Genomic DNA, 72,089 nt, shown 5'->3' with positions numbered 1-72,089 from the left:
AAATCAAAAATCATGTAAATTTTTCTCAGGTCATTATGGTTTAATTATACCATTGTGCTTGAATAAATTTTCAACATATCCCAACAAATCAATTCTCAATGATGATACCTACAAAGAAAGAAAAAACATGTGACTATACAGAGATGACAAACGAAAGAATGAGGACGCTCAAATTAGTTGCATATCATTTTACAAATAGTTGAATATCATTTTACAAATAGTTACATATCATATCATACATCTCATTTTCAAGATACATCTCATAGCATATCACATATCACATCTCATAAATCAAATAAATGCACCATCACATTTTCATTCATCTCATTGTAAATCATACATTCACGTCATAATCGAAATCAAGAGCATTTATCTAAGCATGAAATCATCTTCATAGAATCTCATATCAAAACATAATTCATATCATTCATCATTGAATCCATCACATGCATATCTATCGTATCATCATGGAATCTTTCTTCACTTTTATATCTTCATCATTCTTCCAAACTATCTTCTATCATGTCTTATACAGGATGTATCTTTCCTGAAACTAGATGTTTTGATCAGCTCTTATACAAGATATATCATTCCTAAAACCAGATGTTTTGATCAACTCTTATACAGGATGTATCGTTCCTGAAACCAGACATTTTGATTAGCTCTTATACAGGATATATCATTCCTGAAACCAAATGCTTGATCATCCATGTCTTACATAGGTGGTATCATTCCTGAAACTAGATGCTCAATTCATCCATGTCTTATACAAGCGATATCATTCCTGAAACTAGACACTCGATCATCCATGTCTTATACAGAAGGTGTCATACCTGAAACTAGACTTGATCTTAATCTGATCAATCTTAATCTCAATCCAATCAATCTAATAAATCTTATCAAACTCATGCATGTCATCACTATCCACTCTTTTATCTTACAAATAGAATTCTCTTCTTTCGAGAGATCATTCATGCCTTTAGTGCATGAACGATCTCCCGAGGAGGCATTATTGTATCAAATCTTGACATCATTTTCATATCAAATCAATTCTTCATATCTGGGGCATCATCAATATCGTTCATCAAATCCAAGGCATCATATTGACATTTCGACACAAGGATCATATCTGGCAAGATTTTCTTTGAATCAACATGTGGTCACACGTTAACTCAAAGAGGGGCAAAATGTAGACACCTAAGAGTTGCACAATGAATTAAGTGAATTTTATTCATTTAATTATTCTTAATTCTTCCAATTAATTAAATTAAGATTTAATTAATATACCCTTCTTCTGTCTAAGCCATTTAATTAAATTCACATTTAATTAAATACCCCCCCCTCTAGCCATTTTAATTAAATTCACATTTAATTAAAAATATCAATTTATCCCATTTCCCATTTTAATTAAATCTACATTTAATCAAAATCTCATTTGCCTTTAAATAAATCTAAATTTATTTAAAAATCCCCCCACTTTCCTCCTAAACCCCCCTTCTAAATTAATCTAGAACCCATCTAATCCTAATCAATTAGCCTAAACCCTTCAATCATCCCCTTTCCCTAAATTTGAGGATGTCACTTCTCAAATTTGGAGGGAAGTCTTCCAAAAGCAATAAAACCTTTATGTCTTCAACAAGCTAACTTGTTGAGTTCCCCCAAATTTGGAAGGACTCTTACAAATTTGTCTCCAAAGTCTTCCAAACCATTAATGGTTAACTCACCCTTGTAGCATGGTTAGAGACTTTTTGCCTAACTTAACCCTCTTCTAACCCAGGGGTCTCATCAAGAATTCATTGCTTTGACCATGGTTATCCCTTTAACCTTTGCACAAGAGTTTACCCCTTGGGTAAAAGCTTTATCCATTGGATAACCCTAACCTAACCTTAACCCTTACCTTCTAAGGTAACCATGAGGTCTTCTCAAGCATTTAATGCTTCTTACATCTCCTCTCAAACAGTCCTATGTTGACAATTGTCACCATTCAATTGGTGGAAATTATAAACATGGATTGATAACTTTCAATCCTGACCCTTGATTAGATCTTTCAATATAGACCATCCATTGCCCTATTTCTTCTATAAATAGAGCCCCCATTCCTCCATTTCAAGGATCCAAGCTTTTAGTATCTCATTTATGCTCAATTTTATCAATACATCTAGCCTCTCTTTGTAATAGGAATTAATCTAATAAGCATTTTAGAGCATTTCTATTATCATTAGCTTAAATCATATAACTAGTATATCATGTTAGGATAGTATTGCTACTAACCTTGTCATCTTATAATCTAGTTTAACTCATTTGTAGAATCATGCATAAATAGGATGCATTCATGTTAAAATCAATCTAAAGCATCCCTCGTTCTTGCATTCGTCATCCCTAAGTCACTTTGCTCAGTGATCTGAGAGCAAAGGCATTGGCTTGAGGGACCTTGTGAGATAGAGAACCATGGAACCTACCTTGGGAAGTTGAGTCATTCCTCATGACTCCATAACTTGCACCAAGAAGTCATGTGGGTGTGTGTGGACAAGCCCTTTGAACATCATTTTCACATTTTGAGTTTCATCGCCCTGCTTTTCCCGCATACAATTATAATTCTCATGTCAATGGAGGCGATGAGCATGTTCTCTTGCTCATTCCTCTCCTCTTATATAGTTAAATTATCTAAAATATTAATGACAAGTATGGTCAAGTATAGAAATTAGGAGCATGTGTGAAGCATTATTGTTGTTGTTATGATGTAGTTTAGCCCACTTCCATCCAAATAGTCACAAGGATTTTCTATTTGAGTATAGTAAATCTAGTCAAGATTGGAGTGTCTAATTAAGGATTATCCAGCCTTCCAACCAAATGTCTTTTCTTTTACATTTTGATCATCAACTAGATTCTAGAGGAGGTTTCTAGTTTCAACAATATAGAAGGCTTCTTTGAATAATTATTTATAGATTCTTGATTCATTAGTATTGTTCTTTATGTTCTTACTTTTTGGGGATTTTTTTTGGAATATTCTTAGTCATTCACATGAATTTCTCTCTTTTGGAGATGAGGTTTTATTCCTTTTCTTTGGTTAAAATTTATCTTTTTCATTTTTACATGGGTACCTCATCGGGCCTTGCTGAGACCCATTATTTTCTTTTTATGAATTCTTCATTGAAGTTGTTAACTTATCTTCAAGTTACAATTAATAAAGGGTTAGATAAAAAAGATATTCTTTAAAATTAACTATTTAATTAATTAGGCCCCTTTTATACTCTCTTACTTTACCTTACTTAAGTCATTTATTTTTATTTCTTGGGTCACAGAATGTGAGCACATGTCATGTTGTAATTTAATAATAAGATAGGATCACTTTTTTTTTTAATTATTAAGATTCATTATTGTTATTCAATGAACTATAATACACATTCATAATGGTTCATTCTAAATTGGGTCGATAGTCTGTTTGACCTACATAGCATTTTATTTCTTTCTCTCTCTCTTTCTGTGATAGATGTTTGATTGTAGGTAATCATTGCAAGTTGTAGGGTTGAGAATTCAAGCTCAACATGTTGCATCCCATAATGTATTAATTGTTTATTGAAGAGTTTTTTGGTCAATGATTGTCAATGTATTTGAGAAAAAAATATTTACAATATCTCTTATGATCTTATCAACCATATTAAAATCATTAGATGACTCTATCACTAGATGATTAATATCCATTAATTTGCATTTTATCCTTACAAATGACACATTAATGTCTTATGTGGGATATAAGCTTAAGATCCTTTGAGTTGCATTCAAACTCATAAAATGTTTATATTTTATAATGAAGGGCTCTTTATTTTAGAATTTTCAAGATTTGAAAAACTATCATACTATGAGTTACTTAATTATATCCCTTCATTGTTCTCTTCTTTTCTCTAGTGGCATATTGTTATTGTACTTGTGGGGCTATAGGTATAGAAGAAATTTTAGTCAAAAAAAATCTTCAATAAAAATATATCACAATTATATATAATTCACTATTCTCGTTCTTGTTCAATGGATGTCTCTTTATCTAGGTAATCAGAACAACATTTTTTATGAATAGAAACTCATAATTCAACTATAAAGATATCATGTATGTTATCTTTTGGGCATTTACTTGGAGGATGTAAAGTAGAGCATTGACAAGAATATAGTTGACCCATCATAACATTATTATACCCAATCTTGGGGTAGAAACATAATTCATTCTTGCATGCTAGAGAGGAGCAATGAGCGGGAAGCAAGGAGGAGGGAAGACTTCAAATGAAGACGCCTCTAGAGGAGGCGATGAAGATCCAGACAAAGATCTTTGCTCCTACCTTGTTTGGAAGGTTCGACCCTGTTTGGATCACTTGGCTCTTTTTATGTTTCCATGCTCTATGGGAGGATGTTTGGGTGCTTTGCGTAGGGGTTTCCTTTTCCAATCTCAAGCATGGTTTTGGGTGGTTGGAGGAGTTGGCGGGCTTCATGGCGGTTCCCCCTGCTTCTTTTTGTGGAGTGTGTTGGCTGTCATGACTGGGAAAGCCCTCTTTTCTAGGGTTTTGATTTTCAACGGCTAGTTTATGGTCACGATTAAGGTTAAGTAGTGACTGTCTGATCTGGGTGCTTACGACTTCAGTGTTGGAGGGCGCAAGGATCCTGCCCACAACTTCTATGTTGGAGGGCATTGATGAGTTTCCCATCTTCTTGATCAAGGGTTTTGTTGACCGCTTTGTTGTGGAAGGGTTTTGGGGTGGCTTTGGTTCCACCCTTCTTTGTTGCTACATCATTTCTTGCCTTGTGGCTAGTTTTCTTGACGGGAGACACACCTGGTGTCGGTTGTCTTTTGTAGTGGTTGGTGTTTTCCATGGGGATTCTTTTTCTTTTGGAGAAGGTGTAGGTGTTGGAAAAGTTCGGGGCGTTTGGAGTTTGCGGGTTCTCTACTTCTTGTGGGGATTGTTGGCTCTCGCGATGGAGCCCTAGAGTGAGGGGGTTCTCTACTACATGTGGAGATTGTCGTCTCACATGGTCAAGCCCTGGAGTGCGGGGGTTGTTTGGGATCCCAGTGGAGTTTATGTGGATTGGTTTTTCTATGGGTTTTTGGTTGTTCCTCTCCCCTTGGGTTGTCTTTTGTTCTTAGGGAAGGAGCTGGTGCTGCAGGAGGCCTCTGTGTGGGAAGTTCTTGTGTTTATTTGGTGTGGCTTTTCAGGGTTTCCTCTTGTAGTTTGTGTGTGTGTTTCTAGTTCTTTTATTTTCAAGAGGTTCTCTGGTGACTTTTAGGCTGTCATCTTTCCATTTCTCTCATTGTCCTTTTAAGGTGGACCATTCTTCTATAAAGGGGAAGAGTTGTGGGCTGAGTTTTATGGGATGGGTCTTGTTGGGGGCTTTGGATGCCTTATTGTTTGAGGTTGGGTGTTCTTTCATGTCATTCTCCCTACTACTGGGTTTCTTTCCCTCATCTCCTATAGAGGTGGACATATTGGTGGAGCTAGTTTGCATGGATTTTGTTTGGATCAGGCCTCTATTTCTTCTTAGGATTGTGGGAGACTTTTCAAAACCCTTTTGTCCAGATAAGCTTTATGAGTTGGTTTTTTGGTTGCTGGACTCTATTTTGTGGTTTGAACCTTGGCTCTTTCTATTGATGGTCTTCATCCTTTCAGCTTCTATTGAGGTTGATCCCTGTCTTATAGAGATGGAGAGGTGATGTGCTAGAAGGTGGACTTTGATCAGATGTTGAATGGTGACGAGCTTCTTTCTGCTGGTTTTTGGAGCCATTATAAACAACCATCTTGAAGGGGTGTTGGAGCCATGTATAACCCACTGGTAGGTTGGAAGCTAGTAGTTTTCAAGGGCCTAGTTTGGCCAATTGTTTGTTTTTTTGTTAAGGACAGGTTTTGTGCTTGGCGGACTGAGGACTATGTTACAGGTTAAGGGAGCCTAGGAAAACCCTGGTCTATTGGTTTTGGGTGCCATTCTAAAACCTAGGTTCAAGTTTAGGGGAGCCTTTAAAAACCTTATATGTCCAGATTGTGAATGTATGAATATCTGTTGTAATCTGGTGTTTTTTAAATGTTATGGATTCCTGGAAACACCCATGGAATCCGTTGAAGGTTAAGGGAGCCTTTGTAAAACCCTTGTGCATGTGAAAGATGCTGGTCTATTCTATCTTGGATGAGGTTGGGCTGCTAGTTTTTTATGATTATTCCTTTTGGAAGAGTTGTATTGTGGGTTCTAGATCCTGGTAAAATCTAAGGGTTTCAGGTCCCGCCAAAACTTGTTGTAAGGGGTTTTGGGTCCCCTCAAAACCTAATTTTTCCTTAATCAAAAACATTATTATACCCAATAAAATGTATCTAATAGGATCGTTAAGTATTGTCTAAAGAGATATAATTATTGAATCTATTTGGTGTTTCTATAAATAATTGTATGCTTTATTTAAAACTATTCATTATTTTAGTATGATTAAGTCTTTGATACCTATGATGATAAATTGATGTCTAAGGTATATATTATTCTAATCAAATATCCTAGGAGTGTTAATTGTTTACACCTCTTAAGATTAGTAATCTCACTAGAACATGCATTGGTAATGTTTTTTTATATGATGTATCTCAAATTTAGGTTAAAAGGTCAAAGAATAATAATGCATCAAAGTAGGAACTTATGCTAGTATTTGCATTGGATTCATAGTAGAACCATTATTTCTAAAGTGAGAAAATTGTAGGAATATAATAAATAAAGTTCTGAGGAAATCTCCTTTCAATAATAAGGCTATTTTAACCTATCAAATAAAATCATGGGTAAAGTTGAGGAAGATAAATTTATCCTCATGATTATGTAATAATGATATTAGAATTGAATGCTTTGAAATTAAAAAAATGAAAACTGCATTAAGAGATGATCAATTAGAAATAGGTATTATTTCCTATGTTATGGGAAATACAGTATTAAAATAAATAAAAATTCTCATGATGAGGTCTTTTAATTGTGATTAATTATTGTAGTGATCATGACTTATCTCCATTTCTATTAAACAATTGAATAATAGATTACCTAAATCATCCTAGGTTGTTATTATTGATAAATAGAATGAAAATATAATAATAAAATATCGTGCAAATGTATGCAAATGTAAAATATACTTATTTATCTTAGAATTAGCATATGATCATCATATGATTGTGTAAAATTAACTACAAGAATAAATTTTTTTAGTCATGTGAATATAATATATTTTGGAAAAACTCCTTTAGAAAAAATGCACACGAGAAAGAGGAAAAGTAAACCAAAGTGTTAAATCTAGCACAATAACAGTCTTCATATTCTTATAACTTTAGGTATATAGGCTATTGAAGCAATCACCAGTTAGGAGGGACCTCAAAGAGATCGGTCTAGACCTATCAAAAAGAGTAAACACAACGGAAACACAAAGACATGATGGAGGCAATGCATAAGAGATTGTATTCTAACAACAAAATTTATTACAACCAACCGGTAATAACCAGGTCACAGAAATCGGCTCACAGGCCTGCTAAACATGCTCAAAATACAGAATAGGTCACAACCGGGACCTCAAATGTTAAGATCTATCTTCTATGTTGAGTATAACTTCCTAATTACATTCTAATGCTCTATTACAATTATTTATATGATCCAAGGGGATCCGGTCAGCCACAAAAAGGATTAAAACGCAAAGATCAAGACCTAACATGCAAAACCAACAAGGTCGGCCTTTGCCAAGAGATTCCTCCGAAAAATCCAAAGATGAAGTGGAGATCATGGGAAAAGTTCGGCCATGCGCCAAGGAACATCAAAATCAATGCTTAGGGCTTTGTAAGCTATGGAAGGAATCAGGTAGTTCACAAATGCAAATAGGTCTTGGAAACCGTTAACATGAAACTATCACGAAAACCAATAGTGATAACTTGCCGAAAAAAGATCCAAATGCTCCATTTCTAGGAAATACGAAAGATGATCAGGTCTTCAAGCCAAAATCTAACTTCACAGGATCCGGTGAGCCAAATCCAAGACACAAAGAAAGAAATGTTGAAACTACAAACAAAAAGAAAAAAACAATAAGGAAAACATTTTGGTTGATGCAAGATTGTTATAAATCAGGGATGCTCCTGCATCAGACATCCGGGGTTGTTGAAAAAAAGTGAGTCTCTCACTTTGTCGGGGTCAGAGGAAAACCAAGGTGGTCTGCCTCTTCCTGAGAAATCCAAGATGAATCTTCAACTGGTCTATCTTTCCACTTCACAAGATATTCCTTATACTTACTGCTCTGGGTACTACGCCCAATCCTACTATCCAAAATGTCTTCAATCTAATCTGGTTCCTTATGGGGAAACTATTTCTCTAAGTCTGCAATATTGTCCTCACTAAATTCCAGTTCATGATACTCATGAAGATCTGCAATGTTAAACACGGGTGAAATACTTAGATTATCCGGTAACTCCACTTCATATGCACTCCCAGAACTAAACTTTCTCAAAATCCTACAAGGTCCAAACTTTTCCATCTGCAATTTGTTATAAGTTCCAATTGGGAATCTTCATTTTCTCAGATACACCATCACTTCATCATCAATTTCAAATTCCTTATGTATCCTCTTCTCATCTACCTTCTCCTTATACTTGTTTTCAATGTCCTCTAAATGTTTCTTAACTTGAATATGTAAGTCCTTCATGTGATCCTGCAAAATCTTCTATTGGTGAACTTCTTTGGTCTTCACTGCTAATATCTCTTAATTATGATATACCTCTAGGATGCACTCTGGTAACAATCTCAAAAGGTGTTCTTTCGGTACTCCTATTTACTGAATTATTGTAGGAAAACTCAGCTTGTGCAAGAATCAAATCCCAACTTCCGGTTTTGTCCCCAACTAAACATCTCAACAAATTTCCCAAGCTCCCATTAACTACTTATGTATGTCCATCAGTCTATGGATGAAAAGTAGAACTAAACTTCAAATCTATCGTCATCTTCTTCCAAAGTATTCTCCAAAAATAGCTAACAAACTTAGTGTCTCTGTCTGAAACTATGCTCTTAGGTAATCCATGCAATCTCACTACTTCCCTGAAAAATAAGTGTGCTACATGTAATGCATCTAATGTCTTCTTACAAGGTATGAAATGAGCCATCTTCAAGAATCTATCCACTACCACAATATAGAATCATTTTCTCTCAGTGTTTCAAGCAATCCAAGTATGAAATCCATGTTTATATCCTCTCAAGGCATTACCGGTACTGTCAAAGATTTATACAATCTTACATTTTGAATACTACCCTTTGCAACTTGATAAAATCTACAACTTTGCACATATTTCCTAGCATCCTTATGAATCTGGGGCCAAAAATAATGCTCACTCACCAATTCTACTATTTTGTCAATACCAAAATGTCTAGCTAATTCTCCATTGTGTTTCTCCTTTATCAGTTTCTCCCTCATAGAACTCTTAGGTATGCACAACTGAACTCCTCTGATAACATCCCATCCTAAAAAAAGTAATCCAACCACTTGCTTCTATCTAGACCGTAACTGGTTCTCTACATGCTCTCCAAGGTTTTGCAAAATTTGGGTCATCATCATAACAAGTCTTCAATTCCTCAAATCCTAATACTGTCACTCTCATCTCTGTCAGCAAATTGCTTCTCCTATTCAGTGCATCAACAACTTTGTTAGATTTCCCACTTCTATGCTTCAACATAAAGGTGTAACTCTGCAAAAAATTTATCCATCTCATATGTCTCTAATTCAACTTACTCTAACTATTCAAATACTACAAGGCTTGATGATCTGTATACAACACAAACTACTTAGGCAATAGATAATGTATCCACTTCTTCAAGGCTTGAACTATGGCATAAAACTCTTGATCATACATTGAATATCTCCTCTAGGAATCATTCAATTTCTCATTAAAATAAGCTACTACTCTCCCTTCTCGACTCAAGACTGCTCCTATTGTTGTTCCACTTGCAACACAATCCACTTGAAATACTTTATTGAAATCTAGTAAAGCTAACACAAGATGCTCAATCACTTTCTTCTTCCATAGCTCAAAAATTTTATTTGCTCCGGTAGTCCACTTGAATTCCTTTTGATCTCCCCTCATGGTCTCAGTCATAGGGTTACAAACTGAACTGAAATTTCTGATGAACTTCTGGTAGACACTATCCAATCCATGAAATGATCTTACCTCTCCAATTCTTTCCGATGTAGGTCACTCTTGACAATTTCTTTTACTTTCTCAGGGTCCATCTTCAAACCATCCTTGGATATCACAAATCCCAAATAGACTAACTCATCTTTCCTGAAGGGACACTTCTTAAGATTTATCAACAACTTTTCTTCTCTCAACCTTTGCAAAACTTGTCTCAAATGCAACAAATGCTCCTCTTTTGTCTTACAAAAAATCATAATGTCATCCAAATATACAATAACAAACTTACCCCATAATTTCTTCAATACCTCATTCATCAGTCTCATGAAAGTATTCAGTGCATTAGTTAACCCAAAAGGCATCACCAACCATTCATATAGTCCTTCATTTGTCTTGAATGTTGTCTTCCACTCATCTCCTTCTTTGATCCCGATTTGATGATATCCACTCTTGAAATCTATCTTTGTAAAGTATTTGGCTTTGCTCAAACAGTCCATTATTTTATCCATCCTAGGCAAAGAAAACTTGTATTTCATTGTGATCTTGTTTATTGCTTTGAAATCGGTACACATTATCCACTCTCCATTCTTTTTAGGTTCTAATACTGCTAGTACTGTACAAGGTCTCAGAGTTTCTCTGATCAAACCTTTCTTCAATAGCTCCTGCACTTGTCTATTCAGCTCTTCATTCTCTGCTGGTGTCATCCGGTGTGTAGCTTTGTTAGGCAAACTAGCTCCGGGAATCAAGTCCATGCAATGACTGATACTTCTCATAGATGGCAATCCAGGTATGTGCAGGATCATGGTGTGCCAAAACAAGCCCTTAAGTGGCAATGAAATTTCGGAAAATCAGAGTTATGCAACTTGACATGAAAATTTGAATAATTTGTGAACATTATTCTTAAAATATGTAAGAAAAGAATATATAAAAAAATTGAATGTAGTTTCTAAGCTACTAGTTCCTTTTTGGAAAAAAGAAATCCTATTTGATGAAAATTTCAAATTTCAATGCAGTGGTACTAAAATTTTAGGAAAAAAATAATAAATAGACGTATGTTTGACCACCCTAATCACAATCAAATCATAATATTTTTTTATAATATTTATAATATAAGTATTACACTGATGTCCGGATGTGTCACATATTTATTTATTTTTTTAATAAAGTCTGATGTCCGGATGTGTCACATATTTTTATTTTTTTTTTAATAAAGTAAATAATTATTTATAAATTTTTTACTACATCTTTTTAGAAATTCAGAAGCTCCTACGTGCGACCACCTTAACTTGGTCAAAACCTTACGAAATTTAATATTTTTTAATTTTTCCCTATAGTAGACAAAGCATAGGATGTGATGCATGTTTCGGATTTAAAAAATGTTATACCGTTTGAAAGTTATGACTGTTTTTTAATCAGTCTATCAATCAGAACTATTGTCAGAATTCAATTAAAAAATAAATAATAATTATTTATTAAAGTCAAAATAAGACAAGCCTTATATTGTTGGAAATCTAGGAACGTCCTTAAAAAACCCTTTTCATTTTATCATTTTTGGCTACAAAAAAAGTCATTAGCCACCAGTGTAAACTCTGGAAAATCAAGAAATACTGAAAAACACTTTTTTTCAGTTGACTTTCCAGGCTTGTCAGTTCCAAGACAAATACCAAAGCATTCCGTTGAAATTTGAAAATTTTACAACACAAATCAGATATCCAATTTTAATAAGTAAATTCTCTAACTAAATTTGCACATAATTAATCTAATGTTTATTAATATATTAATAAATAATATTTTAATATATTAATTTATAAATAAATTAGTATATGATATTAGGGAGAGAGAGAGAGAGAGAGAGAGAGAGAGAGGGAGAGAGACAGAGAGAGAGAGAGACAAAGAGAGAAGGCGAGGGAGATGGAGATAGATGGAGAGATTAGGGGAGAGGGATAGAGAGATATTAGGGGAGAGAGAGAGAGAGAGAGAGAGAGAAGGCGAGGGAGAGAGAGATTAGGGGAGAGAGAGAGAGATTAGGGGAGAGGGGGAGAGAGAGAGATTAAGACACCAAATAATGTCATTATGGGTCATATGGTGTCCTAAGGGGTTGTAGGACACCATATGACCCCTATGGACACCATAGGACCCCTTATGACACCATATGGTGTTGTTAGGGGTCATATGGTATTCTAAGGGGTCGTAGGACATAATATGGCCCCTTAGGATACCATAGGACCCATAACGATCCAATATGGTGTCATAATGAGTCATATGGTGTCCTAAGCAGTCATAAGGGTTCATGGGACTCCATATGACCCCTAAGGAAAACATACGACCCCTTATGACACCATATGGTGTTGTTAGGGATCATATGATGTCCATAGGGGTCATTTTGTCTCCTAATGAGTCATATGATGTCTTAAAGGGGTCATGTGACACAATATCATCCATTAGGAGACAATATGACCCATAACGACCCAATATGGTGTCTTAAGGCGTCATATGGTGTCCTAAGGGGTCGTAGGACACCATATGACCCCTATGGACACCATAGAACCCCTTATGACATGATATGGTGTCGTTAGGGGTCATATGGTGTCCATAGGGATCTTAGGACATAATATGACCCCTTAGGACACCAGACGACCCATAATGACCCAATATGGTGTCATAACAGGTTGTATGATGTCCTAATGGGTCATATGATCCTAGGACACCATATCACCCCTTAAGACACCAAATTGTGTTGTTATGGGTCATATGATGTCCTAAGGGGTCATAGCACACAATATGACCCCTTAGGACACCATATGACCCAAAGCAACCCAATATGGTGTCATAAGGGGTCATATTATGTCCTAAGGGGTCATATAATGTCTTAAAGGGGTCATATGACACAATATGACCCATTAGGACATAATATGACCCATAACGACCCAATATGGTTTCTTAAGGTATCATATGGTGTCCTAAGGGGTTGTAGGATGCTAAATGACCGCTATGGACACCATAGGACCCCTTATGACACCATATGCTATCATTAGGGATCATATGGTGTCCTGAGGGGTAGTAGGACATAATATGACCCCTTAGGACACCATAAGATGCAAAGTAACCCAATGTGGTGTCATAACAGGTCGTATGGTGTCTTAAGGGGTCATAAGGATTCATGGGACACCATATGACCCCTAAGGACAACATATGACCCCTTATGACACCATATGGTGTCATTAGGGGTCATATGGTGTCCATAGGGGTCATATGGTGTCCTAGGACACCATATGACCCCTTAAGACACCAAATTGTGTCATTATGGGTCATATGGTGTCCTAAGGGGTTGTAGGACATAATTTGACCCGTTTACGACACCATATGACCCAAAGCGACACAATATCATGTCATAAGGGGTCATATTGTGTCCTAAGGAGTCATATGATGTCTTAAAGGGGTCATATGACACAATATGACCCATTAGGACACAATATGACCCATAACAACCAAATATGGTGTCTTAAGGGGTCATATGGTGTCCTAAGGGGTTTTAGGACACCATAGGACCCCTTATGACACCATATGGTGTCGTTAGAGGTCATATGGTGTCCTAAGGGGTCGTAGGAAATAATATGACCCCTTAGGACACCATAGGACCCAAAGTGACCCAATATGGTGTCATAACAAGTCGTATGGTGTTCTAAGGGGTCATAAGGGTTTATGGGACACCATATGACCCCTAGGGACAACATTCAACCCCTTATAACACCATATGGTGTCATTAGGGGTCATATGGTGTCCATAGGGGTCATATAGTGTCCTAGGACACCATATGACCCCTTAAGACACCAAATTGGGTCGTTATGGGTCATATGGTGTCCTAAGGGGTCGTAGGACACAATATGACCCCTTAGGACACCATATGACCCAAAGCGACCCAATATGGTGTCATAAGGGATCGTATTGTGTCCTAAGGGGTCATATGATGTCTTAAAGGGGTCATATGACACAATATGACCCATAACAACCAAATATGGTGTCTTAAGGGGTCATATGGTGTCCTGAGGGGTTGTAGGACACCATATAACCCCTTAGGACACTATATGACCCAAAGTAACCCAATATAGTGTCATAAGGGGTCATATTGTGTCCTAAGGGGTCATATGATGTCTTAAAGGGGTCATATGACACAATATAACCCATTAGGACACAATATGACCCATAATGACCAAATATGGTGTCTTAAAGGGTCATATGGTGTCCTAAGGGGTTGTAGGGCACCATATGACCGTTGTGGACACCATAGGACTCCTTATGACACCATATCATGTTGTTAGGGGTCATATGGTGTTCTAAGGGGTCGTAGGACATAATATGACCCCTTAGGACACCATAGGACCCAAAGTAACCCAATATGGTGTCATAACAGGTCGTATGGTCTCCTAAGGGGTCATAAGGGTTCATGGGCACCATATGACCCATAAGGATAATATACAACCCCTTATGACATCATATAATCTCGTTAGGGGTTATATGGTGTCCATAGGGGTCATATGGTGTCCTAGGACACCATATGACCCCTTAAGACACCATATTGTATCATTATGGGTAATTTGGTGTCCTGAGGGATCGTAGGACACAATATGACCCCTTAGGACACCATATGACCCAAAGAAACCCAATATGGAGTCATAAGGGGTCATATTATGTCCTAAGGGGTCATATGATGTGTTAAAGGGGTCATAAGACACAATATGGCCCATTAGGACACAATGTGACCCATAACGACCAAATATGGTGTCTTAAGGAGATTAGGAGAGAGAGAGAGAGAGAGAGAGAGAGAGAGAGAGAGAGAGAGAGAGAGAGAGAGAGAGACAAAGAGTGAGTGACTAGGGGAGAGAGAGAGAGATAGGAGGAGAGGGAGAGAGAGAGAGAGATTAGGGGAGAGGGAGAGAGAGAGATTAGGGGAGAGAGAGAGAGACGAGGAGGAGAGGGAGAGAGAGAGATTAGGGGTCATATGGTGTCCTAAGGGGTCATATTGTGTCCTATGACCCCTTAGGATGCCATATGTCCCATAATGACACAATTTGGTGTCTTAAGGGATCATATCGTGTTCTAAGAATGACCCCTTAGGACACCATATGACCCATAACGACACAATTTGGTGTCTTAAGGGATCATATGGTGTCCTAAGACCCATTAGGACACCATATGACCCCTTAAGACACCAAATTGTGTCTTTATGGGTCATATGGCATCCTAAGGGGTCGTAGGACACAATATGACCCCTTAGGACATCATATGACCCCTAATCTCTCTCTCCCCTAATCTCTCTCTCTCTCCCTCTCCTCCTCTCTCTCTCTCCCCTAATCTCTCTCTCTCCCCCTCTCTCTCTTTCTCCCTTAATCTCTCTCTCTCTCTCTCTATCTCTCTATCTCTCTCTCTCTCTCCCTCTCCCTCTCCCCTAATCTCTCTCTCTCTCTCTCTCTCTCTCTCTCTCTAAAATATGACTAATAAAATTGGATATCTGATTTCTACCATTTCCATTAATGTGGCAATAGTAAAAAAAGGCGGCAATGGGAAAAAAATTTGGGACCACAAATTTATACATTAAAATCGGATATTTGATTTTTGTAAATAAAAAAGAGCCTTTTGGGCCATTTTGTGGATTCCAATGGCCCACAGTCTGCATATTCTATTTTCTGTCGATGATCACGAGTTTTCAGATAGGTTGAGACAAATTTGTACTTTTGGGAGATTCTTAAGGTCAAATCTTACATTGTCAATCATTTAGGAGCATCTATGTGGAGGTAAATGGGGAGTAGTAGTCGTCAGAAGTCTAAATGGATAGGGTAATAAAGCCTAACTGGACATGTCAAGGTTGATAGTTCATCATCACGACGAGCAAAATGAGAAATTGGCCATGCGACAACATTCGATTGAATGAGACTAACGATTCTTTTGCTAGTCGAAAAATTGCTGCCCTAATAAAACCATAGGGAAACTGGAAAAACTGAGATAGGCTTTTGTAGGAACCCCTCTCATGGCCCTGTAGGTTCAAACAAATCATTTGTAGGTGCCATAGATTCCAAGTTAGGGCCCATCAAAGTTTGACAATTTTTAGCACTTAGTGCGCTCTAGGGATGACGTTGTTAGGGTATGACCCCGAGCATTCGACCTAGTGGGGGCGCAAAATAGGACCATGCATAGGGTAATAATTCCTAACTGGACATGTCAGAGCTGATGGTTCATCACTGCGATGAGAAGAATGAGAAATTGGCCACGCGACAACATTCGATTGAATGAGACTGGTGATTTTTTTACCAACTGAAAAATTCCTGCCCTAATAAAAGCATAGGGAAACTTGAAAAACCGAGATAGGATTTTGTAGGGACCCCTCTCATGGCCCCGTAGGTTCAAACAAATCATTAGCAGGTGCCACAGATTCTGAGTTAGGTCCCATCAAAGTTTGACAATTTTTAGCACTTAGGGCACTCAAGGGACGACGTCGGTAGGGTATGACCCCGAGCATTCGACTGAGTGGGGGGGAAAAATAGGACCATGCATAGGGTAATAATGCCTAGCTAGACATGTTGGAGCTGACGGTTCATCATCGTGATGAGTAGAACAAGAAATTGGCCACGCGACAACATTCGATTGAATGAGACTGACGATTGTTTCACCAACCGAAAAATTACTGCCCTAATACAACTATAGGGAAAATTGAAAAACCAAGATAGGATTTTGTAGGGACCCCTCTCGTGGCCTCGTAGGTTTAAACAGATCATTCGTAGGTGCCACGAATTCTGAGTTATAGCCCGTCAAAGTTTGACAATTTTTAGCACTTAGGGCGCTCAAGGGACGACGTTGGTAGGGTATGACTCTGAGCGTTCGACTGAGTGGGGGGGAAAAATACGACCATGCATAGGGTAATAATGCCTAACTGGACATGTTGGAGCTGACGGTTCATCATCGTGATGAGTAGAACAAGAAATTGGCCACGTGATAACATTCGATTGAATGAGACTGACGATTGTTTCACCAACCAAAAAATTACTGCCCTAATAAAACTATAGGGAAAATTGAAAAACTGAGATAGGATTTTGTAGGGACCCCTCTCGTGGCCTCGTAGGTTTAAACAGATCATTCGTAGGTGCCACGAATTCTGAGTTATGGCCCATCAAAGTTTGACAATTTTTAGCACATAGGGCGCTCAAGGGACGACGTCGGTAGGGTATGACCCCGAGCGTTCGTTCTAGTGGGGGGGAAAATAGGAGCATGCATAGGGTAATAATGCCTAACTAGACATGTCAGAGCTGATGGCTCATCATGGCGATGAGAAGAACGAGAAATTGGCCATGTGACAACATTCGATTGAATGAAACTGACGATTTGTTTGCCAACCGAAAAATTGCTGCCCTAATAAAAGTGTACGGAAAATTGAAAAATCAAGATAGGATTTTGCAGGGACCCCTCTTGTGGCCCCATAGGTTCAAATGGATCATTCACAGGTGCAATGGATTCCGAGTTAGGGCCCGTCAAAGTTTGACAATTTTTAGCACTTAGGGCGCTTAAGGGATGACGTCGGTAGGGTATGACCCCGAGTGTTCGACTGAGTGGGGGGAAAAATAGGAGCATGCATAGGGTAATAATGTCTAACTAGACATTTCAGAGGTGACAGTTCGTCATCACGATGAGCTGAACGAGAAATTGGCCACGTGACAACATTCGATTGAATGAGACTAACGAATTTTTTCGCCAACCAAAAAATTGCTGCCCGAATAAAACCCCGAGCATTCGACCGAGGTGGGGGGAAAAATAGGACCATGCATAGGGTAATAATGAATTGTATCAAGTATTGTTCATTAAATGAATTGTATTGTATTGTTCATTAAATGAATTGTATTGTATTGTTTATTAAATGAATTGTATTGTTCATGAAATGAATTGTATTGTATTGTTCATTATAAAAACAACACTTACAATGAAATGAAATGAATTGTATTGTTCATTAAATAACCATTATTAACCATTGTTAATTATTGGAATGAAGATTAAAGATTTCCGTGATAACACCGCGCATAGATGAGCAACAATTTATATGATTGAATATCAACTTCTGTATATATAAAAATGTCAAATGATTACAAATGTATGTCCATATACAAAATATACATGCCAACTAGACATGTAAGCATCCCAAAACTATCTATAACATCCTAAGATGCTGATGGATCATCAAAATCGATCCTCTTCACCGCACTGCTCAGCTCTAAAGGATCCTACACAAGAAAAACAAACCACGATTAATATTAGTTATATTATATAATTCACATTCGAAAAGTTAATATAAAAATGAACTATAATTGAACTATTCATGTTTACCTCATCTCCATGTTTTCTCTTCGGCTTTGCAGGACTCTTGATGTATGTCTTCGGTAGAGGAGGTATGTTTTCAATATTTTCATACACAACCTACATATGTTCATAAACATGATATTGATACAAGTTAGCATATAATTGCCACTGCTAATAACAAATTATATCGACTAAACACAAAATAAAATAAACACACATTTACTCGAGGCATGTCTTCTTCTTCTTCATCTTCGGGTATACTGGGTGTAGTCATCAAGGATGTGAAGCCAAGAATTCTCTGTACATATACACAACAAGTATATGAAACTATCAATCTATGTCTAGACATGTATAATCACTATAAGTTATTTAAATTATTCATTCAATCATATTTGCATTCAATTACCTTTCCCTTGTCTCCAACTGCACTACCAGATCCTAAATCACACTACCCCGCACTCGTGCTGCTTGTGCCCTACAAGAGTAAAATAAGATATACATGCAAGTTACTACATAATATAATTAATACCAATATAAATGATGAGCATGTATGTACAATAAAATACAAATGACTAGGTGCCATAATATATGTACCATCAAGCTATCAAGGCCAAATGAAATGGCTGACAAGGTGCCCTCTTGAATCTGTCTCAACTCCTCCTCGGTCATCAACTATTAAATAGGCCATGTAAATAAAAATTAGTACTTAATATTATCTAGATTATAAATATTCATTTAAAATATAACATGAACTGTGAAAAATACAAATCTTACCACTACATCATCAATGTATGATGATAGTGCCTCCTCGCCTATAGCATGTGAGGACTCCATAGGGTATCCTCCAGTCTGTGTCATAACATCTGGTGCATCATGCATCTCATGCACCTCATAATATGCACTGTCCACAGGAGGATCAATGGGCTGTCCAATTGGACCCAAGCATACGTGCGGGCACACGTGACACAACTATGGGGCACGCATATGTGTGGAGTCGAGGATGATGTGTCAATGCCACTAGATGCACCGCTACCATCAAAAGTAGGCTGAGCTACTGACCCATCCCAAGAAACCAAAAGGCTACTCTAAGAGTGAATAGCCGATATGGTCTGTGAAGCTGTCTCACAAATGATATCTGGATACTGCACTAGAGGTGGGGGATCAACAGGAGGAGAGGGGACATATGGGCCTTGGACTACTCTGACTACCCCAGGTCTATTTTGGGGCATACCTAAACCCACACCCTGGAAATGTTGGATGTCAAAGTAGTTCACATGTTTGTGTAAAACAAACTCAGCATACAATTTTTTTATGAAATAGAAGGGGACATCAAGATTGTTGTTGGGTGGTTTGTCAAAAACCATCCACCAACGATCCCAAATTTTTTTCACAATACCATCATTTGTGCACCATTTAATAGAAATTTTTTTTGGGGGGTCTACAGGTGAACCAGTGTAGGGATTCACAAACAATGAGGCGATATCGACTTTCGATATCTAGAGATCCTTGATATCCTTATACAACAAGCCATCCGCATATTTTTCCCTCATAGAATCTCGCCACAAAAGGGTGACATTGTGCTCCTCAGTCATGGTTTCCATACTCTTTATGATCGACGTGAGAGGATCAAACATTGGGTTTAGACAAGGGATCCTATGATATACATCTGCAATCCCCCTCAATTCATTCAAATTTTGTGCAATCAAATCCTGAATTGAGGTGGGGTTTGGCAAAGGAGGGTTTGGTTGTTGCAGTTGTGGTTCATCAATGTTTTCATTGTTATCCCCCATTTTTAACCTAATTGAATGTGAACAATTGAATTTAGTTAACAAATTTAAATAATTTTGTATTTGATTTTAAAAAACCTAGTTTTCATGAAAAAAACCATATTTTCAATGAAAAATCAAATAAACATTAACAAAAAATACAAAAATTGAATGAAAATGATTGAAAACAATAAAAATCTTACCTTTCAATCTATTTATTAGCAATTTTTGGCCAAAACATCGGATATCGGATACAATCAAATATTGGATTTTTATAAAATCACGCAACCTGTGGGTTAAAAATGACTCACGGGCTGTCATAGTCGAAATATATTTGTCTCAGAAAATCGGATATCCGATTTTTATACTTAAATTATTTTAAAATAACATTATATTATATAATATAATAATATATTATATAATATATAATTATATGATATAATACATATTGTATTATATTATAAAATATAATTATATATAAATATAATATAATAATATATTATATAATAAGTATTATATAATATATAATATTATATTATATTATATATTATATAATATGTATAATATAATAATATATATTATATAATACGTATTATATAATATATTACTATATTATAATATAATATTATATAATATATTATATATTATATATTATATATTATATATTATGTAATATATAATATTACATTATATATTATATAATATATCTTTTAATTTAAAATTACAAATAAAAATCGGATATCCGATTTGCCTAGGTAATTACCATGCCAAGGTGTACTAACACCTAGGCCAAGCAAAAAGTCAACACGGATTTTCATGTCTTTAGGCGAGTGGAGAAGGCTATTTTTTTTCACATCGCCACTTTTTGGTCCCCCATGATCCTGCACTAACCCATCCATCAGGTACATTATTTGAAATGATGTCTTCATATTCTGTCAGCAAATCTTTTATCTCTTCTAGTTGTTCCTCTTCATGCTCTGGATTCTCAATCTTCTTAGGAATTAAGGCAAAGCACACATTCTCATGTCTCAATCCATCCAGGAATTTCCTTCCATCTACCAAATAGGTTCTAGCATTCGTACAGACTTCACTCTTCAAAGGTTCCTCCAAGGGAAACAAGGTTTTCTTCATCCCATTGGCCACAATAGTGTATGTATTCTTCCTCCCATCATGTATTGCCTATCTATCAAACTGCTAAGGTCTACTCAAGAAAATATGACAAATATCCATAGGCATAATATCATACAAGACTTCATCATGATAATTCCCAATTTTTAATTTCACCAAACATTGCTCAATTACTAACAATTTATTTTCATCCTGAATCCATGCTATATGCTAAGGATTAGGGTGTTTCAATCTTTCCAAATTCAACTTATTCACCATCTATTCTGAAACAAGGTTATCAGAACTACAACTATCAATAACAACTTTACAATACTTACCAAATACCTTAGATCTAGTCTTGAATAAATTCTTCCTCTACAAGGGCTCTTCATCTCTCCCAGTATGACACAAAGCTCTCCTCATCATCAACAGTTCTCCATCTTCAAGTTTATTATCTAATCTGGTGAGGTTTTCTTCCACTACTACTGCTCTTCTGGTATTCTCTATCTTCTTACACTTGAAAGCATGATGTCTTTCTCCTCCACATTTAGAGAAAGTTCCTTTAAATATTCTCTTGTCTTGTCTTCCAAAATTTTCATTCCGGTAGCCATCCAGTTCTCTCCTCCAGTAGAAATTTCTATCATCTTTTTGGTATGAATTACCTTCTTTTCTTACTTCCTTTTCCTTGTTCTGATCTATACAGGTTCCTCTACCTCTGGTATATCCTCGTCCTCCTTGAAATCTTCCTCTGGAAAACCTTCCACCTCTACCTCTCTACCTCTACTCATGTCTTTTGTTTAGCTTTTCTTCTGCCTTCATGACATACCGGTAAGCCTCTTCAACACTCTATAATTTGATAAGACTGAGTTCATCTTGTATAGACACCTGCAATCCATTCAAATATCTTGTAACTTGTTCAACTTCATCATCAACATGTCTGGATCTAATATTCAACTTGTAAAATGCTTCGGTGTACTCCTTCACACTAGATTCCTTATGTCTCAAATTCTGCAACTTTTAGAACAAATTCACTTGATAATCAACTAGCATAAATTTTGATTTTAACTTAGCAATCATCCGATCGCATGTCTTGATCTTCTCTTTACCTCTTCTTTGTCTATCAACCTGCAAATGCTCCCACCAAAGAGATGCATGACCTTTCAACCGAGTACATGCATATTTCACCTTCCTTTCTTCTGTAGTGTTTTCAAAATCAAAATATTTCTCCATCTTTGAGATCCAATCCATTAATTCATCGAAATCTAACTTTCCATCATATTCTAGTGGGGTAAAATGAGGTTTAGTAATCGTCCTACTCAAAACCCTCAAAAATATTTCCCCATCCAGATCAACTACTAGTGGGTTTACTTGTTCTGTTGGGGCTTCTTCTCCTTCATCTTCACTTACATCTTCAATGTGTCGGCCTCTTCTCTGGGTTGTCTCCACAACTTCCGATTAGGCTGCTATTCCTTGTAATATTTCCATCACAACAGGGACTACATTCCCGCATGCTCCACTATTCCTAGTTCCCCTTCATGCCATTGTTATGCCAGACCTCTGCAGCTACATGTCGGATCCATAGTCCTCCACCCTACAACAAATATTCTCACGACAATGCAATCTCTGGAACAATAACTTGCTCTGATACCACTTGAAGCAGTCACCGATTAGGAGGGACCTAAAAGAGATCAGTCTAGACCGGTCAGCAAGAGTAAAAACAATGAAAACACAAAGACATGATGGAGGAAATACATAACAGATTGTATTATAACATGAAAATTTATTACAACCAACTGGTAATAACTGGGTCAGAGAAACCGGCTCAGAGGCCCGATAAACATGCTCAAAATATAGATTAGGTCACAATCGGGACCTCAAATCTTAAGATCTATATTCTATGCTTATTATAACTTCTTGATTACATTCTAATTCTCTATTACAATGATTTATATGATCCAAGGGGATCCGGTCAGCCCAAAAAGGGATCAAAACCCAAAGAACAAGACCTAACGTGCAAAACCAACAAGGTCAGCCTCCACCAAGAGATTCCTTTGGAAAATACAAAGGATGAAGTGTAGATCATGGGAAAAGGTTGGCCACATGCCAAGGAACATAAAAATCAATGCTCAGGGCCCGCAAGCTACAAAAGGGATCTAGTAGATCACAAATGCAAATAGGTCCAGGCAACTAGTAACAGGAAACTGTCAATCGGTAATAGGAAACTGTCACATAAGACGATAGCGATAACTTGCTGGAAAATAATCCAAATGCTCCACAGTTTGGAAATAAGGAAGATGAGCAGGTCTTCAAGCCAAAATCCAACTTCACAGGATCCGGTGAGCCAAATCTGGGACACACAGAAAGAAATACTAAAACTACAAACAAAAAGCAAAAAAAATAGAAAGGAAAATATTTTGGTTGATGCAAGATTGCTATGAACCAGGGATTCTTTTGCATCACCTATCAAATAATATTATTAAACTTCTATATCTTGCCTCCAATTTATTGAAAAATGAGAATATAATACCATTTACCAACTACCCAAAACAATGTACTATCAAATCATGGTATAATAAAAAAACTACCACATCTAAAATAAACTGAATCTTTTGAATATATAAAATATAGATCCAACAATCTATGAGTAGAAAAATAATGTACATACCATTAACAAATAACATCTTTGACTTATGAATCATCCGTGATGGCTCATATCCCAAGCTAAGAATAAAATACTATCACATAAATTATATGGGACCCACAAACAATGTGCAAGATGCTCAACTACTGAATTCACATGCTTAGGTTAAAATATATTCTATGAATATTTTCATAACACTAATTCCAAATACATCTTCTTCTTCAATGTATAGAATAACTAATGCCATGGTTCCTAAGTAATATTAGTTATAAATTATTATCTAGGTATGCTATAGGCATTAGTTCAGTGTTTCCAAAAGTGTTTAATATACATTAAATATTCATAGAGTTGCAAATTAAATGTCACCCCAATCCAAACATTTTCTCACTTGTTGTAACCACCAATTTATCAACTCTACCTCCAAGAATAAATATAATAAATAATGTCAATTGATGTTATATTAGGGACTATTGATTATAAATTATTTTACATTTGTACTCTAGGAATCCATGGACACCTTTCAAGAGTGTTGTAAACACATTAAACATACATAATATTGCTAGGTAAATAATGAATTAATCCTAACATTCTTTCCCACAATATTTTACATTATAAAAAAAAATGAATAGGAAACAAAAATAAAATTATGTACAAGAATCAAGGTCCATGGCTTCCCTACACCAAGAGAAATGATTCATAGTTAATAACTTTGTAATTGAATTTGTATTATTATTTATACTATAAACATTCTCTATGGCGGATTTATACTTCTTAACCTTTTCTCACACAAAAGTGGTACTATTTATATTAATATTATTAGTATGATAATAATCCAAGTGGTTCCTAACAAAAAATAACAATACCCTAACTATCACATCCAGTTCTAACAATATTGCAATCAAAACCAATACATGTATGAAGTAGCGATAGCTAAACTACCACTTTAGAGAAATGTGTATTAGTAATATATTTTGATTTATTAGTCAAAAAATAATCCATGGGATTAATTTTACTCTTCCATATCATTGCATCTCCAAGAAAAGAAAATATAATATAGCCACTAGAGGACCTTAAACTATCCAAGTCACATGCCCAATTTACATAAACAAATCCTCATCTTTAGTGATTTTTTCACATTATCAACAGTACAATAAGAAAAATATAATTATAAGTTTCATGCAAATATATATAAATAACATCTTAATGAAATTCCAGTGCTCTTTATAAGGGTTAAACATAAATCTTCTCTAAAGCCTCACTACTTAGGCAACATCTAGTCTAGTGTATACCATTTCATATATTAAACAATAATAGCACTAGAATAATCTATATTAAATAATCATTTAAATTATGGAACATGTCTAATAATCTTTAAATCAATAAAAATAGAATACTCTGTTAGAACATAATGTTATTAGGGGTCACGTCCTTATAACATTTATATAAAATGTTCTAATATAAGGTTATAAAACCTTATATATTACATGATTTATAAGAATATCACATTTTAAATAATTATAATCTAATAAAAATTATATTATTAATTATTTATGAATGTGGGTTATTGAAAAGGTGTGACTAGCGAAGCCACCCTTCCTCTTATATTTAAGGAGGTTCTCTCTCATTTGAGAGGTGTGAGAATTTGGAGCTTTATGGTGAGTTTTATCACTATGCACAAGAGGTATTATTGGCCATGTGGAAGTATTCAAGGAGTATCCTCAGGTTCATGTCTATTTTATGATAAACTATATTTGTAAGTATTTTAATTAAATGATGCTTTATCGAGTTTTTTACTCAATAGGGTTTTCCCCATGTATATCTTGTGTAATGTGTACATTTATGCATGTATGTTTCTCATTTCATTTAATTTATGATCTTTTTTATAATGATTAGTACCCTAAGATCCTAATTTCTAACATGGTATCAAAGCAGGTTAGACTAGTACTAAACATTTTTATAGGTTATACTAGAAGACATATAAAACTTGATGGAAAACTAATTTATGCTAATTCAACACATGTGCAAGGCCAATTGTGCTATGTATTTAGAGTGTCTTCTCCATTGATTTAAGTTCAATTTATCAAGCCAAGTAAAAAAATTCTAATTATTTCTTTTTATAAGTGATATTTTCAATAATGTTTCATAGTTTTTTAAATATTCATATAGCATAGGGTTGTGAAGGTTAATGTTTTATTATTAAGTGAAGTTTAACATATATAATTTTTATAACATCGAATTTTAAAATCTTATTAACTCAAAATTATTCCATTATAAGAGAAGTACATAGTCACAAAATCCTTTTTACTACCAATTGTATAGAAAGTTGTGCTTTAGTTACTAGATCAAGTCCTTCAGAAAGTTGTATGTTGTTTGTAATAACCCACCATAATTAACTCAACAAAATTGACCATTCTTTTTTTGTGTGTTTAATTTAATCAATATGTTTGATTCAATTGCATACTCTGGGCATCCATCCATTTGGATTAGGCATTCATCCATCCAGGATGAGCATCTAACCATACGGGTTAGGCATTTGTCCATACGGGACATAATATTTCATCTATCCAATACGGGATAGGCATCTACCCATACGGGGTAGGCATCTATCCAATCCAAATAGGAGGTGCTCTGGCCAAAGACTTAGACTCATCGGGACCATTCGGGTCCTGAGCCACTCACTAAGTACTACACTCTTCTAACAGAAGTGCACCAAGGTCGCCGTCCTTATTAGTAATTAAATAACATAATACAAGCTTGAATTCCACCTCGGAATTTGGCTTAAAGCCTCGGGAAGTCAAGCGAATCCATACGGGATTCCTTTCGAGTATGCATTGAATTACTTTTTCCAATTTAATTATCTTATCTTTCAAAATAGGATTCTTACTCAATCTTTCTTTTACCAAGCCTAGACCCCACCCATGAATGCCTGAGTATGAGGGACAACTCTGTCCCAAGACTGCCTACATACCCACTTCGGCACGGGATCAAGGCGTAAAGTATGTAGTTCTGTTTTCTACTCTATGGTTTGATGTAAACTGATTAGTGGGTACGCAACCCTTTCTAGGATCAATGTCCCAAACAGTTTCTCTGTGGTTGCTACCCACGATGGTAGCACTTAAACAAAGGCTCAAGATGGCCTATTGTTTTTGGCCTAACAACTACATCCTAACACCTATCATCAGCATCACCCTTGACCAAATTGTCAATCACCAATATCTCTTCAAGATTATAATCAATTTCATAAAAGCATTTTATTTAACCAACCCTAAAGGGGGTTTACTATGGTTTATCTCAACGGATGTAAAATCATTTAAAAATTATCTTATTAGATTATCGGTCCAAGAGGGATTACCTGCCCCTAGGATTTTAACTTCCAAGTGTCCCTTATTACTCCCCAACGATTTATAGGGATGATGCCACAGATGTCGTTGATGTAGCTTTATTAGGCATTAAGTGCAGTAGTTCAACATGATGGCATTACCCATAAGCGTGACCCAGAGGCACCGTATATACCGAATGCTACTATGTATTGGTTTCCATCTTCCTTTATTTAGTTTTCTAACTACGAGCTATGAAAACATCATACTTGAAAACAACTACTAATTGAACGCACAAAATTTAATTAATTGAAATAACTACTTGAAATATAACTTGCATAAAAATGACTATCATGAAACTTGCATATTAATAATTACATGTGTACTTGCATGAAAATGTCAATTAATGTAATTAATCTATAAGTAATTTGCATGTTATAAGAATAGTGCAACTTGCACGAAAACGTCAATATATGTAATTAATCTATAAGAAATTTGCATGTTATAAAAGTAGTGCAACTTGCATGAAAACATCAATAAATGTAATTAATCTGTAAGTAATTTGCATGCTATGAAAATGTCAATAAATGTAATTAATCTATAAGTAATTTGCATGTTATAAGAATAGTGCAACTTGCATGATTAAGCAATCCAAAAATAGCGATTAAATTTAGGCATTTGATTCAAATCATATTAATGTGAATTATTTTCTTAATGCCAACTAAGTGCCCCAATGGGTCTTAATAGATCGAATGATTCTAATAATAACATAAATAATTTACAAGTATAAACTTACTATAGTTAAATAAATCGTGAATTTACTACTTAATAATCCCCAATATTTATAAAATTTTCTAAGTTAAATTTAATAACTTGAAGTATATACTAAGGAATAAAAAGAAAATAAAATTAACAATTTCTAATTTGCAATTTATTCATCAATATCTAAATAACTAACAATTTCTAAATAGTAATTTATATATTAATTTGCATTTTATACATTTATATAGAAAAAAAACCCAAATATAAAACAAAAAGGCGAATTGCTTGGGTTTAATAATAAATAGAGGGGGGGGGGGGTGGGGACCACGGGTCCCATCACCCCTGCGGTCCTGCATGCGCAGGCCCGCAGGGTTGAGGGGACATCGTGGGCCCCTCCACTCCCCTGCGGCCACTGTCATGACAGTGACCGCAGGGGTAGTGGGGGGTACCACTGCCCCCTCCGGTGGTTATAATAACCGCCGCCCCTGTACGCCTCCGTCAACATTTGAAGACCGTGCTATATGCAACATTAAATTATTTTAACATTTGAAATAAATTTAAAATAATTATAATGCAACATTAATATATTTCAACTTTGAAATAAATTTAATATAATTATAATGCAACATTAATATATATTAACATTTGAAATAAACTTTATATATATATATATATATATATATATATATATATATATATATGATTTCATATTCCCTTACTTAATGATATATAAAAACAAAAGAGAATTTATTTATAAGAACAAGGATAAAATAGATGATCAAATAATTGTTTTAGATTGATTTTACAGTAAACAGGAGGGTAACATTTATAGAGAGAGGGAGAGAGAGCTTATTCCAGCATTCACAGGGAGGAAGTTTATTTCTAGATTTCATAGGGGAATTGTTTATTTCCAGTATTCGTTTCCAGTATTCACAGGAGGATTTTATTCAACCAATATTCACAGAGAGATCTTTGTTCAACTCACAAGGAGATTTATCTAATTAATAATCACAGAAAGATTTAGAATAATCACAGAGAGATTTAAAATAATCACAGAGAGATTTAAGAATGAGATTCAGAATTCCATTCGAAAAACTAGAGAGATGGATTAAAGGGAAGAAATAAAGATTCAAATCACATAGGAAGAATTTTAATCTCAGAAAGAGAGAGATTTTAAACAAATAATAGAATATGATTTTCTTTTTGCTAAAATCTTTGGAAAAAGAAAAAAAAACAAAAAGTAAGATCTTGTGCATATTTTCTTAAGGGAAATAAAATAAATAAATAACTATGAAAGCATTATCATTATTATTTATCCCCAAATGAAAGATTTAAAACCTAATAAAAGAATTTCTTTATATAAAGGAAGATCTATAACTATTGATAATACGAATTCCTCATAAGTAAATGTGAAATAACAAGGAGAGAACTTGGTTTATCGAACTTGATGTTGAATCCACTGGTTATCCTTTTGATCCTTCCTTGCAACTTGAGGGAAATCCTTCAACAACAACTTAAAAATTCTTGCAACAAAAGAAGAGACTACCAAAGAAGATCTACTTCTAAAACTTGGGAAATTTTCTTCAAAACATAATCAACTCCCTTCTTTGAAACTTGCATATAATTTTATAAGAAATTTCCCCTCCATTCCACTATCTAGAAAATTTAATTAAAAAGGAGATTCTTTCCCAATTTTGGACTTCATGCAAATTGATTAAACTTAGTGAGGGAGTTACATGCAAGGTGGTGGAGAATCCTCTAGAAGCTTGTTATTCTTCCTACAACATGTGCCATAATTGGAAGTGGAAAATAGATAAATTAAAATAATGTATATTTTCCATGTATGTGTGTGTGTGTATTATTATTTTATTCTTTTATAATATTCATTCAACCATTTAAATAGCTTATCCAAAAATATAATAGAATTGTATTTTAAATCCAAAAGTGATAAGGGAGGGTTGTGACATCCTCCCCCCCTTAATTTGTGCATCGTCCCGATGCACTTATTGGACGCATCTGAAAGAGTCTATAGTTCATGATTAAAACAAAAAAGGAAACAACTGCTGCATTTGCTTAGTATCTTCCCACGTAGCATTCCTTTCATCATACTGGCTCCATTGTACTTTGCACTGATCAACCTCTCTGTTGCGCAACTGGCACTGGCGCCTCTCCAAGATTTTGAATGGCTCTATCATTATTCCTCCCATTTCCTGGACTTGTAAAGCATCCCAATTCAAAATGTGTTTCTCATCAGGTACATACTTTTTAAGAAGAGATACATGGAAGACATCGTGGATTTGGCTCAATTGGGGAGGCAAGGCCAACCGGTATGCAATTGGATTAATCCTTCCCAATATTTCAAAGGGTCCAACATAACAAGGTGCAAGCTTAGTCTTTTTCCCAAATCTTATGGAACTCTTGTGTGGCCTAACCCTTAGGAAGACTTTCTCTCCCACCTCAAACTCCCTTGGTGTCCTGTTTTTGTCTGCATAGCTTTTCTATCTATCCGAGGCTTCCTTCAATCCTTGCCTAATTTCCTTAGTTTTCCTCTCCATCTCTTTCAACATATCTGGTCCAACAATCACTCTATCTTCAAGACTATCCCAACTCAAAGGTGTTAGACATGGTCTACCATACAAAGCTTTGAAAGGTGTCATTCCCAAAGATGTTTAATATGTATTATTGTAAGAAAAATCTACAAGAGGTAGGTACTGTATATGGTGAAAATGGATAACAATAATAACGATATTGAAAGGCTAAATGAATCCAACTACAAAACCCTAGCCTAACAACAACAAAGATCCACCATAACATATGAAGATTACCTAAGACAATGCAAATCAAATGAAATCACAAAGATTATACCATCACATGTCTAATAGGGTTTGGATCTCCATTCTTCCTATCTCCATTGATCTTGCTTGATATATTTGCTCTCAGATTTTATGTGCACAAGAGCTCAACAAAGAACGGAATGTGGTTGCAAGTAGGATCATAGTGTAGTCAATTGCATAAAAGATGATTAGAATGCATAGAACGATTAGAATGATTGATTAGCGATGATTGATTAGGGTGATTGATTAGGGTGATTGATTAGGGTTTGATAATGAAGGAAGCATCTCCTTATATAGAAGACACTATATGAAATGGAGGGATAAGATTGAGAGGTGTAAAAGGAGGTCGGCTATGATTAGAGGGTAGGTACAAGAAATAATAAAATAATGAGAGGGGTAGGTAGTGTATGAATTAAGAGATGAATGACATGTGTCATGGGTAGAAAAGGCTAATGAATTAATTAAATAAATAAGGATTTATTTAATTAATAGAAGAAGTAGGATAATTAAATAAATAAGATATTTATTTAATTTAGGAAAAGGATAATTTAAATAAATAAATGTATTTATTTAAATGAGAAATAAGGCTAGAAGAGGATAAATGAATTAATTAAATAAATAAGGATTTATTTAATTAGACTGGACAATTTTGGGTGTCTACATTTTTCCCCTCTTTGAGACAATGCGGCTTGTCACATTGTTTCAAAGAAGATAAGATGAACTGATACAGAGTTGCCCCAGAATGGGAATGATATGCCCCCTCGAGAGATTGGATGAAAATGTCTGAAAAGATTGCAGACAATCTCTCGATAAGAAAGACAAGATAGAATGGATTGACCGGATAAAGTGACAAAGTCACGGGATAACGAAGACTGACTCGAGAAATGAATGCGAGGGCTAGGGTAGGCTATAAGATAGACCACGGGGAAAAATACATCCTCATTGTCATCTACACATTCACAAGAGCATATTGCAGAGTGAAAATAGAGCAGGAGCAGTTAGCAACGATGGCTTTCACTCACAGATTCGACCGTGTTCATCGATTTCAGAGGCCAGCAGAGGCAGGAGAGCCGGTAAGTACCACCAAACCTCCTCGTACTTTGACACATTTAATTTTGTCATTAATGCATGTCGAATAGGGTAATAAATGCGCTTAGACTAGGATCCAAAAAGTGTCAAAAAACATCCAGGCGCATCTGCGTTGGTGCCAGGCGCGTCTGTGTTCGCTAGGCGCGTCTGTGTTTGTGTCAGGCATGTCTATGTTTGGACCCGCGTCTGTGTCAATTGCGGCTACGTCTATGATGGACAGGCGTGTTTGTGCCAAGAAGGCACGTCTATGTCTCCCAGGTGCATCTATGTAGAGCATAGGCACGTTTGTGTCAAGAAGGTGCGTCTGTGTTTTTCAGGTGCGTCTATGTAGTCTTTGAGAGCATTTATGTCATGTAAGCGCGTTTGCGTTTGAAAAGTATGAATTTGCATCTTCTAGGTCAAATCGGCAGTTTTGTGATGAACATATGTTGTCGATTGGATACACTGCTGAGGGGATACACTCAAGCAGGTCCTCTAGGAAGACTAGGATAGATCAAGGCACTTTGTGATGAACAGTGAGTACCAAGATAGAGTACTTTGTGATGAACAAGGAGTACTGAAATATGAGCAGCACTTTGTGATGAACAGGGAGTGCAAATGTGAGTAACACTTTGTGATGAACAGGGAGTGTCACACATGTAGTACTTTGTGATGAACAGTGAGTACCACTAAGATAAATAGCAACACTTTGTGATGAACAGTGAATGTCACTAGGGTACATAGCCATATGCATTTAGATAGCGAGTAGCATTTTGTGATAAACAGTGAATGCCACTATAACTGACATGATTGAGTTGTTTGATTGCAGGAGTATTTGCCGATGCTAGAGTTACGGGAGAGATTCCCATCGACGCAGAGGTTGCGACCTGAGTTGTCACTCGAGGACAGAGCTGCCATCGAGGAGATGGGTTTGAGACATGTGCTGTATGTGCCTGAGTTTCGAGCAAACATGGGACTATTGACTGCATTGGCGGAGAGGTGGCACTCTAAGACTTGCAATTTTCATTTGCTGATGGGGGAGATGGCAGTCACCTTGGAGGATGTATACAGGATTCTGCGGATACCGATCGATGGGGAGCTGATTCCGTACGATTGAGATGGAGACAGGGATGCCCTTAGATGAGTGTTCTAGGATCCAAGACTGGAGATGAGGGCAGGACATGTGGCATGGGATACCATGACATGGATAGGATTAGCACTACCAACAGTGTTGGCAGGAGTGATCAGTGAGTTCCTCTGTATCAGTTTTGTACCATTTTGTATAATGATGTAGACACCTGCGGGTGATTGTAGCCATATGATTTTGACATCATTGTATCATGACACTTTATATATATATATATGAGATGATTCATCTTTGTGGTAGCTATATGCATGTGTACCTATGTGATGAGATGTTCTTATGTGATGCGTATGATATGGATGCAAATATGTATATGATGCAATGCAATATTTTATTTTATTTTTTGTTTATGTTTTATATGTGTATGCATGATGCAAATGTGAATGTAAGTAATGCAGATGAATATGATAATGTAAATAACTATTTACATGATGAGAATATAAAATGTTCTAACATATGTTGTGTGCAGGATGTGATGTAGTTGTGATATCTATATGTATGTATGAAATGCTTATATGTGGTAATGTAGGTGCAGCTACATGAAATGCAAATTTTTTTGGTGTGTCATTATACTCAGTCATGTGATAGCAGGCTACGCAGACTCGAGAAGGATGATGGAAGTCAATCAAGAAAGGGGGATGAAAGACAAAAGATATGAAAGTGAAAGAGCTTCTTGTGCGTTATCATCATTGAGCTTTATTATGGCAAGTAGGTTATGACAATCGAGGCATATGTTCGACCCAGAAAGTCATCGTACTTGTTTGCATGGAGATAAGACAGTCACAAACAAGGAATGCCCCAGTTCACACTAGACTCACAGTGTCCTCATATCCTTGGACAAGTCATAGCATTACTAAGAGACAATCCACAGACAGAAAATACAAATAGGTGACGATACCCCATCCTCGCCTTTCTAGTCAAAGACATCCTGGAGATAGAATCTCTAGTCAAAGACATCCTGGAAAAGCTAAAAGACATGTCACCAGAAAGATAAAATCAAAAGAAAACCAAGACTCGACACCAACATCCACTGTAGTCCTCAAGTTTAGTGTCTCTTGTCACTTGTATAAGTCTTATTTGATTGTGGTCACAATGTTTACTTTCACAGAAAGGATAGATAGCACTACACCATAATGTTGTCTGATTCTGTTGAAAGATTTGATTTGTTGAAGCCCATTGTTTTTGTTGTCTCATCTGAAATTGACTGAATCCATGAAACTGATACTTTATTGCGGAGAAGATGAAACTTTATTGCGGATTTGTGATGCAAATGTTGCTTTATTGTGGATTGTGTGCAAATAGACTGAAGGAAGCTGGAAGAAACTGTACTCCTCGAAACATGTGATGTTCTCAGTTCCACACCCATCACTAGACGTAGGATTTGCCTTAGCCACAGATAGGATCTGATTTATTATGGATGGAAAGGGAGGTGAAAAGGGAGGTTTATTATGAATGGCTAACCAATCTTGGGTAGATCAATAACAAGCCATGATGGAAATGGGTAAGTTTATTATGAACGAATAGGTTGTGAGTGTGTGCAAAGTGAAATGATGAAAGAGAATCCTGAAGGAGGGAGGAGTAATGTCTCTACGCATGGCGCTGGTGACCCAGTTTTCACCATGGTACTTGTCCAGGGCACCACCGAAGTGGTTTTCACCGTTGGACGGAATTATTTCTCTTTACTTTTTTCGAATTTTTCAATGTTTTTTGTGTCACAAGGTGCCTGTTTGCCAGGTTTTCACCAAGTAACGATTTTTATGTTTTTATGATTTTTTTTTATTTTTTAATTTTTGATTTTTTTTGTATTTTTTTAATTTTTGATTTTTTTGTATTTTTAAATTAGGATATTCTGAAGAGCTATGTGTAAAACCTGCAAAGGTGCATGTTGTTGATAGGATCCTCCAAAGGTTCACCTTCTGTAGTTGAGAGCTGATATGCCCCAGATCCATATGCTGCTATAATGATGTAAGGACCAAGCCAATTTGGTTTGAACTTGCCCTTCTTCTCTCTGTCTTGCTGATTTTTGGGATTTTCTCTGAGAACTAAGTCACCTACCTCAAATGTGTGAGGCATGACTTTGTGATTGTAGTTGCATTGTTCCTTGACTGAATGATGTGTATCTCGAGTGACTGTCTTCCTTGCTGAAGGAACTAAGGTAGAATTTCTAGTGTGTGGACTACACATGCCCATATGCGTGTCACCTGAAGAAGTTTGGGGCATCCCTAATAACAAAGTCCCTTGAGGAAGCTCCATTAAAGGTCCATGATGTATCACTAGAAGGGAATAGATGTGTGAAACAAGTGAATGAGTGATGAAGGCTTATGACTGTGAAAAGAAGTGAAAGTAGGATAGCATGATGGAGACTTAGGATCAACAAGTATGCTTTTTGACTTAAAATTTTAGAGCTTTTGCCCCCAGTTATTTTGATATTAGGGGAGATCAACTCTTGTTCTTTTTGCTTCATAGGATTTTTATCCTTGACTTTGATTTTTTCAGAGTCCAATAGCTTTTGATTTTGATTTGTACTAAAGGACTTTTCTTTAGTTTTGATTTTTAGATTTTTCTTTTCAAAGCTTGATTCTTGATCCCCAATGAGTAAGGGCTTTTGTAATTCTTGTTGATCCAAGTCTGGGAGTGGAGTGGAAATGGAATGAGTGGATGATATGGTAAAGCTATGTGAGTCCTCAAGATGGCTGGCGATACACTCAATAGATTCTTTGTTGGATCCACTCTTAGGACTATTGATATTAAGAGTTGCTTGCACCACTAGACGAGATTTACATTTAGACTTAGTAGCCACAACACTAGGTGGTTCACATCCAATTCCTTGTAAATTGTTTATAGATTGTTCTTGTTGACTAAATACCTTAGGAGATAGTGGGAGTTGATCAACATGAAAAATATACTCACCACATCCCATGTCTTTAATCTTGAATTTTTCTTTAAGCTGTGTTTGTTTTGATGTAGAAGCTTTCAATGATTCTAGATCCACATATGCTGAAGATGGAACAACTTCTCGATTAGCTAGAATTGTTATTTCTGATCTAGGTCGCAGATTGTTGCAATATATGAATGGATTTGGGTCAGCATTAACTGTTATTTCAACTCCATTGTGAGGAAACTTAATGCATTGGTGATATGTAGATGGGACTGCCCTCATTTCATGAATCCAAGGACGTCCTAGCAATATGTTGTATGCGAGATCCAGATCAAGTACTTGACAAACCACATCCTTTGTAACTGGCCCAACTCTGAGAGGTAAGGTGACTGTGCCCTTGGATGAACGCTCTTCATCGTCATATGCCTTAATGGTGATTTGATTTGTAGAATTCACAGCTTTATCAGAATATCCCAATTGTTTAATAGTGCTCAATGTACAAATGTTTAGACTTGCTCCTCCATCTATCAGAACTCTTTTTATTCGATGCTTGTGTATGAAGGCTTCAATGTGTAATGGTGCATTATGTGGCTGACTTACAGATGCGTCATCGGCTTCTGTGAAAGTAAGGGAGTGTGGAATGGAAAGGTATCCCACCATGGCTTGAAATTGGTCCACGTTCAGATCAGTAGGAACAGCCGTATCTCTCAAGATTTTGTCAAGAATAGCTTTATGTGCGGGAGATATGCGTAATAGCTCAAGGATTGAAATGAGCATGGGTGTCTTCCCTAACTGTTCTACAAGGTCATACTCAGGTTTGGTTGATGAAGAAGCGGTGTTTTTAGTTGGAGCACCTTGCAAAGTTATTTTACCTCGGCGGGTTGTAACATGACATTCAGAGGTAGGTTCAGAAGAAGATCCAACACCTTTTAGGACAATCTTGGGTCTCTGGGTAGAATTCTCAGACGCTTTGTCCTTGATGATAATAGTAGAGAGGTAATTGTCCATCGAGATGTGATTGATAGTTGAATCATAGTTATAGGATGCTCTGGTATAGTTGGTTTGATCCTCTGTGGCTTTAGCTTTTCCCTTGTCATGTTTTGGGAATGGTTCCTTAAACATCTCATGTTCTTGATTGGATGAATGTCCCTCAATCTCAATGTCACCTCTGTCAATGAGATCTTGTATGATGTTCTTCAGTCGATGACAATTTCCTGTCTTATGGCCCTTGCTCTTATGAAATTCACAATATTCATCATCATTCCACCAATTTGGTTTAACCTTTGGTTCATATGGAGGAAAATCTGGAATAGTGATCACCTTGTTTGCCACTAACTTCTTGAAAACTGACTCAAGTGGTTCTCCCAATGGGGTATACTTCCTTCGTGATCTAGAAGTTGTTTGAGTATTCACTTGATTGTTTGTAGAACTTGATCCAGAAAAAATGAATTTGGGTCGCACTATATTGGCATCAACAACACCATCATTGACTGTGTTCTTGTTTTTATTCCAAAATCTTGGCTTGTCTTTTCCTTTAAAGTCATCTTTGTTTTCCTTGAATATTTTAATGACTCCTTGTTTAATTAGGACCTTTTCTGTCGCTAAGCCTTTTTCAATGACATCCTTGAAGGTGGACAAACAAGCTTTCCTTAGATCATAGCCAATGTCTTTGTTAACATTTTGTGTGAACATCTCTACCATTTGTTTTTGTGGAATTTCACAAGAGCATCTACTGGCTAGATTTCTCCATCTTTGTAAAAATGATGCATAAGATTCTCCCTCTTTTTGCTTAGTATTGCACAAAGTAGTGACTGATATGTCTGTCTCTATGTTGTAGGAGAAATGTTGAATAAATGCCTCTGCTAAGTCACCCCATGACTTAATTCCAGGTGGAAGTTGGGAGAACCATTCCATAGCTTGATCGCCTAAGCTTTGTGGGAATAATCGCATCAAATATGTCTCTTCTGCTGCTACCTCAATGCAAGCTATGAAAAATTGTCTTATGTGTGCCTTAGGATCCCCTTTTCCTCTATACTTATCAAATTTAGGCGTCACAAAGTGTGTAGGAAAAGGAGGCATTAGAATGCTCTTGTCAAATGGATAAGGACATATGTCTCTCATTGTGTATGTTGGCTTCGGTGTATTTATGTCCTCCATTTTCTTTTGTAAGTCCTTGATTTGTTACTCCAAATTGCTCTTAGATGGAGATCGACTTCTTGGACCATACCCCATGCTTGAGGCACCAATTGGAGGAGGAGCATGTTGCATATATGGATGATATTGATCATACACATGTTCATATGGAGGAGGTCTATAGTGATGTTGCATATATGGAGCACTTGGTATAGATTCATGTTGAGGAACGAAATATCTATTTTGTCCATGTATACCATACTCTACAGGCATGTCATGTTCTAATGTGTTACCCCCAAATTTGACACGAGGTTTCCTTGTGTCCAAATTTTGAGCATGCCTTTGAATATCCAGTTGCTTTGGTGGTTGATCCTTAGCATTGGTATGTGATTGAGCATATCTGTCTGCATAAAACTTCCATAATGGTCTGCGAAGGTGGGTATCATATGTTTGACCATGTGTATGTGGGACCTCTAGTTTTTGAAGCAAAGCTGATGGTGATTCAGGTACCATATGTGGTCCTCTATTTCCTCCACTATCAGGTCTCCTTTGATCCATATTGGAGTGAGGTTGTTGCAAAGGTCTATGTTCCATTATTTGAGACATGTCAAAATCATGTGGTATCTTGGCTCCACTTTGTGCCATCATTTGTAAGAAGTATTGTCTATCCCTCCTCATTATTTCCTCAACCAATCGATTGAAATGGGGATTCATAATGGATTCTTCCACATCTGTTGAATGTACTGAAAAGTTGTCCACATTGTCATTGTGTGTAGCATTGTTGTTTATAGTGTCCATGTTCTCAACATTTGGAATGTTTCTATAGACATCCATGTCAGGTAATGTAGTATGATCAGAATTGAAAAAGATATCGTTGTCATACTCATAAGAACTCATGTTTGTAGACTCTTGAGCCTCTTTAGTTTCTCTCCTAGATTTTTGAAGATGGGTTTCAACCATGAACTAGGTATTGACGAAGATGTGAGAGACTAGATGAAAAATGGAAAAAGTATGGAAGACCAAGAGTTGAATGGAATATAAAGGAATCTGAGGTGTACTTGCAATGTCCAAAGTATAAGACCAAGTATGTATGTAGTAGAGTAGGTGTGACTTCCAAAGAGAGGATAGTTTCTCTTTATGAGGTAAGTTGACCTTGACTCTAAGTAAGACCAAATGAGACCCAAAGGTGATAGACCTTAATGAGGGACCACTTAGCAAAATGTTGTTGTATGTAGTGTGTTGACAAAGTATGATGAGGACAAGCAAGTGACCTTTTGACTCAAGTTTAGACAAATGTGAATGTAATGTAAGGTGTAAAGCAATGATGGATTTTGTGAGACCCAAAGACAAGTTGAATGCTAGATGAAAACCTGGAGAAACAACCTAGGAAGCTCAAGAATTCCGAAACTGATTGCTCTTGTTTGCTAGACTGTAAAATTTTTCCAATTTGTGAAGTTGTGACCAAATCTGAATGTTTGACTATTTTTCATGACAAGAGGACACAATGTTGATGAGGACTCAATGTTTGCAAGTGTTTAGACTCTCCAAGAAAAGTGTGTTGTTTGATGTAAAAATGTTTTGCATACACTTGAAAACACAAAAGACACAATGTTTTTCTGTTTGGTTTTGAATGTTTTGAATGTTTAAAATAAGTCAAGCACAATTCTTATGGCTGGCCAAGACAATAGTTATTGATCCCACATGAGGTTTTACCCCCGAGGCTACGCTATTCAGAGCGGATACTTAGATGCTTGACTTCACTGGCTCCACCCTCGGCACTCACTTCTCGGGTCAGCCAAGCATCAGTCCCCACGAAAACTCCCCGTGGTGAACTTTGTATCTCTACTAAGAACCGTATGTGTGTGGGCCGCTACTAGAGGTCCGACCTCCTGCCCCAACAACTAGAAGGATTTGGGCTTCTAAAACAAAAAGGTGCTAGTAAGGGCATCTGCTTGTGTGCCCATACATGTGGCACTTTCAGCTCTATAAATATAGAAGGCTCCCAGCTGGTAGGGGTTACACCCTACAAATGATCAAAATAATTTGATCAAACGGGTTTATGGGGAGACATAGTGTCGGTATGAACTAATCAACACACGTTATCCATAGTTTTCACCATGAATACAGTTGTTTATAGTGGTTCAGAAGAGGTGGGTTTTCCTCGCTACCACTCGGGTCATTCTCTTCTCACTAGTAGTCCTAATGACCACACGGGAAGACAGGCCCTCTAAAGATTAAACAAAAAGAGCCTATTGCTCAAGACATAAAAGACAATGATTCAATTTTAGTGCACCAATTGAAGTGTTTGCTAGTCTATGAAAACAAGGCACACAATAAAAATCCAAAAAATGCTTGCCAAGGACCTGCAACAAAGATTTATTAGTAGTTTGGATTGTTTCAAATGATCACCCCTTCCTGCAAGCACACAAGTTAGGTAAATTTTAGATCCAAAAGACTTTGTGAAATAGGGGCATTCAATAATACGTTTTGTTGACCAATTCAAACATCTAATTCATCATAAAAAAAGATCACCTGTAAAATTTCAAGAGATTTCCAGAAATGTAAGAAAATCCAAAAAATTTGCTAATTTGCTCCAAAAATTAATTTTTTATGAAAAATCATAAAAAATTCATATAAAATGAAAAATCGATCCCAAAATCTAAAATTTTTACTTGAGAGTCTTGATGGTCTTCCAAACTTTCAAAAAAAAATTTTTGTAACAAATCTAAGCAGTTTGTGAGATATGAGTAAAATAATGCAAAACCCTAATTTTCAAAGATTTGATTTTTGAGGAATTATTTTGCATCAAATTTAAAATCACAAAGAACAGATCCTATGTATAATTCTAAGAGATTTCCAAAAATGTAAGAAAATCCTAAAAATTCGCTAATTTGCTCTCAAAATTATTTTTTTATGAAAAATCATAAACAATTCATATAAAATGCAAAATCGATCCAAAAAATCTAAAAATTTTACTGAATATTTTTGATACTTTTCCTGACCAGCACAAACAATTTGATGTCAAAATTCTAAGCTGTTTGTGAGATCTGATCAAAATAAGGAAAAACCCTAATTTTTAAAGATCCGATTTTTAGGGAAATATTTTGCATCAAAATTAAATTCCCAAAGAATAGATCCTATTTATAATTATGAGATATTTCCAAAAATATAAGAAAATCCAAAAAATTCTCTCATTTGCTCTCAAAATTATTTTTTTATGAAAAATCATAAAAAATTAATAGAAAATGAAAATGTATTTCAAAAATTCTAAATTTTGGATTGAGAGCTGCTGATACTTTTTTCAACTTGTAAAAAAAATTTGGTGCAAAATTTCCAAGCCGTTTATGAGATATGATCGAATCTCTCCAAGATCTTGATTTTGTGTCCAAAACCCTAGCTGCACAAGGTTATTCTCCAAATTGTTTTACAAAATAGCAATATAGGGTTAGAAAAATCTGCAAAAAAACATAGATCTAAGAAAAATCCATGTCTCATGGGGTGTGCCAAAATGTATATGGTGAAAATGGATAACAATAATAACGATATTGAAAGGCTAAATGAATCCAACCACAAAACCCTAGCCTAACAACAACAAAGATCCACCATAACATATGAAGATTACCTAAGACAATGCAAATCAAATGAAATCACAAAGATTATACCATCACATGTCCAATAGGGTTTGGATCTCTATTCTTCCTATCTCCATTGATCTTGCTTGATATATTTGCTCTCAGATTTTATGTGCACAAGAGCTCAACAAAGAACGGAATGTGGTTGCAAGTAGGATCGTAGTGTAATCAATTGCATAAAAGATGATTAGAATGCATAGAATGATTAGAATGATTGATTAGCGATGATTGATTAGGGTGATTGATTAGGGTTTGATAATGAAGGAAGCATCTCCTTATATAGAAGACACTATATGAAATGGAGGGATAAGATTGAGAGGTGTAAAAGGAGGTCGGCTATGATTAGAGGGTAGGTAAAAGAAATAATAAAATAATGAGAGGGGTAGGTAGTGTATGAATTAAGAGATGAATGACATGTGTCATGGGTAGAAAAGGCTAATGAATTAATTAAATAAATAAAGATTTATTTAATTAATAGAAGAAGTAGGATAATTAAATAAATAAGATATTTATTTAATTTAGGAAAAGGATAATTTAAATAAATAAATGTATTTATTTAAATGAGAAATAAGGCTAGAAGAGGATAAATGAATTAATTAAATAAATAAGGATTTATTTAATTAATAGAAGAATTAGGCTTAGATAATTAAATAAATAAAATATTTATTTAATTAGACTGGACAATTTTGGGTGTCTACAGGTACTCTTCCCATTTCTTCTGTTGGTCCATGCAATATATGTGAAGTAGGTCTTACATAATCTGATTTGTCCTTTCTGTCTGACCGTCGGTTTCAGGATAGTATGTAGTGCTAAAATTTAGTTGAGTTCCTAGAGTTGATTGAAGAGTGGTCCAAAACCTTGAAGTGAATCTAGCATCTCTATCTGATATGATTTTCTCTGGTATTCCATGCAGCCTAAATATTTCCTTAACAAAATGCCTAGCCAAGGTAGGTGCATCATCCGTCAGATTCCTTGGTATAAAGTGTGCCACCTTAGTGAGTTTGTCAATTACCACCATTATTGCATCATGCCTAGAAGGTGACATGGGTAACCCTTGCACAAAATTCATGCTAATAACTTGCCACTTGTGTTGAGGTACATCGTGCAATTGTAACAATCCAGCTAGATGTCTATGTTCTACCTTGACTCTTTGACACTCCAAACGTTTAGCCACATACTCGACTATGTCATTCTTCATCCCTTGCCAAAAGTATAACTTCTTTAGATCTGCATAAAGTTTGTTAACTCCTGGGTGCCTTGAATAAGGGGCATTGTGAGCCTCTGACAAGACTACTTCCCTTAAGTTCCTTGAATTAGGAATATAGATTCTATTATTGTATCTGAGCAATGCATCTTCATCTAATGTATACGCTTCAATCTTAGGATCGGTTGGATTGTATTCTAAAGTCAATTTGGCTTGCTCATACCATGGGTCATGTCCTTGTTCATCCATTACTTGCCTTTTGAAGGAAGTTTTGAATGTTGCTATAGTCATCAAGTGTCTCCTCCTACTTAATTCATCTGCCACCCTATTTTTCTTCCCCTTAATATATTCAATTTCAAAATCATATTCACTTAGAAACTCTAACCACCTTCTTTGTCTGGCATTTAAGTGGGGTTGGGTAAAGATGTACTTTAGTCCTTGGTTATCTGACTTTAACTCAAAGGGCTTCCCTAGTAAGAAGTGTCTCCATTTCTGTACGGCATGCACAATCACTGCTAACTCTAAGTTGTGGGGTACATAATTAACTTCATGAGTCTTTAGCTTTCTGGATTCGTAAGCTACTACCCCTTCACCTTGGACAAGTACTCCTCCTCAACCTTCAATAGAAGCATCAGTTACGACTGTGAAGTGTCCATTTAGATCTGGTACCTTTAGAATGGGTGCTGAAGTTAGTTTCCCTTTCAAAATTTGGAATGTCTTATCACTTTGTTCTGTCCACACAAACCTTTTACCCTTCCTTTGTAATGAGGTGATGGGGTTTGCTATCTTAGAGAATCCTTCCACAAACCTCCTATAGTAACCTGCTATCCCCATAAAGCTTCTTACCTCTAAAACATTTTTAGGGATCAACCATTCTACTATTGCCTTTATCTTATCTGGATCAACTGCTATTCCCTCCTTTGATATTATATGCCCAAGGTGGTGAATCTTTTCCTCAAAGAAGGCACATTTTGACAATTTCCCATATAACTTATGTTCTCTCAACCTTTGCAAAACAATTTGTAGGTGTACTAAATGTTCCTCCTCATTCTTAGAGTAAATCAATATGTCATCCAGAAATACCAAAACAAATTTATCCAAGTAGTCATGGAGTACAATATTCATTAGGTTCATAAATGCAGCTGGGGCGTTGGTTACACCAAAAGGAACTACTGTGAATTCATAATGCCCATATCTAGTCCTGAAAGTTGTCTTCGGAATGTCTTCCTCCTTAATTCTGAGTTGATGGTACCCTGACTGGAGGTCTATCTTTGAGAAAACTATTGCTCCTTTCATTTGGTCAAAAAGATCCTCTATGCGAGGTAAGGGATACCTATTCTTTATTGTGACCTTGTTCAACATCTTATAGTCGATGCATAGTCTTAAGGTTCCATCCTTCTTCTTAACAAATAAGACTGGCGTTCCCCATGGTGATACACTTAGCCTTATTAATCCCTTAGCTAAGAGTTCCTCTAATTGCATTTTGAGCTCCTGTAATTCAGTTGTGTTCATTCAGTAAGGTGCCCTTGATACTGGTTCAGCTCCTGGTCGTACTTCGATAGAAAAGTCAAACTTCCTTTTAGGAGGTAAGTTGGGTAACTCTTCTGGAAATACATCCTTGAATTCCTTTAAGAAGGGGGTATTTTCAAAGGTTGGGGTATTTTCCTCTTTTCCTTCATCAATTTCAACCATATAGATTAGGCCTCCTCTTCTTCTTTCCTTCTTTAATTGCATGGCTGAGATGGTTTCTATATTAATGGGTTTAAACTTTCCTTGGATTTTGACCTTTTTCCCCCATCATCCAAACATTCAACAATTTTTTTATAGCAATCTACATTAGCTTGATGGTCTATTAACCAACTCATTTCAATAATTACATCATATAATCCTAGGGGTGCCACATAGAGATCTACCCATGTTTCAAACTCAGGAAATTGTACCCTTGCCCTCAGCAAACACTTAGTTACTTCCCTAGTTGCCTTATCCCCATATTGAACCATCCATGATGACTCCATTTGATTAACTTTTAAAGTGTATTTGTTTACTAATTCAGGTGAGATGAAACATTTAGATGATCTAGTGTCAATTAGAATTGAAATTGGTTGTTCAAATAGTGTACCTGTAGTATCCACGGGAACATTCTGGTATCTTCCTCTTCGGTTCCTAACTGCTGCATGAATCCTTTGTTGGGGCCCTTGTTGGGGTTGATTGGCCCTAATCTGTCCTTGCATCCTGGGGCACTCTCTAGCATAATGGTTTCCCCCACACATGAAGCATCCACCTGAAGGACACCTCCTACCTTGATTCCTAGGGGGATCATTCCTTGTTTCATTGGCCCTAGGTGGATAAGTTACCCTGTTCTGCTGGTCATTCCTGTTATAGTTGCCTCTATTATTATTGCCCCTATTATTATTATTATTATTTCCATTCCTCTGATATTGATTAGGAGGTGGCCTTCTTTCGGAAGAATTATTCCTTTGACCTTTGTTGAAATTAGTGTTCCCATTGAAAACTTGCTTCATTTTAAATGAGTGGTTCCCATTATAGTTTTGCCTTGCTAGTGTTTGAATCTTCCTCTCTTGCCTTAGGGACTTTTCAAGTACTTTGTTCATGTTTTTGGGTCCATGCATGTCAACCTCTACCCCTATGTTGGTATTTAGCCCCAAAATGAACTTCCTTGCTTGGCCTTCTTCATCTTTCTAGTACATAGGTACATATTTAAGCAACTTGGCGCACTTATCCCAATATTGTTAAACGGATAGGGGCCCTTGACGTAGACTATGGAATTCTGTCACCTTCTCATCAAAGAACAATTGAGGGAGCCACCTCTCTTGGAAGTGGTGAATAAATTGATCCCATGTGACCGTATTCCTGCTATACCTATTTTGTTCCTTGGTGTTGGTCCACCAACTAGCTACCTCCCCTGTGAGTTGATAGGAACCCCATAAAGCCTTGGTTGTTTTGCTAAAATCTCTTAGTTCAAAATACTTTTCCATTTCATTTAACCAATTCTTAGCTCCTTCACCAATTTGCCTCCCATCAAACTTAGGAGGGGTGATTTTCTTTAAGTCCTTGGAGAGTTCCAATATGTTATTTTCTTTTCTATTACCCATCATATTCCCTTGATTGCTACCAGGCTTTCCATTTTCGGTACCACTTCTATTTTCAAAGTCATTCTGTCTTTCCCTAAGGTCCTGCATTGATTGTTCCAAGAAGTTGATTTTATCTCTTTGTTCGGTTAGAAGGTCGATTATAGCTTTGACCCCATCTTCGTTATTTCTTGGGTTGTGTCAATCCTCTTCATGGTCTTCCTCATGGTTTCCTTCATGGTTTTCCTCATGGTTTTCTTCCCTTTGACTCCTAGTACGTCTTCCTCTTCCTCTTCCTCTAGCCATTCTAGGGTTTTACCTGAAAGTTAAATTATGTAGTTAGTTCTTGATTTTTAACATTAATAATAAAATACACTTTCATGTATGGAGTTGAGTTTTCATACTAACTTGTCCAATAATCTTTGATGGATATACCATAATGGTTTCATCTTTGGCATCTATACCATAATGATCTTGAATGTCTATATTGGGAAATACTTTATATTGAATTACAATGAGATTGTTTTCTATGAGGATATTTCATATTCAAATTATTCCTAAATATGACTTCAAAGTTATGGACTCAAAATGCTAATTCTAACTTGGGAAAATTTTGAAGCTATTTTTATCTTTAAGGGATCAAAATACTTTAATTTGTATATTTCCACTATATAAAAAAGGGAGTATACATTAGAGTAGAACCATTTTTCTTCAAGGGATTTCTTTTTCATTTTTTGTGTATTCACATGAAGTGGATCAAATTTCTTTTGGAGAACAAATATATTTATCATAAACTTTATGGGGTGAATCTTCTATCTTGACCACATTATATACAATTATATATGTCATTAAGCATTATATATGATCCTTGAATAAATAGATCATAATTTTTTTAATTAACAAAGCCCTCTAAGTTCAATCTTTATTCATAGAAGAAAAGAGACACTTGGTGACACATTTGGGTGTTCCTTAATAATTAATGAACCAATGCAAAGAGGTTTATATAGAAATTTGTAAACAACTAAGTGACCCATGGTTACAAGGTTTAAAGATATTTATTGAAAATGTATGTTAAAAGAGTAATATTTTTTGGCCTCATACTTATAACTAGATATCAATAATTTATGTACCAAAGTTGATATAGTACTGTGGAATAAATTGGACCCTAAAGAACAGAGGGGGTCTACACAACCATCTAGGGAGGTCACTATTTCTCTCAAAGAACTCAAACTCTCATGATATTAAATTTGACAAATTAATTCTCTTTTTTCACTAAGATATAAGGATGAAAAGGTGAATATAAAAAGTAATGAAACTTTTTAAATTTGACAAAGTAATTCTCTTTTTTCACTAAGATATAAGGATGAAAAGGTGAATATAAAAAGTAAGGAAAATTTTTTCAAACTTTTGCACATCCATACATAAAGAGGATTACATAAACTTTTTAAATCATCTTTCACTAATACATTATTTTTCTCTCTCTCTTGAGTGTTACTTTAGCTAACATTTTTTTAATTATCTTTTAAGTATCCTCTACATTTATTGGGTATAAATCATCTACTTATAATCAGTGGCTATCGCCCTTATAAACTGTTTGGGGGGCAAACCTAGAAAGGATACCTCACCCGTTGCTTAATTTTTTTATGGATCATTACCTTACATGTAGTAGCATGTATACTTTTCTTTTAAACATGACAACTAATTATTCATGGTTATGCTCATGAGAATATATGTTGATCTCCTTACTACTAATCATTGGACTATATTCTAAATTTAGGAGAAATGTTATATGATCTTTGGAAATGACATATTTATAAAAAAAATTAAAAATTCTTTGCACCAAGAATCAAGTTGAATCGATTACTATGTTACTAACTAAATTGGTGCTTCTTTGGTGAGATTATTTCCTCAAAAAATATGTGTAGGTGCTATTACATGGATGGTGCAATACTTTAATAAAAAGACTATCTTCTATGTGTCTCTGAATCAAAAGGGAAATATGTAGCTCATGAAGACTCAAAATGGCCTTGAATATTTATGGAAGAGTTCCAATTATACATGTAAGAGTACCATCTTACTTGATATTATATTCCTTTCTAAAGAATAGCATTTCTAAAAATCAAAATTAACATTGAAGATCATGGGCACCTCACTTAAGTGAAATTACTCCATAATAATTGCACTTTGAAGATCATGGGCACCTCACCCAAGTGAAACTATTCCATAATAAAGGCACTTTGAAGATCATGGGCACCTCACTCAAGTGAAATAATTTCATAATAAAGACACTTTGAAGATCATGGACACATTCTATATATTGGAATTTTAGCCATCACTTTAAAATCCTTTGTTTAGTGATTGGTTTTAGGTGACGCCATTAAGGGGGAGTGTAAGATCTAATAGGAATAAGACCTTTAGGCATTATATTCTCCAATGTCAAATAATGCTTAGCCTTAGGTGATGCTATTGAGGGGGAGTGTACATGCCAATGACACCACCTAGTTGCTAAATCCTAGTTTTAAATCCTATGGGTAGGGATGTGTCCTAATAGGTATGAAATAAGACCTATATAGGCATTAGTAAGCCCTTAAGCCTGTAGATAAGTATATGTAAGTCCTATAGCCGTGCATTTGTGCTTAAGTCCTACGAGAATTTGTAAATTCTTCTCCTTGTAAATCTTCCACTTGTAAAAGCATTGTATTAAGTCCTGTGGGCACATTTATTTTAAGTCCCATAGGCACTATGTAATGAACCTGGGGAGAGGCTAATTTGAGGAGACTATGACTCCAATATAATTTTTAAGACCTCATAGCATCATTTTTTAAAATACCAGAATTATAAATTATGACAAGATGACTTTCATGTAGTCCAGAATACATGATCTTCATGTTGGCATATATTTGTATCCCTATTTATCGTTGTCAAATAAGACCTACATTACTATGTTTGCATTACATTAAGTTTGTTGGTATGATGATATTGAGAAGGTTGTTGGAGATTGATGATATAATTGATAAAGGTTGATTATTGTCTTAATGATATTATTTTGTCATTGATGTCAAACAATTGATTTTCTGATTCAGTATGATGTTGCCATATCTTAAAGAGTATGTTTTGATGAGTATAAAGATGTCGGTAAGTGACATAGAAAGAATGTGAAAATGAAGGGGAGTAATAAGTTATTCAATGGGAAACTATTACCGAATTAGACAGTGATGAGATTATGTTATTTTGATTGTTTTGATATCCTATATATGTGTATTCGAAGACTGAATAAGAAGGAGAAAAGATTTCATGTAATAGAATGAGTAAAGGTTTGATACTATTCTATTTTACCGAGAAAGGAGATAGTCGGTAAATACCAAGGTTATCAGTGCCGGTTAAAGAAGAAAGAAGTTACCGAGTAAAGTTTAGTATTTACCGAGCATCAGCCGAGGAGTAATAGAATGCATTGGATGAATAAATACATTATTAAATGAAGGATGCCAATGAGCTGGAGATCTATAGAATATTGGAATGTCATGCAAGAAGTTTGTTAAGGATCAACGGCAATGAAAATTCAAGAGTTAGATCTACAACACAGATTGAATGGTCATAGCTGAGAACAAGTACCAAGGAAGGAATACAAGTTTCAAGGCAAGATAAAACATTTTTTAGTTTGAAGGATTCAATGAACCTAGTAAAGTTTGAAGATCAGATGGCTAAGATTAATCATGGGAAATGTGATTAAGGAGATTAAGCGGTTAGGAATTGCTTATAAATAAGGAAAAGTTGATAAACAATGATGCGGGCAAATAGAAGAGCAGTGATACTACACAGGTGATTACCGAGTATAGAAGATTGAAGATCTGATTGAAGAACAGATTGAGAATCCCATCAAGGAGGAAGATAAGTCTTATGACAAGATTATTTTGAGCACATAGAGTTTTCTTTAACATTTCAGATGTGAAGTTGTAGATATATTTTATTACTGTTATTTATTTTTGTAAGTGACAAGAAATCTCTTAATCGAGTGGACCTAACAGTCTTATTTGTAAATCCTCTAGCAAGGTAACATTTTGAATGAGTGTTTGAAATCCTTTAACAAGGTCACTTCTAACAAAGTGCAAGATTCTGATATATCTGAGGGAAATCCCTTGACTGGGTCACATCTAGCAATGTGTTTATGTAATCTTTAAGTGGATTGGCTTTTAACCGAGCATACTCTAGAAGAGTATATTTTCTTAGTGGGTCCAAAATTCCACAGTGGTTTTTCCCTATTTGGGTTTCCACATTAAATCTAGTGTTAAATGTGTTTTGATGTTTCAAGTTTATTAGTTTATGAGTTTGAATGATTTACTATCATAGTTGCATATCAAGTAAGTTCTATCGAGGTTGAATTTGAAGAATATTTTGCATTGTAAGTTTATCTGATTCGCCCCCCCCTCTCATCTAACTAACATACTAGGCTACTTGATTTTTTCTTTTATAGAAATTGACATGTGATCCCCTATTAACATTGAGGGGGAGTGTTAGAACATAATGTTATTAGGGGTCACATCCTTATAACATTTATATATAATGTCCTAATATAAGGTTATAAAACCTGATATATTATATGCTTTATAAAAATATCCCATTTGAAATAATTATAATCTAATAAATAATAGATTATTAATTATTTATGAATGGGGGTTATTGAAAAGGGGTGACTAGTGAAGCTATCCTTACTATTATATTTAAGGAGGTTCTCTCTCATTTGAGAGGTGTGATAATTTGGTGCTTTATGGTGAGTTGTATCACTATGCACAAGAGGTATTATTGGCCATGCAAAAGTATTGGAGTATCCCCAAGTTCACGTCTATTTTATGATAGACTATATTTGTAAGTGTTTTAATTAAATGATGCTTTATGAGGTTTTTTACCTGAAAGGGTTTTTCCCATGTATATCTTGTGTAATGTGTACATTTATGCATGTATGTTTCTCATTTCATTTACTTTGTGATCTTGTTTATAATTATTAGTATCCTAAGATTCTAATTTATAACATACTCACTAGTTTATAGTCATCCATACTGAATTATCATAAAATTTTACCCACATACCTTCTCTAAATAAACTTAATCTATTTCTATGTTTAATGTATATTTATATCCAGCCCAAAAATATAATCATCATCTCCAAGTCATACTCAGTAGGCTCATGATCTATACTACTTAAGATATTGCCAATCTTTATAGATTATTTTGTCTTATTTCTGTCTTATTAGAATAGGCTATGACCATATGACCATACTCCCTTTCTCTTGAGTTGGAAAGTCTCTCAACCAAAAGATCTTTATCCCTTCAAATTCAAAATAATGTAGACTTAACATCTAGATATTAGAAATTTGATTGCTAATTGACGAAAGGTGGATATGTAGGGATTTTTAGAAGGGAAGGTAGAGGATCTCACACTACAAGTGGAGCACAATATGTGCTGGCAAAGAAAAATTATGGAGGATTTAAGGGGTGTATAAAGAAAAAAATCACACTATGGGGCACTAATGTAACATAAGGAAAATCATTGTGTGGTTCAGGAATCTGTCCTATCTGAGAAGTTGTGATAAAAACAAAGGATATTCTAGGTGGCTTCCATGTTGTGTGTATGAGAAAAACAAATAATGATGTAGGAATGTCCAACACAAAGGAAATTGCAACAACTTCCATGATGATCATTAACAACATGACAAATATCCAAAAGATTATTCAATTGCAAGCACTACCTCTAGTGAGAAATGATAGCTCTATATAAGATTGCAGGCATTTTGTAAAATAGGTCAATTGTTGATGGATTCACCAATTCACCATTTATTAGTTGTAATTAATCTAGAACTTAGCATTGTATGATCATTTTTTTTTAAATTGAAATAAAACACTGTGGATTGTGTCAAGCTTGCCTTTTTATGGATTTTATCTCTATTTAAATATTCTATTTCAATTCTCTATGTTATTAAGGAAGAGTATGACTACTAATCACTATGAGTTCTGAATTTTATAATTTCTAGCAAGATTTGTGGATTATAGACCATCTAAAGATCTTTTATTATTTCATTTCTTCAAATTATAAATTAGACTATTTCTTTTGATGAATTAATCTATGAATGGTTAACTGTGAGAAAAGATGACAAGGATTTGGACATTTTCATTGAGCCTTAATAGGTGCCTCCTATATAAAGGATCTAAATGTCATAACATTTTTTATATCTGATCTTATGTATCTCATTCTCCTTCCAACTATGAAGGGTTTCTGGTATGTTGTGCTAAATTTATGGAAACTGATAGTGTCTTGTGGTCTTTGTGAAAAGGGGATTTAGAGTATTGTAAAAGCTTTTCATTGGTGGAGTGCCTTAGTTTAATAGGTTGATTTCTAATTCTCTCCTTTTTCAAATTCCTACTAATCCCAAAGAGAACTTCTAAAATCTTGAAGGTTGCTTCATAGACTGCAATTTGGTCTCACAGTTATGAAACTTCTAGACTACCCTTTTGAATGCATAATGTTTTTTCATAACAAGAACTATTATGGACATCATCTCTATAGAAAGAGTTCTTCTTAACAAGCTTCATAATATATTAGAGAAAGGGGAAATATTTCTAAACCAAATATCTAAGAATCAATGGATAAACAAAGGAGATTGCAATACCAAGTTCTTCCCCTAATTGGCCTAAACAATTGGAAAAGGAATATGATCTCAAAACTATTGGACAACCATAATAGACAATGCACCTTGTAAGAAGACATGCATTTGGAAGCTATGAGGTTCTTTTAGGACCCTTTGAACCCTCAAGTAGCTTTCATCCCTTATTTAGAAGCCTTATAGGATCAACCCCTTTAGGCAATCCCTTGCTCTCTTTCTAATTTGAATTTGCATTCTATGGAAAGGCCAATTTTAGAGGATAAAGTTAATGACACTGTCTTCTCCTGAAATCACTACAAATCCCCCAATCTTGGTGGTTTCACACTAGCCTTATAACATTTTTTAAAGATATTTTACAAGTATGTGGTTCAAGTTGTTAAATATTTTTTTATGTGATCTTCTAAAGGAACTAAACCATTCATTCTTAGTTATAACCCCCAAAAGAGATAAAGCCAATATAATGTCTAAATTTAGACCAATCAACCTATGTAACACCATCTATAAAGTGTTCTCTATGTTTTTTATTAAGGGTCAAATAAGTTTTGAGGGGACCCAAAACCCCTTACAACATGTTATGAAGGGACTTGAACCTTGGATTTTGCATGGATCTAGAACCCAAAGAAGAACACTACAATAAGATACAACATAGGAAACTAGAAACCCAACCACAACCTAACAAAAAAAATTAAACATTGAAGAACCAACTATAAGAGAAGAAGGTTGAAGCCAAACAACAGAAAACTCAGACAAACATGAGCATAGGGTTTTTGTAGGCTTCTTCAACCTTAACAATGGGTTTTAGCAAGGCTCATATAACCTTAACCTTGAGAATAAACAACACAAAATTCACCTTTCCCTTCAAGATCTCCACCTCAATAGGAGAGAAGGGAAAGAAGTTAGAAAAAAGGGCAACAATAGCTCCCTTACAACTAATAAATAGGGCCCCATTAGCCCCCCAACAACACCCTTGTCATCACTAGTAGCATCCATCTCCACCTCAATAGAAGATAGATCATCTCTAGCAATATCCCTCTCCACCTCAATAAAAGATAGGTCCACCTCAATAGGGAAAATCAGAAAAATCCAAAGATGTTGAAACTGAAGCATAAAGCCCAAAGTTGAACAAACAAGAAATGGGGGACAACAAAAACCCCAATAAACAGAGAGCCAGGAGTTAAAAGTTATTAAAAAAGAGAAGAAGATCCCATCACCACATAAATCTCAAACCAAATACATTTATAAGAAGCCCTCAACGAAATAACCTCTCCCAAATGAACAAGAAAAACAAAGAAGCACAGGGAGAGAAGAGGGAAAGAGTAACCACCACATTTCCAATGTAGAGGTAGAGAAGAAGTTGTAACATCAAGAGGAGCTTCCAAAGATTCAAACATGAAGATCTCCAAGCTCGGGTAGAAAGAAAAACAACTTTTGCATGACCCTACAAGAAGATGAACCATAGAGCCCTCAACCCTCACTAGAGCAAGAAAAGATCCCAAAATAATTTTGTATAACAAACACCAAGAATCACCAAGGCCACACAAATAACTAGTGTTGAATCTCATAGAGCAGCCCACAAAAGAGAAAAAAGTTGCATACAACCAACAGGAATCTTATGCCCTTAGGGGAAGCAAAGCATCCCCCCAGAAGCCCCCAAATTGGAAAAAGAACCAACATTTTGAGATAGTCTTGGCACTAGAGTGAAGGAACACCAACAAGGAGCTTCAAACAAAATAAGAGGTAAACACCCTCCACCGAACCATCCATTTGCAAGAAAAACAGACTATAGAAAGGATAGGAAAAACCAAGACAAATCACATACCACATGCCCTGGACACCAAAAAACAACAATAGGAAATAGAAATGATCATGACCTCTTTATCATCATCTAGATCCTTACCTAGATCATCAATGTCTTCCCCACTCCTCCTTGAAACCCTCAAACCTTTGTGTGCCTCCCTCAAAACCAAAACCAATACAATAACCACATAGACCATGACAATAGACAAGAACATGGGCGGGTGACGGTTTGCATCCTCCTCCTCCATGTCTTCTCCCACATTCCCATCTCCTTCACTACTACTTGTAGAAACCCTCACTCCTACTCCTTTGCACGCCTCCCTCATTTCAATTTTTTTTCTCCCAAAAATTTTCTCTATGTTTCTTGTCAAAGGTATTAAACCTTTCCTAGATAATATGATGCACTATAACCTTTTGAAAGAATCAGAACTAAGTACAAATGTATTAATGTAGCTTCCAATTATGGATATAAAATGGAGAGAAGCCTGAAGAAGAATAATAGTCTCTCTAAAAAATTCTTATGTGCCACATTATCCATGTGTAATAATTCACAAGACAATTAGGTACATTCCCAATCAAGGAAGAAGGTAATCAACCTGGAATTTGTTCAAAATGAGGGAGAGAAAGCTCCAAAGACAAAAATGATTTTACAAAAGAAGTGAAATAACTACCATAAAAGGGGAGGGATAAACTCTCAAATGTGTCTAGCAAATCTGAAAGACATTAATTGTCTTGATGAATAGGAATGGTGAAAGTCAATCAATGATTCTACACTAAGAAACACTAAAGGTAAAGGATTAACAACTATAGAAGGAAACATAGGAACCTTTGAAGAAATCTGAATCTCATATTCTAAATATTTAAATTACCCCAAATAATCAAATTCAAATAGCCCCTGAAGATCAAGATAAGACAACATTTACATGTTCTTGGGGAACTTTTGCATATAGAGTCTTACCATTTGGACTCTCTAATACACCTGCCACTTTTCAAAGAGTTGTTTTAGTAATTTTTGTTGACTTAACTATAGGAGAGGACCCAATAGTTGTGCACCCTAACTTCGCGCTTCTCAAAATCCTACGTGGAAATTTCAAATCACTTTGAATTTTTTATAGCAGCTTACTTGGCAAGTCCCTTACTTATAACTAAGGTTTCAGGGCCACATCATTAAATATGATGCCACATTAGCATGTTTTTTGCCAAGGTGTCCAAAACAACCCAAAAAAAACTGAGACCAATAGTTGAGCAAAAGGGCCGCAATACTTGTGCAGCTGATGTGGCATCGCATGATTGGTTACTTTTCACAACAAATGATATATTTCATTCAATTTTTGGTACTTATCATACAAATATTGGTGCAATGTTGTACAAAAGTTGGATATTAAATCAGCAAGTATGGAGTATTAGATTAACAACTTCTATCACAAGAATTGGAACGTGCTCAACTACTGGGTCCTTTACCCTACTTCATGTGTAGAAGTTTATATAGATGATTTTTCAGTTCATGGAAAAACATATAAAGAATCATTAGGAATTTTGGACAAAGTGTTACCAAGATGTAAAGCCCATAGATTGTCACTTAACCATGAAAAATTCTCACTCATGATGACAGAAGGAATTATGTTAGGACACCACATCTCTCAAGAAGGTATTAAAGTAGATCCAAAGAAAGTTGAGGTCATTCAACAAATTGAAGTTCCTAAGACTCAAACAAATGTTAGAAGCTTTTTTTGGTCATGTTGGATACTACAAAAGGTTCATAGAAGGTTTCAGTAGAATTGTTGAGCCATTATTCACTTTACTCAAGAAGGATTCAAAATTTTCCTGGACAGAAGACTGTCAGAAGTCATTTGAAACTATAAAACATGCTTTGACTGTCTCACTGATAATTAAGAGACCGGCATGGGGAGAACCGTTTCATATACATACTGATGCATCTAATTTTTCCATTGGACTAGTTTTAGGACAAAAGGATGAAATGGATCAATGCATGCTATTTACAACATCAGTAAGAATTTGAGTCCAACTAAGAAGGAATTCTTAGTTGTTGTGTATGCTATAAACAAGTTCAGACACTATATCACTGGTTACAAAATGTTTATTCATATAGATCATTCAGCTATTTGTTATTTAATGAACAAAGTTGTGGTTGGTGAATGTATAATTAGATGGTTATTTCTTTTGTAAGAATTTGATATAACTATTGTAAAAAAAACCTGAGAAAGATAATGTTGTAGCCGATTTTCTCTCTAGAATGGTTTTGTAGGGTAATGATGAACCAGTTAATGATGCCTTTCTGGATTAACATCTATTTTCTATCTCAGTACAAGCACCATGGTTTGCAGATATTGCAAATTACCTTGTAACAGTGAAGTGCCCAAATCATTTTAACTCTAAGCAAAATAAATTATTAATTGATGAGAGTTCTAGGTTCCAATAGATGAATGGATTTCTATTTAAAATGTGTCCTGACCATATTCTTCACAAGTGTATACAAGATATCGATGTTTATGACATTGTTCATGCATGTCATAATGAACTAGAAGGTGGACATTATTCAACAATCGAGACAATCCATAAAATATTGGGAGCAGGATACTTTTGGCCTTCCATGACTAAGGATGCTTCATTTCATGTGAAGCACTGTGATGAATGTCAGCACATGGGGAGACCAACAAAAACAATGGAGATGCCACTTCAACCACAAACAGTTCTTGAACCTTTTGATAAGTGGGGTATTGGTTTTGTGGGACCCATAGATCCCCCTTCAAAAGGGTATCATTATATTCTAGTATGTACAAATTATGTAACAAAATGGGTTGAAGTGAAAGCATTGCCAGTAGTTAAAGAAGAGAAAGTTGTTGATTTTATGTACAAACAAATTCTTCAAAGGTTTGGTTCTCTATGAGAAATAGTATCTAATCAAGGACCACAATTCATGTCTGGTATGATGGAAGCTTTTATGCATAGATATAAGATGACACATAGAAAATCTTCATCCTATCATCCACAAGCTAAGGGTTAGGTGGAGGTTACCAGTCGAGAATTGAAAAATATAATCACAAAAATAGTTTCATTGAGGAAATCAAATTGGTCAAATAGGTTGGATGAAGCAATTTGGGCTTACACTACAACATGGAAAACAACGACATGATTTTCCCCATATGAATTCGTATATGAAAAAATACCTATCATACCAATTGAGTTTGAACTAAATGTTGGGACTCATAAAAATTTAAGGAACTTCAGAGGCCCAATTAAAAATTTTGCATCTATACTTTCAAATGACCACCTAATGAATCAACCTAAGAGGCCTACTTTGAGGGCATGTAAAATACAGCTTGGTGATTGTCATGAGAAAATACGGGAAATGTGTCCTACATCTTTCATTGAGCCTATGCAGTGGGTTACAACTTTCACAATTCAATTTAGATCAGTTTGTCAAGTACCCATTTCAAGGGGTGGAATGAAAGTTGTTTTATGCACATGTAGAGCTTTTATCAAATGACTCAGTTTGAGGCCTTGCATTTCATGACCTGTTGATTGTCATGTTAAATAAAGTGTACCCCTGAATTGTAGACATATAGGTGTGTCCACATGCCAAATTTCAAGTCCCTATGAATCCATTTGCTCAGTTTGGTAGGCCCAATCTATTTGTAGTTTGTATTGTTTGCATAAGTCCCTGTTTTAATAGCTAGTCTAAGCACCACTTTACATATGTGTAATAAATGCCCAGTTGATTATCATGAAGAAATTATTGTTCCCCTGTGTTCCCTGCAAAATAATGTATTACTCTACTCATTTTTCAGACTCCTATGATTTCATTTGACCTGTTTGCCAAAGCTAAATCATTTGCAATTTATTGTTTTTTGCAAATCAGACAGTGTAAAACAGCAGTTCGGTACCCTTTTTTGAATTTTGTATATCACACCTGATTGACCTGAAATTAAAAGTGGTAGTACACCATGAATAACTATAGGTTTTCCTACCATCTACCCAATTTATAGCACCCCAGCTCTTTGTTTAGTCAGTTTTCAAGGCTCATTCCATATAGACTTTTTCAATGTTTTAGAAACAAGATGTAAATGGGCTAGTTTGAGCATTAATATCTTTCACTTGAATGATTATTTTCTCAAACCAATTATTCCATGATATTCCTTGTAGTGAAATGAGTGTGTGTGCCAGTTTCTAACTCTTCATGATTTTATCTGATATGTTTTCAAAATTGTTTTGAAATTGGGTTTGAAGAGGTTTTTGGCAGTTTACAGTGCAAAAACAGCTAAGTAGTGAACTTTGGGGATTAAAATGTTGCAGCTTAGTAAGCTTCCAGGAAATATATTTTGCAAGGTGATTAAAAATATATCAGTCTATATGCTTGCCAGATGGCATGGTCTCAAGTGGCCATTTGAGTGGTTTCTGAAGGCAGTTTCCGGGGAATGGAAGTTGTTTTATTCACATGTAGAGCTTTTATCAAATGACTCAGTTTGAGGCCTTGCATTTCATGACCTATTGATTGTCATGTTAAATAAAGCGTACCCCTGAATTGTAGACATATAGGTGTGTCCACATGCCAAATTTCAAGTCCCTATGAATCCATTTGCTCAGTTTGGCAGGCCCGATCTATTTGTAGTTTGTATTGTTTGCATAAGTCCCTGTTTTAATAGCTAGTCTAAGCACCACTTTACATATGTGTAATAAATGCCCAGTTGATTATCATGAAGAAATTATTGTTCCCCTGTGTTCCCTGCAAAATTATGTATTACTCTACTCATTTTTCAGACTCCTATGATTTCATTTGACCTGTTTGCCAAAGCTAAATCATTTGCAATTTATTGTTTTTTGCAAATCAGACAGTGTAAAACAGCAGTTCGGTACCCTTTTTTGAATTTTGTATATCACACCCAGTTGACCTAAAATTAAAAGTGGTAGTACACCATGAATAACTATAGGTTTTCCTACCATCTACCCAATTTATAGCGCCCCAGCTCTTCGTTTAGTCAGTTTTCAAGGCTCATTCCATATAGACTTTTTCAATGTTTTAGAAACAAGATGTAAATGGGCTAGTTTGAGCATTAATATCTTTCACTCGAATGATTATTTTCTCAAACCAATTATTCCATGATATTCCTTATAGTGAAATGAGTGTGTGTGCCAGTTTCTAACTCTTCATGATTTTATCTGATATGTTTTCAAAATTGTTTTGAAATTGGGTTTGAAGAGGTTTTTGGCAGTTTACAGTGCAAAAACAGCTAAGTAGTGAACTTTGGGGATTAAAATGTTGCAGCTTAGTAAGCTTCCAGGAAATATATTTTGCAAGGTGATTAAAAATATATCAGTCTATATGCTTGTCAGATGGCATGGTCTCAAGTGGCCATTTGAGTGGTTTCTGAAGGCAGTTTCCGGGGAATGAAAGTTGTTTTATGCACATGTAGAGCTTTTATCAAATGACTCAGTTTGAGGCCTTGCATTTCATGACCTATTGATTGTCATGTTAAATAAAGTGTACCCCTGAATTGTAGACATATAGGTGTGTCCACATGCGAAATTTCAAGTCCCTATGAATCCATTTGCTCAGTTTGGCAGGCCCGATCTATTTGTAGTTTGTATTGTTTGCATAAGTCCCTGTTTTAATAGCTAGTCTAAGCACCACTTTACATATGTGTAATAAATGCCCAGTTGATTATCATGAAGAAATTATTGATCCCCTGTGTTCCCTGCAAAATTATGTATTACTCTACTCATTTTTCAGACTCCTATGATTTCATTTGACCTGTTTGCCAAAGCTAAATCATTTGCAATTTATTGTTTTTCGCAAATCAGACAGTGTAAAACAGCAGTTCAGTACCCTTTTTTGAATTTTGTATATCACACCCGGTTGACCTGAAATTATAAGTGGTAGTACACCATGAATAACTATAGGTGTTCCTACCATCTACCCAATTTATAGTGCCCTAGCTCTTCGTTTAGTCAGTTTTCAAGGCTCATTCCATATAGAATTTTTCAATGTTTTAGAAACAAGATGTAAATGGGCTAGTTTGAGCATTAATATCTTTCACTCGAATGATTATTTTCTCAAACCAATTATTCCATGATATTCCTTGTAGTGAAATGAGTGTGTGTGCCAGTTTCTAACTCTTCATGATTTTATCTGATATGTTTTCAAAATTGTTTTGAAATTGGGTTTGAAGAGGTTTTTGGCAGTTTACAGTGCAAAAACAGCTAAGTAGTGAACTTTGGGGATTAAAATGTTGCAGCTTAGTAAGCTTCCAGGAAATATATTTTGCAAGGTGATTAAAAATATATCAGTCTATATGCTTGTCAGATGGCATGGTCTCAAGTGACCATTTGAGTGGTTTCTGAAGGCAGTTTCCGGGGAATGAAAGTTGTTTTATGCACATGTAGAGCTTTTATCAAATGACTCAGTTTGAGGCCTTGCATTTCATGACCTGTTGATTGTCATGTTAAATAAAGCGTACCCCTGAATTGTAGACATATAGGTGTGTCCACATGCGAAATTTCAAGTCCCTATGAATCCATTTGCTCAGTTTGGCAGGCCCGATCTATTTGTAGTTTGTATTGTTTGCATAAGTCCCTGTTTTAATAGCTAGTCTAAGCACCACTTTACATATGTGTAATAAATGCCTAGTTGATTATCATGAAGAAATTATTGTTCCCCTGTGTTCCCTGCAAAATTATGTATTACTCTACTCATTTTTCAGACTCCTATGATTTCATTTGACCTGTTTGCCAAAGCTAAATCATTTGCAATTTATTGTTTTTTGCAAATCAGACAGTGTAAAACAGCAGTTCGGTACCCTTTTTTGAATTTTGTATATCACACCCGGTTGACCTAAAATTAAAAGTGGTAGTACACCATGAATAACTATAGGTTTTCCTACCATCTACCCAATTTATAGCGCCCCAGCTCTTCGTTTAGTCAGTTTTCAAGGCTCATTCCATATAGACTTTTTCAATGTTTTAGAAACAAGATGTAAATGGGCTAGTTTGAGCATTAATATCTTTCACTCGAATGATTATTTTCTCAAACCAATTATTCCATGATATTGCTTGTAGTGAAATGAGTGTGTGTGCCAGTTTCTAACTCTTCATGATTTTATCTGATATGTTTTCAAAATTGTTTTGAAATTGGGTTTGAAGAGGTTTTTGGCAGTTTACAGTGCAAAAACAGCTAAGTAGTGAACTTTGGGGATTAAAATGTTGCAGCTTAGTAAGCTTCCAGGAAATATATTTTGCAAGGTGATTAAAAATATATCAGTCTATATGCTTGTCAGATGGCATGGTCTCAAGTGGCCATTTGAGTGGTTTCTGAAGGCAGTTTCCGGGGAATGAAAGTTGTTTTATGCACATGTAGAGCTTTGATCAAATGACTTAGTTTGAGGCCTTGCATTTCATGACCTGTTGATTGTCATGTTAAATAAATTGTACCCCTGAATTGTAGACATATAGGTGTGTCCACATGCGAAATTTCAAGTCACTATGAATCCATTTGCTCAGTTTGGCAGACCCGATCTATTTGTAGTTTGTATTGTTTGCATAAGTCCCTGTTTTAATAGCTAGTCTAAGCACCACTTTACATATGTGTAATAAATGCCCAGTTGATTATCATGAAGAAATTATTGTTCCCCTGTGTTCCCTGCAAAATTATGTATTACTCTACTCATTTTTTAGACTCCTATGATTTCATTTGACCTGTTTGCCAAAGCTAAATCATTTGCAATTTATTGCTTTTTGCAAATCAGACAGTGTAAAACAGCAGTTCGGTACCCTTTTTTGAATTTTGTATATCACACCCGGTTGACCTGAAATTAAAAGTGGTAGTACACCATGAATAACTATAGGTTTTCCTACCATCTACCCAATTTATAGCGCCCCAGCTCTTCGTTTAGTCAGTTTTCAAGGCTCATTCCATATAGACTTTTTCAATGTTTTAGAAACAAGATGTAAATGGGCTAGTTTGAGCATTAATATCTTTCACTCAAATGATTATTTTCTCAGACCAATTATTCCATGATATTGCTTGTAGTGAAATGAGTGTGTGTGCCAGTTTCTAACTCTTCATGATTTTATCTGATATGTTTTCAAAATTGTTTTGAAATTGGGTTTGAAGAGGTTTTTGGCAGTTTACAGTGCAAAAACAGCTAAGTAGTGAACTTTGGGGATTAAAATGTTGCAGCTTAGTAAGCTTCCAGGAAATATATTTTGCAAGGTGATTAAAAATATATCAGTCTATATGCTTGTCAGATGGCATGGTCTCAAGTGGCCATTTGAGTGGTTTCTGAAGGCAGTTTCCGGGGATACAGAGGTGGTTTTGATCATTTTGCAAAACAGTAAAAATCAAATTTCAATGATTAAATTTTTGCAGATGATTGATCCAAATAGATATTGTAATGGTTCCAAATCAGTGGTAATATATTATTATTTTACTCATTATTATGATTTAAATAATAATTATATATGGAGTCAATTGGAAAAATGGTTTAGGAAATTATTTAATACTGTTTTGAGATAACATTATTAGACATATTATTTGGTATTCGAAATATCATTTAATTCATTTTATAATGATTTTAAATGAAAGTGTGAATAGCATTTGGTAGGCCCAAGAAAGTTAAAAAAATAAAATCAAATGTTATCTCCTTTGCAATTTTATTTACATCTCTGAAATCTTGTGATGGCGCGATTGGAAAAAGGAGGGACATTATTCATTGCGGCATTGCAATGAAGGGGATTTTATTTTCTCTAAAAATTTTGGCAAGATAAAATGTAGGTTTTTCCATAGTCTCACGACCGCCATGGTTGAGGAAAATATACAAAGTGAAAAATACAACTGTGTTCTTTGGAACAATAATATTTTTGTTCATAGTTCATATGTAGGATGAAAATATTTCAATTCTAAATTTTATTTCACCAGCGGATATATGTTTAATAAGAAATTATTGGTGAAGAGTTTTATCGGTGATGATAATGAGTGTGACAAGGTAAAGATGTTTTACCCACAATAGAGCAAAACTTTCACATATTAAAAATGGATAAGAGATAAAAGACTTGTGAAGTATCTGCATAAATTTTAAAGTGGAAGAGATAGAAGGGTTAATGATTTTACCGACATGAGAAAAATTTTCTCTCAAAGGGGATTGTACAATTTAAAGTGAAAATGTTTCAATAATGAGTAAAATGTTAGTATGTGGATTGTGTGGTAAAGCATTTTCACTCAGAGGTGAAAATGATCTTTTAACAAACAATTGCAGAAGATAAAAAAATCCAACAACTGGTGTATTTACTCAGAATAAAGATTTCCAACAGGGCAATTATTTTACCAAGTGAAAAGTTTTAAAAAATTGCCAAATAAATGCAAAACCATGCGCAAGCTAAAAGAAAGAGACTTAGAAATTACCAAGCAAATGCGCATGCCATGGCAGACATATGCGCAAAATGTGGAGGCATGTGCAGGTATAAAAGGCACGGGCATAAATTCTTTATCCCACATTGGTGGTGAGATGGAACTCTGTATTATTTAAATACAAAACTAGTCACATCCTTAGTGTCCAAAAGAAAAGAGGTTTTTGGTAAGTAAGAAGGCTCAATGCCCAGTGGACCTCACGCACACATGCACACGCATCTTGAGGCAACTAAATTTTGTGATGGAAATAGAGGTTAGTGTGTGTGCAAGTTAGATGATCCAACAGTGGTCGCTGGTCCGTGAAGGGAACTTGCTTGCTAGTTACCCATTGTGGATTAGCGACAAGGTGGGCCCGGGTCCAGTGGTGGGTCCAACTCAAGGTGAGGTGGTGGACAGGTGGTAGGTCAGGTGGCATCCAGGTGTACCCACGAGTGAACCAAGAGCTGACACATGGCATAAATGAATGCATAGCAGAAAGGGAAAAATCAAAATTAAATATATAGTTCTGACTATGTCAAAAAATGCAAAAATTTAAATGATTGACTGTAAAGAGAAATTAATGGCCGACAGGTTTTTTTTATCCAAATATAAGCATATTATATGTCATTGGAAAGCTCTCAGAACGAGCGGAACGAATAGTTCATTTCTACTGTCAGTTTTAACACATGTCAAATATTTTGAGAGCAGTTTCCACGGGAATGATGCAAAGAATATTTTCAGTTGGGGAAGGAGGACACTTGGCAATTTGTGATGAAAATCTGGTTTTTTCCCTCTTCTTCATATTTAGAGTTCTTCTTATTTGTAGGGGTTACAATTTTTGAAGAATTTCTCCAAGGGAGATTTCCAAGAGGGGTTCTAGTCTAATGCATTTAATTTTCTCAGTTGTAATTGTTGATGTTCCTATTCTTCTGCCATTGAATAGATACATTATGCAGATTGTTTCTTAGTTGCAAGTCACATATATGTAAGGCATATATACAGTTTCATTTGATTGTCTTTCAGGCATTTCTTCATTTTCAATAAAATTCAATTTTCAAGGGATTTTGAATTTATCCTCTCTAAGGGGGAGTGTAATTCCTGTTCTTAGGAATCTTTTACAAAAGGGATTTTAAATTCTATGAATAGAAATTGTGAATCTGAATTTATGTTTGGATATGTATGATCTTTTGATTAAAGTTTAGAATGTATTAATGTCAGGCATTAATATAGGGATATCTTTCAATGAATCTGATGTGCAGTTTGGATTTCATTTGTGGCTATTTGTATTGACTCTATGCCCAGATAGAGGCATTGATCTGTTACAGTTAGAAGTTACTTGCAAAAATTTAAAATAAAAAAATCAGAATATATTTCTTTTTCTGTTCTGTGGTAGTGTTCCATCCATCTCATGTTCAAACATTGTTGAGATGTAAGTGTAGATCTAGCCCATCTACAATACCCTCCTTGTTTTTAAACCTCTAATGAGATCTATCTGCTTTTGTTGATGCTGTCATATATGAGTAATAGATCTAATTCTATGCATCAAAGGTACACCCACCTAGGTTTTGTAGAGCCTGAAGAATAGAAGGATTTTTATCCTTGTCATGTTGTCCAAGTTCTGAAGTTCTTCATTGTTTGAAACTGGCTTTTTCATAGATCAATTGCAGGTGAACTTGGGTTAACTAGTTTTGGTGAAAAACACTAAAAACATTAAGAACAACATGGGAAGATGGGATTAATCTTTGAGAAGCAGAGAAAACCAGAATTTTGCAGCTGAACCGAGTAGATGAGATGAGAACAGAAGCACTGCAACATACACAATTGATTCAAAAACAAAGGAAACTATGACATGATAAGCATATTGCAGCTAAATTTTTTAAAAAGGGAGATTGGACACTGTTATTTCATTCAAGGTTCCAAGAATTTAAAGGAAAATTTCATACAAGATGGTTGGGACCTAATGAGATTAGTCAAGTTTATAATAATGGTGCAGTCCAATTAATACCTATTTATGGAGAGAAGAGAATGATGTTGGTTAATGATCATCATCTTAAGTTATATAGAAAAACAACATCAATAGAAGAATTATGTGAGGAAATCATGGAATATATCACTTATGTGATGGGATCCAATAATGTATATTAATTCCAGCAAAGGCTAAATAAAGAAGATAAATTGAAAACCTGAAAGGGAAGTTTATCTTTCAAAAAAACAAAACAAGAGGGAGATTGAAAACCCAAAATGGTGGTCTACCTCAAGGGTGAATTGAAAACTAGAAATGGCAGTTCATACCTATGGAAAAGTTGAAAACTAGAAATGACGGCTTTTTCCCGATCAACTCCAATTTGCTCCTAGTAGCTCCTAGTAGCTCCTGATGGATTTAAAGTTCCTGAATAAGTCTTTGCTAAAACATTTTCACTTATGTTCCTGATAGTTTCTGATGGTTTCAAGAATAATTTTATAAATATTTTATTGGTCCATGCAAAAGAAGCTTTAAGAACTATTGTTTGACTTGTTATCTTGACATGTTAATCTTTGCTCTTTCATCTCCTTGTCAATCGTGCTACTTCTTATGAGTAGAAAGATGATAAATTATTCATAATGATTCCTAACCAATATACATTGAATGATTAAAATCTAAATGTTTATCCTAAGTATTATTTTATGATTTTGTAGATATAATGTAAGAATGATAAATTTTGTTCGTATTAAGTTTTTTCGCTAGTATATCAATAATGGTAATTATTAAAAGAAAAATCTGAAAGGATGAAAATATTTTAAAAGATTGAATTGATGTCAGTTGTCATTTCAAAATCTAAAAGTAATGATTATGGTGATAACCACACATATTCGACCACTACCAACTCAGCAAATCTGAAATCAAAGTACAAGATGATGGTGGGCAAATCATCCGATTTATTATGAAAATTATGAGACATGTGTGTGTAATTAATCTTCATTTTGATATGATTTCTAATCAAGATATAGAAATTACCTCATTTCATTTCTCATTTTCAAAAGCTAAGTTCAGTGATAAAAAACAAATTCAGAGTTCAACAAAAATGGGAAACAAGAGAATTGCAGAGCCAGAAAATTTTAGCCTTAACCTAGAAACAAAAAGATTGTTGCAAGAACAAGGATGGATAAAATTAATTCAGATGTATGAAGGGTATTCACCTAAAATTGTGGAAGAATTTGTGAAGAACTTCAATGTCAATGTTACTAGAGTCGGTGGAGAGGTAATTGAAGTGACTTTGCAGGTCATAAGTGAAATTTCTGGTATGACACATCAAATTTGATGAAGTAATTAATTCCTTCTACCAGGAGAATGAAATGAACCCTATTTTACAGGTGCATAAAGGTAGCACAAAAGGAATAAATAGAAGCAGTCTAGATGAGCCATGGAAGACTGTCATTCTTTAGGTCATGAATTTTTTCACTTGTGAAGGACAATATGGTTTAGTATTGGTCCCAGGAATGCGACTATTGATTTGCCTAAGGTATGCAAATACAAGGCCTAAAACTTGGGTAAATCTTTCATCTTTTCTGTTTTCATAAATTTCTTCTATGGTAGCTAGGGTAAAACGGAAGGATGGTCAAATTAAATATCCTAGCTTAATTCATATTATTGTTAAAAATCATTTTCTGAAGAAAGAGGCAGCAAGAGAAAAATGGCTTGAATTTCTTTCCTTATCGGCTAATAAAGCCAAGAAAGGGTCTGTGTCAAAGAGTTTAAAAATAGAAAAGGGGGAGTCTTCTAAAAAGAAGACAAAAAGGGCACCCAAGGATATTTGAAATGGTATGTTTCCTCTATGTTTAATTAAATATTAGCAGCAAATTAAATAAATCAAATATTAATGTTTAACCTAATATAATTAACCTTTTTACCTAGAGTAAATAATCTTGATAGTAAGGAAATTTAATTTATTATTTATTATAATGCTTTAATACCACATTTAATTGTAGACGTATAAAAATGACCATATTCCTAAATGAATATTTTATGTTCATTTCTCTATTTAATTAAATCCAATTTAATTAAATAACCCACATTCCTCTATTTAATTAAGTAAATTACTCAATTTATTTAAATTAAATTCACTATACCCATTTATTGAATAAATCATTTTATTCAATAAAACCCCCCTATCCACTTTTAATTAAATTCAAATTTTATTAAATAGTTATCCTAAAATTGAATAAATCTAATTTATTTAATTGCAACCAAATTGAATAAATACTTTAATTCAATTAAATCCTATTATCCCTCCATCCACTTACAAAATCCCAAACCCCTTTCTAATCCCTTCTAGAATCTTCTAATCGCTTCTAATTAACCTAACCCCTCCTCTAAACTTTGTCACATCCCTAAGCAAAGGGAAGTCACTTCTCAAACCCTCAAAGTCTTTGATAACCATTAAAGGCTTTCAACCTTCAACCACTTAATTCCTCAAAGTCTTTGATAACCATTAAAGGCTTCCAACTTTCAACCACTTAATCCCCCAAAGTCTCCAATAACCATTAATGGTTAACTCAAACCCTCCTACATGGTTAAAACATTTGTTTTGACTCAACCTTCATCCAACCCAAGGGTCTCATCAGGCCTTTAATGCTTTGACCATGATTATCTCTTAATCATTTGCACAAAGGTTTATCCTTGGATTAAGTCTTAATCCATTGGGTAATCCTAATTTAAGCTTGACCCTTAGCCTCTAGATAACCATGAGGTCTTCTCAGGCATTTATTGCCTCCAACCCCTTCTCTCAACCCAACCCTATGTTGACACTTGTCACCATTTCATTGGTGCAAATTGCAAACATGGATCCCCAACTTTCAAACTCAACCCTTGATCAACTCTTTCAATCCTGACCATCCATTGCCCTATTTTTGCTATAAATAGAGCTCTCATTCCTCCATTTTCAACAATCATCCTTCAAATTTGTAGCATCACACTTATGCTCAAATACATTCAAGCTTTCTCATTTCAAATATGCTCATCATTTAGCCTCTTTTAAATCAGGAATTAGACTAAATATGCATGTTTAGAATAATTTCTTTATCATTTTAGTTCAATCATAGACTAAATATAGTATACTAGGATAGTATTCATACTAACCTTGTCATCTTATCATTTAGTTTATTGCATTTTAAAATCATACATAGCTTATAACACATTTCATTCTAAAAATCTATCAGAGCATCCCTCGTTCTTGCATTTGCCATCCCCGAACCATTTTGCTCAGTGATCTGAGAGCAAAACATTGGTTTGAGGGACATTGTGAGATAGAGAACCATGGGACCCACCTTGGGAAGCTGAGTAATACTACGTTACTCCATAGCTTGCACCAAGAAGTCCTGTGTGCATGTGTGGACAAGTCATTTGGTCATATTTTCACATATTGAGTTTTATCAGCCCACTTTTCCTGCATACATTAATATATTTACAAAAGTAAATTTAATAATAGATAATTTATTATAAATTTATCTCAAAGAAACATTTGAAATATAACCATATAAATTTTATACATTAAATACATTCAAGGAGGAAATCTTTATATATATTAATATATATATCAATAATAAAACATTGAGATAATACTTTGTAGTAGTGAAACATTAGGGAAATGACTATATGAAATTGATTAATACATATATGTAAATCACAGAGAGGCTGCTTTCCCCCACACAGAGGATTAGTTATAGGTCTAGGGTTTCCAGGCAAGGAAGCACTCCAAGAGGACATGGTTCCTACACAAAACCCCACATGCCTTCACGACATGAAATAAACACAACCCTGGCCAGGACACTCTCAGGTGTACATTGTACCCCAAGTTGGACACACATTGTATGCCCCTTCTCTAATGCCCAATGCCCAACCACCAGACCTTAACTATCCTCTCTCTTTTGCTTCTTTCAATTTCTTTTTCCTCTATTATTTTCTCCCTATGTGTCCTTTATTAATTCACGGGTTTATATAATTTCACAGGGTGGTTACGAAAAATCACACCCTTTCATAACTATAATAATGTTCATAATTATATTTATTTAACTATAATTATTATAATTTATTTCTACGAGAAAAATTTCCATAACATATCTCCCCCTGTAAATCAGCTATTGTCCTCAATAGCAAGAGATGCATCTGCATCACAACTCAAAGAAAAATGAGATTAATAAATAAAATTACTAACTTTGAATATTTGCATACTTCATCATATTTCCATTTTCATTTTACTTTATCTATATTGTTAATTCACAAAAATTCACAAGTTCAATAATCATTTATCCCAATGAAAATTATGATAACATTGTTGGCATTTTGATTTTGTTGGTATTTTGCATCAGGATTGCATTAATGATGTGTTGTCATTGATGTCAATTGAACCGGTAAATGGTATTCATATATTGTTGTTTTTGATATTGGCTAGTAACTGGTAAGGAGAGGTTTGTGGAAGATGTTGTAAACCATATGTTAAGTTTGTGAGATGAACCAGTGAACTGGTGTAAAGGGTTAAACCTTTCTATGTAATGTAACTGGTAAACCCTATCAATTGTTAAACCCTAACTGACCAAGTATGATGGTTTATTATCTGATAAGCGGTAATGATGGAGACAAGTGTGATCATTTGATTAAGGATATATTCAAATTGGTTTTGGCATGTTTGTTCTTGTCTAGGGAAGGAGCAAAGTGGATTGCATCTAATGCACAACACATGATGAGTTACAAAGTCCAATAGACCAGTGATCATGGAGCGGTTGAAATTGTCTTGAAGAATGTGAAGAGATTGTCATGATTTATAATGGTCAAGATTATACCGACGTGTTTGTAATCTCGATGATGAGAATTAGGTTTTTGCTATGTTACCAACCTAATTAAATTTCTATTTAAGGTCGATGAAGTTGTTTGTTATGGTTGTTGGCGAGGTTGGTAGAAAACATGTTGAGTGTGTAGTTTCCAAATCGATGAATGGATTTACACTTTGCGAAAGCAACACTAAAGGTTATAGAAGGATCTGATCAAGTAAAAGTAGTGCTATTCTGATAGATCAACAAAACTGTTGTTTTCTAACAATTACAACAGAAGTTAAATCCCTTAACCGGATAAGCTCTAACAAGCTTGGTTACTCATTAAATCCTCTAACAAGGTGGTCCATTAGCTTGGATTCTTAAATCCTCCAGCAAGGTTACTCCTAACAAGTTATTTTGCTTCTAACAAGGCATATTTGTAAAATCCCTTAATCGAGTATTCCTAACTGGAATTAGTTCTTAACAGGACTTATTGTAAAGGTCTAACAGGCTTTGGCTCCTAATAGGGCGAGCTTCAAAAGAGTTACGATAGTTATCCTTGTGAGTCTCATCTCACCATGGTTTTTACATATTTGGGTTTTCCACGTATAAACATTTGTGTCAAGTGGTGAATTCTTTTGTGGTTGTGAATTTATTTGTTGATATGGTTCATTTCTGATAAGGCATGTTATGTAGAAGCATTGAGAGATGAATATGTTGAGTTATGATTAAGCATTGTTGATTTACATAAATATTAAAGTTTTTTACTATTAAAGTTGTCATAACAGTTAAACCGGTTGATGTCAAGTATTCTTATGAATATTGATCTTGACTTAGATATGATTACTATGTTTGACTGAGGTTGAGTTTGGGAACTTTGTATCAGTTTTTCAGTACACTGATTCACCCCCCCTCTCAGTATTCTACTGGATACTTATTCTTTTAGCATACCATCAATTGGTATTAGAGCATCTCAGGTCCTCTTAATCTAAAGTCCTAACAACTTGAGGAAAATATCTTGTTGATCATGATGAAGAAAGAAGGTCCAAAGTTCAACAAAGATAACTATAGAATATGGAGTGACAGAATTAGGATTTACATTAGGAGTCTTGGTAGTCAGTATTGGGAGCATATAGAAAATAGGTATACTACACCTATTGGACCCCTGACTGATGATCAGAAGAAAGAATAGCAAGAAAATCACTAGGCATTAGAAGCTATTATTAGTTCCCTGTCTGATGCTAAATATGTAGATGTTCATGGTCTTGAAACTGCATATGAAGTATGGAAGAAAATGGAAGAGATTTATAGTGGTGATGAACATGTTAAGATTTCCAAAGAGGAGAGTTTAAGAGGCAAGTTTGACGACATGAGAATGTCCG

Source organism: Cryptomeria japonica, chromosome 1 (assembly GCF_030272615.1).
Source record: "Cryptomeria japonica chromosome 1, Sugi_1.0, whole genome shotgun sequence".
Lineage (NCBI taxonomy): Eukaryota > Viridiplantae > Streptophyta > Pinopsida > Cupressales > Cupressaceae > Cryptomeria > Cryptomeria japonica.
The sequence above is the reverse complement of the archived record's forward strand: the minus strand, read 5'-3'. Positions refer to the sequence as shown.